Source organism: Malurus melanocephalus, unplaced genomic scaffold (genome assembly GCF_030028575.1).
Source record: "Malurus melanocephalus ecotype Western Australia unplaced genomic scaffold, MMel_1.1 scaffold_161, whole genome shotgun sequence".
NCBI classification, from domain to species: Eukaryota; Metazoa; Chordata; class Aves; order Passeriformes; family Maluridae; genus Malurus; species Malurus melanocephalus.
The window spans coordinates 390573-462661 of record NW_026623393.1 but is presented as its reverse complement, the minus strand read 5'-3'; the positions used below and the strand labels follow the sequence as shown (position 1 = coordinate 462661).

The 72089-nt window shown below is 37.4% G+C and overlaps 1 protein-coding gene across 2 annotated transcripts; it reads right to left on the bottom strand.

Moving 5' to 3' along the window:
* Nucleotides 1-17022: 17022 nt before the first annotated feature.
* VRK1 (VRK serine/threonine kinase 1) lies at nt 17023-52245 on the bottom strand. 2 transcript variants are annotated; one of them, XM_057371902.1, is made up of 13 exons: nt 52128-52245; nt 44876-45037; nt 43348-43403; nt 39073-39142; nt 38614-38701; nt 37061-37169; nt 36827-36919; nt 35656-35788; nt 34318-34438; nt 33418-33476; nt 32627-32796; nt 28636-28732; nt 17023-18677 (listed from the first exon to the last, which is right to left on the bottom strand). In XM_057371902.1, the coding sequence occupies exons 1-13, from the start codon at nt 52243-52245 to the stop codon at nt 18598-18600; spliced, it is 1356 nt and encodes a 451-aa protein (XP_057227885.1). In that variant the 3' UTR covers nt 17023-18597. The 2 variants fall into 2 exon arrangements, with proteins under 2 accessions (XP_057227885.1, XP_057227886.1); XM_057371903.1 differs by lacking the exon at nt 52128-52245 and adding an exon at nt 51848-52089 and having other exon boundaries at nt 17024-18677.
* Between the last annotated feature and the right edge of the window lie 19844 nt (nt 52246-72089).

The following is a 72089-nucleotide window of genomic DNA, read 5'->3' as shown; positions in this document are numbered from 1 at the left end:
AGTTCTGTGAAAGCTGTTTCTAAACATGTTTGGCTAGATTGTTTTTAAGGCAAATTCATTTTCTCTGCCAAATTTGAAGAATAGACAGCCTGACATGTATGCAGCATTTCAGCTTCACGGTCAGTAGTCTTCATTCATTATTTGGGTGTGAAAATAAAGTGTAAGAAATGAAATGTTGCTACAGCCTCCTCTGCATCTGATACTAGCAATCAGTTTCTCCAATGAGAATATTTTGGATTTGGTGCATATGCAAAGAAAATAGAAACACAAAGGCAAATGGTGGAAATATATGATCCATYCAGGTAAAAATCAAACAAAAAAAAWTTAAAATAATTGCAGTATATTTTAGGCTGGTACATCTTAGAGCTAACTCTTTTCTCCTCCAAAAGAATGAAGATTTTATTGCTATTCAGCTACTAAATTACAACAGATATATTTGTCATATTAGACTTCTAAAGAGTGTGGAGACCCTTGGGTAAATAAATCTCCCAGTTTTTAAACTAGCAGAACAGTAGCAAAGAYGCTGACTATGTGGTATTCGCTAAATAAACTAATACATTTGACAAGTGAACTGAGACTCTCACTGTTACCTTCAAACTTGAACTTCGACTYGCCCTAATCCTGTATCAACTGATAACAGTTTACCATCTGTCCTTGGTCAGCCCAGTGGAAGACTTCAAAGGATAGATTTAATAGCATATAGTTTGGCCTTGACATGCAGACTGTATCTGTTCTTACTTAAAGAACAATAAAACTTTGTATTTTATTTCTTTTTTTTTYYTTYYTTTTTTTTTTAACAGATGGAGGGCTGGTGTCTTATTCCATTCTGTCACCCCATCTGGACGCCTTAAATGTGATACTAAGGGAAGCATGGGGTGAGCCCACCAAAAGCTCAATTCAAGTTGAGACACAGTGAGAGAGGCAAGAAAATAGACTGATACCAATCTCGCATCATGGCAAAATCGAGGCATTTAAGGCTGCCATAGGGGAATGTGGGGAAGAAATCTGCACTGACTCCTGAACACAACAACRCAGGACTGGAGTTCACTGTCAGTTCTCAAAGAAGTACAAATGCTTCATCAGCAACTCCATATAGAAAATAAACGTTTTTGTCCAGCAATTTGTGTGCCACATTGCAAAGCAGCAAACCACAAGCCTAAACATCACAGGAGTCATTTTCTGCTCACTATTCCTCCTGAGGCCTCACCACAGGAAAACCTGCTTTGGGGAGTTCAAAGAATGTGTTTTACTCTCACTGCAAAATTAACAGCTTTTCTCTTTTCTGGATGATCTCTTCATTATTATCAAGAGTGCAAAAGGGTTGTTTGGTTTTGTTTTTTTATGTGAAACCAATAATGTGAGTCCAATGTTTAAGTACAACAATGGCAATTTTTTTAATTCAAAGTAGTAGTTTTAGCTAATATTCTCTAAGGGTAAAGAAGAACCACTAAAATCTGAGCCACTATCTGTTTAACGTAGGGCAAAGGACTCAACACAGTAATTTCTAAAGCAGAATGTATTTTGCTTACTATGAAAATGCAGCAGAGTACTGCATGATTATAAATACCCTACCAGTGTCTGCTGAATCCTTAGCCTGCAAATGCTCTGCAGAGACAACTAAGGATGATGTCTTCTCTTTTCACAACTCTGAAGTAGCTACCATATTCAGCTATAAAATAATAAATAGAAAATGGGTTTAATTTTAGTGGTCATTCAGAGTTTACATTGGTCATTTACACTGGTGAACCCCAAAGTTCCCTTGAAGTGCAGAAYAGTGAATAAAAACCTTATCAGTGGTGCGACACTTTCATGTTAAAGTGATGTCCCTGATCCTAGAAACAGGAGCTTCAGTCCCCAGTTACCTCTAGACTAATACTTTCATTCTAGCGTGTCCTGACATTAGGAAATTTGGTGGAACAAATTAAGCATGGCAGGATACTACAAAGGCAATTTATTAACAAGTATAAGAATTTAACTCTATCCCTTCCTGGTGTCTGTATCCATCTGTAGATACGAAGAAACAAYATAATTCCCTTCCATACTAGCAAAGGATATTGGGTTCACCATAGAAAAAAAATACATCATAATTTCGTCATGTTAACCAAAAGTTTTGACAGACAATGCCAAGTCCAGTGATCAAACATTGTAAAAGTATGAACAGGTTTCTGCTCAGTGACTCTCTTCATAGACCCCTATAAGAATATTTAAGAATATTTAACCAAAATAAAAGAAGAAAATAAAATTGATCCAGCCCAAATATGTTTTTGTGTTTTCTATGACAAAGATAAACCCATTGTATTTTGTTTGGATTGAAAAGAATTATTTGTGCAACTTCCTTTTTTTTTTTTTTTTTTTTTTTTTTTTAAGAGAAAATGCAAGTCTAAGTCATGGCAAAGCTGCGAATGCCAACCTTCCCTGTTTTTACCTCTGACTTTTATTCACAAATTGCAATGTTTGGGTAGATCACTTGGAACAGAACAGCCCTATTTTCAGTCTCCCAGGACAGCACCCCAGCCCGGAAGCAACAAAACATTTGAGGTACAAATATTTCCTATTGATGCTCTTCCACTTTGGCAAATAAGCATTTCTTAGATCAAAGACAGAAACTTGAGTGCATATCTTAAACACAAGACTCTGCAGTTACTTTATATAAAATATATCTAGCCTGAAAGCTCCAATGTAATCTCAGCTTCAAAATGCACTCTGGCTGGGGAGTTATGCACTGTTTTGACATACAGGAAGCGCTTGATTTAAATCCYTGTCATCAGTTCCTCTGTGAGAGACTACAGGAAAGGGCTTCCATGGAGAGCAGCTCCAAGGAGACAATTTTTCAGGAAATAATAAATGAACATGCATCTGTGTATGTGCTGCAACTTCTGTGAAGTCAAGAACTGGGAAAGGAGGATTTGGATGTGAAAATATCTGTTCTCTGCCAGCACCTTGGGCACTCAGATGACACAGACCAGCCAGCACCTAAACACCCAAATCTCCAATCCCCAACTGAACCATGTGGGAAGAGCACCTGCCAGCACTACTAAAAAAAAAATGAAATCTTTGGAAATGATTTTGTTCATTGGTGCAGGGTGTTTCTCCTTCATTTCCTCTAATGGCCACTTCTCCTGTTCACTAGCAAGCCTGTCTGCTTTGMGATAAAACCTGCAATGATGCTGGGAGCAGCACCACCCCGGGGGCATAGGAAGCATTTGAAAGCCCCTTACCAAAGCCTCAGTAGGTCTCACAGACTTAGTCTGCGTCTCTTCCAAAGGAGTCAGGCCGGGGGATCTGTTCAAAGGCTCCAAAATGGTAGCAGTCCTGTTTTCTTAATGATCTGTCCTTTCTCAGCTGCAGAGGAAAAGCAAGTCAAGTGTGTCCTTATACACTACTTTAGTAAAATGGATGTGCACTACACACTTCATTACAACCACCATGGGAATTAAAAGTAACTTGAGCAAATGGCCCCAGCTCCATGTAATTATCTTTTGAAGACACTCGAAGACAAAGGGAAAAAACTCACCAAACTAGCTCAAGAGCAGAGTTTGCCGAGGAACAGGTGAGCAGCCGCGGCTGACCATGGGCTCAGCGGCTCCCCCATGAGCCCGGCGCTCCTGCAGTGTCCCGGGGCAGCAGGTCCCATGAGACGGCTCCGAGGAGGAGCCATCGCACGGATGTGTGCAGGACAGGGCTGAAAGGCTCCCTTTCACAGGGCTGTGTGTGTGAGCAATGCTGCCCTCCCATGGCACTCGCTCACCGCTGAGCCCGCACCCCTCGGATGCTCCAGCGGCCGAGCGGGCGAGAGGTGAAGAGCCAGCGGCTGCCCTTGGGSGTTCGGGGTTCCTGGCACTGTGATCCCGGCTGACTGATCCAGCTGGCAGTGCCCTACTCAGCCCAACCACCCAACATGGACCGCAGCCCTTCCYAGCCTTCAGGTGCCTTTTTCTCATCAGTCTCCTGCCTTTGTAGCTCTTTCCCTTGTTAACTCTTTCAGAGGTAACACAACGGAGAAGCAAAAAGCTGAGAAGTCTGGGAGCATAAATATTCTTTTAGAAACAGATCTGCAAATAATGACAAGTACGGGGCTGTGAGAGGCTCCTGGTGACATCCAGGGAGACTGCAGCCCAACCTTAGGCCTTGCGCAAACCCAGSACTGAGCCATCCTTCTTCTGACAGAACAGTGAAGCTTCCCTGCTGAAGGATGATTTTATTTTGAAAACAGTTTCTAGCTCTTTTTTTACCTACTTACATCTTTGTTACCACAGAGTGGCTGAAAACGGCTGTGGTTGTAAGTGGCTGTGAGTCCTGGCTRTAAAACCTGAATATGTGTGAAGATTTTTTAAATAAACACAACACTTCTCTGAAATGGGGCACAGAAGGCTCAAAGGCCAGCATGCAGTTCAATGACAACAGAGGCACACGCATCTAAAATGTCTCTATGTGGACAAAAGTCCACAGCTACATTTTTGTGAATGCCCTTTGTGAAGAAGGTGGCTTGAATTGGGTAGAACTTATAGGTTTACAAGTGGCTGCAGAACACAAAAGTATAAGGAAAAAGAAATTGTAAATCAAAGACGTTTAGCATGGCAAGAGAAAATGGCAATCCATTGACTGTGCTCAGATACAGCTATACCCTGTATAGATGAGAGCTGCATTATTTTGTGCACTTTGTGTAGTTGGCTCCATAAGGCAGTCAGAGGCTCAGAGACACTTCTAGCTAAAGGAGAATGCTACCTCTTCCTCAAATCCCTAGGAAATCACTTCTCCAACACAGAAATAGGTCTGCCTTAAGCCATGCCAGCTAGCYTTCCAAATCCACTGTGGTCAGAGCTCTGCAGTTCTGAGGCAAACCAGTAGCTTTCATGTTATATAAAAGTTACTGACTTTGTGTTTACCACGTGCCTTCTCAGATGCTTCTCAAATCTGGCTTGTTTCCAGTGTATATATATATATAGTTTATATATGTTTATAACTTTATAAAGTTTTAAAAGCTTTGGCAGTCTGTCAGCCAGAGCTRCGGTGTAGGTCTAGTGTGTGTTTATGGAGCCAGAGCTGAGAAGTTTTAAGTATCTTTATGGACTTGCAGGTGCAGGTAAATAGAAGCTGTATCCCACATGAAGAGGATTTCTTCTGTATATTAAAAACAAAATTTTCCTCCAAACACATGCCCTTTGCCTGACTTAACTCTGGCCTTGCRGTGCATGGATCATGGCAAACCCCACTGGGGAGTGGGAGAATGGAGTATCAGATACCTTTAGATGCAGAATTTGTCCTTAGTTTCAGTCTTTTGTCCTACATCCCGCCCCCAAACTTCCTTGGGCTTCTCCTCATGGGTCCTCCTGCTCCCACCTTTGCTCTGTCTTTGAGAAAAACCACAGGCACGGATACACCCCACTCTGTGAGTACCTGGCAATTGTATCTCAGAAGCCTATTTTGGAAAAAAAAAAAAAAAAACCCATCTTGCATGATTGCCCCTTTCAATGTGCTACCACACACAGCAATATGTGGCTCTACTGGTTTTACCACCCCACTATGACATGCTCTTGAAAMCTGATAAATAGCTTTTGATGGTAGGGCACAGCTGGATGCCTGCAGGYRGCCCAACAAGCAGTCGAGATTTTTAATAAAAAGCCATTAAAACACAAGGTAATGTGAAGTGTCAACTTTTTTCCGTGTTGCTGTAGCAGGCACTGAGAAGAGTAGGATAGAACACATTTCTGTAATGACCTGATTACACTTAATACAAAAAAGCATAGAATGTCTACCTGGAGAGGCTGTGTTCAGCAATGATGGATCAAGTAATACTGGACACTGTAGTGTGCACTCTTTGCAATACCTGAGCATCTGCTTCAAACCATTTCCCRACAAACCAATTTTCCTCTCAAAATTTCAGAAGATGGAGGCACCACTTTTGTCTCCCCTCATTACCCTCAGAAAGTGAAGCACAGCTATTTTTACTAGCATTACAAAACACCTTAAATTTAACCCAAACTTGTAAAAACAATGGAATACTTTTACTGCTCTAATACACTAGGTTGTGCATTATTATTTATCTTTCTGAGAAAACACCCTCTATGAATATATATTTAGAACTCTTCCTACAAACTGATGACCTGACTGCAATCATGGAATTACTAGAAAAATGAGAAATGGTAAATAATTATTTCAAAAGGTAAATATACCTGTTCTTTAACTAATTATGTTCTTTTACTACTAGAAGTCTCCCATAAAAGTAGTATCTACCATTCTGAAAAGACCAGCTCCTCAAAATGCTGAGAAAATGTATGCCTGTTCAGTGTTCCCTCTTGTGCGAAGTGGAGGGTTTCAGGAATGCAGTGGGAGAGTTCGGACAAGATGTTGCAAATAATTAAGCAATCTTTGTTAATAAAATGCAAAGAACTTCTCAAATGCAGGCTATGAATCTCACCATTTCTTGAAGAGAGGTGAGAAAGGCTCGAAAACTAATCCAGCCTCAGTAACAGAGACCGGCACTGAACCCAGCAGCATGTTGACTTCTCTGCTGGAAGCATTAGGAARTTCCCCTCAGATAAAAAGGCAGAAATGTGCTGACTTCTGCCCTCCGTAACACCTGCAGGGTACTAGCATTATAATTATGTTGATGATATAACCTATTCAGKCAACCATCTCATGTCCACACAGGTAATTATATTTTAACTGCAAAAGGGCTTTGGGAAATTGGCAGCCAGGCAAATGCTTTGTTGGTGTGGCACACACATTTGCCATCTTAAGGTGATTAATGTAATAATTCCCAGCCCAGGACTGGCCAGATGATTAGTTCAGCAATACCCTTCATATTTAAAAGCAAATGGACATGAGAAATAATCCAGAACACACATTACTCTTCATTTGTGGATTATGAAGGAGTTTGAAGAAGAACCTGTATAGTTTCCAGTACAGATAGACAGCTCCTTGAATTTGACTGAATAGACTGAGGCTGTTTTACTTCACAAGGCCTCCACAGGACATTAACATTGTAGCTAAATAATTTAGCTTGACAATTAATCAAGAACAAACTCTTTTCAGGACTTGTATGAAGGACCAGGAGATGAAGTGACATGTGCTGTCTGGGAATTTTATATGCAATTCAGTACCTGACTTAACGTATGATGCTGAGCAAGCTGAACTGTGTTTCTGGTCCCCTGTTTCCCTTTAGAGGGAGGAGGGTACCTCATTCCTAGATATGAGCTTCTCCTATCGATGCTTAGTGCTTGTAGAATAGCTTGGGATCTTTGGAAGAAAGATGTACAAAAACATTATTGATCCCAAATGTTTTGTATACTCTGTTGCTGCACTCAACAAAACAATCAAATATAGAACATGTTTCTGCAAAGCCAGCATGTAGAAAATTCTCTATTGTCTCTTTCTACTTTATCAAGCAGCCCACAGAATTCTTTAGAGGCCCTAGTCAATACTATTTAAAACATCRAGACTCATTTTACACTCCACATTCTTTGTAATTTCTCTTTCTCTCAAACAGGTAATATACTACTGGGAAGAATGCCTTCCTTTCATCATTACAACACACAAAGCCTCAGACATGCACATTTCAGGTGAGTGCCTAAAATTTGGAAGGCTCTCATTATCCTTCTAACACAAAGAGACTTTCTGGGGACCACTGCTTTGGYGAGGAAGGATGTGTGTTGTGTTTCCATTCCATGTTACCACGAAATATCATGTCATGACCACCTCATAGACCTACTGGTAATCCATTCCATGAAATATCAAATTACCTATTGTATATGCATGGCTTTATCATAATGCCACGACCCACACAGGATAGACAAGCAGTAACTGGTTCCAGCTTGTCCCTGTCAATCAGTCAGCTTCCACTGCATGTCTCTTGCAGTCACAGAGCTGGCATGTGCATCTTGACAGCCCTGGAAATCACCCTAAATCACTTAATCACATTCCAGACCAACACTTCTTTTGATTACAAAGCTAATGACTTGAAATGGACATTCTAGAATTAACCCTGTGACCTGCTAAATTGGTGACAATTTAGGAGACAGTAAAATGTGATGCAAGCACCAGGCTGAGGGACCATTCCTGGTGATGCCTGAGGCCCCACTACTAGAAGCAATGTTGGAAAATGGAGGTAATTGCAAGTTTTTCAKTTCTTCTTTTGGCCTGCAGAAGTTTGGTTTTTATAATTGACTTTCATATGCAACTTAATATGTGCATTTCTCAATAAGAAAGTATCAGTGATGAGGCACAATGATGCAGCTTGACTGGATACTTGGCTAATTCTCCACTGTTCAAAGGTAGAAGGGAATTTCTCAGAAAGGCATGTGGAACTCTTGGGAGAGGATAGGTATTTAGAGATGCCCAACAACTACTTTTGGCCAGTACCTGAATGATTTACATGCAGCTCAGTAACAGAGGATATTAAAGTCTTATGGGCCCAGGGAAATAGAAATATTTCTTAGTTWAAAAGGGTCTTTAAATTTTAGTTCAGAAAACAAACCAAAACAGGCCCTGTTTTAACAAAGGCTTGTACACCCAGCAGGTTTAAGCAATTCACCACAATGAGCAACAATACTGGCACTGCAAAGGGGGCAGGAACGCGTAACCAGGGAGCAGCAAAAGAAATTTGGACTGTGCTACTGACCCCAAGTGCCCACTGAATTGGCTTAGCTGCACTGTGAATCTATTCTCTGACTGATATCAAGCCTKTCTATAGAACCATGTGAGACAGAAATGAACCAAATGAGTCTCATTCTCTGAGCATAAGACTTGACAGGTCTGAATGTGGATTCTAAATGCCTGAACAAGGAAGGAAAGAGATGCTGGTGATGGAAACTTCGCAGAACAAAAATATTCCAACCTAAATCCACACAGTTTRAAACAATAAGGGCATCTTTTTATCTCTGGAAATTATTTTACAGTTAACTGACTAACAACTCTGAAAACAAAGCCTCTTTTAATTCTCTCTCCTTGGATTTGCAATGGGAAGGATTTAGAGAACTATATTTGATCCATTAGGTTGAAGTACTCACAGTACTGTACATTGTTTTAGTGTACTAAATTTAGTTGACTTCTGTCTCTTTCAATTACCCTTCTAAAAAGGATAAGTGAAAAATAATGTCTCTCCTTATATAATTTGGTATGCTGTTGATTAATTTTCTTCTTTTAGTGCTTGCTTATGTTATGCAGGGTAGGAAGGACAAAACAGCTTAAGGGGGGAGACCGCTTTTTTTCTGAGTTTGAGTTTTTAGATTCTTCCCTTTCATATTTTTATCTTATCAATATAATGTCAGGATTGTTGATAAGGACAAAAAAGTCAAACAGAATGAATGGACTGGATCTTAACYTTGGTAAAATAGGCCAACTGTAAGTAATCTGAAAAGTAAAAACAAATTTCTACATGTTATCCTTATCATTAATATGAAGCAAAACTAAATACAAGTTTTAYATAATTAATCCACTGTCTAGTCCTCTTTTGGCATAGCAAAGAACAGTAGAGGAATAGCATGCCCTAGTTCTTAAAAGAACTCTCTGCATCAGAGGTACTCCTCAGCATTTCAGAACTAGTCCAATTCCATTTGGTATCACTCGTGTATGCTCTCTGTAAGCTATGTACAACTCTTAACACCACTCAGCCTTTCAAAAGGGGGTAGAAACCAGGCATGAATCCTTGGGCAGGTCTTGAACTCAGTTGCTGCTTTGCAAAGGATGCAGCAGTGAGAGCCAAAGGGTTCCTGACTGTGATGTCCTCTAACCGTCAAAGAGTAATCAAATACTTTGATGTGGAGGAAGAAAGGAAAGATTAATGTATTTTAGTGATCTGTTTAAATTTCAAAAATAGTAATTGCTGAACTTGACTGCTCTCAAAACCCTTGTTCTGAAAACAGAACTAAGCAGTAATGACTTGCCCTGAATTTCTGCAGAGTCGGAATGATCAAAGATCTGTTGACGTTTTATTCACCTACCTTGTTTCAATGTTTAGACTGGGCTGATACTCCACAAAGACAAAAGAAACTTCCAGGCTTTCAAAAATGAAGTGTTGCATTCAGAGAGACATTAATTCTTCTTTTCTAATATTTCCAGACTTCTTGTTGGACTTTTAAAAGTCTCCCTAACTACATTTGATAGTGCTTCATTAATTATCAGGATTAATCTACCACTAAAATATAATGCAGAAAATCAGCAGTCATCATTTATGTTGGGTTGATTCCTTCAGAGAAACACAAAGCAAAAAATCCAGACCCTGTGATGAGACCTGGAAGAACACATGGCAGGATGGAAGAATTTTCTAGAGCATCCTAAGACAATAATGACAGTAAATTAGGTAATACAATATAGTATCAAAGGCAGAGGTGATGATTAGCAAGCATGCATGGAACTGGGACTTACGACTTCCTGGAGACAAGTGTCTCTGGTGCAGATGTCCTAAAATTTCTCTTTCCCACCACCCACCTGATGTTCCTTACCCTTACTCTTGATGAATGTCTCCTTCAGACATTGGGATGTCACCAGGAAGAGGAGAAGAACAGACCACACCTGCACCATAGCTCATACAAACAGTTAACTGGCAAATGCTCACGGATTCTGTTATAAGATGTGTAGTTATGCGAGTCTGACAGTCTTTTGTGGGCTTCAATAACTTGCCAGCAGATCATGCRCTAGAAATGTGTCACTGCTTGTGATACAGGGGCAGGTGTGTTCTTGCCCAGTACTGGAATGCACCTACTGGGGCAGGGGTTGAAATTTACCCATTCAGACAAAGATATCATCTTCAGGTTGCAACAAAGGAAACAAAAGAATGGAAATCTCCTAGTAGACATTAATTTTTTATTAATTATGAACAATCTAGTTAATGAATACAGTTTCTGTTAAAGCTCCACTTTTTGAACAGGCAGCCATTCCTAAAACAGAAAATTATGCCATGCCCTTTGCCACCAGAGGTCTGGATCCCTGTTTGACTGGTGTTCTACTAGAATGATCAGCTGTTGGGCACATAGTATCCCCTGGCACTTCTCTGAAAAAATCTTGTGGTTAGAAATAAAACTTGCAATTTTAAGTTGGACGCTCCACTGCTTGCTGCTGCCCTATATGGGCTATCCATGCACTCAGTCAGGTTTCCTCAGGAAAAAAAGGAAAGCTCCCAGTGGCATGTGATGTGATTTACAAAACTCCTTGTCCATCTTTCAATCTAGACACTTGAGACTTCAAGAGGTAAGTAGGGGATCTCCCTTGGGGACCATTAATATAGTGAGAAACACAAGCATTCCTGAGAAGCTGTACCTAGATGATACATATACACAGAAAACTATCAGGCCTGTGAAATAAAGGAATACTCTGGTGGCTGAACATCAGAATTGGATAAGAAGAAATAAGAAGAAATTTCTAGAAGAAATCACTTTGGTACATTGGTACATTTTGTTCCTTATGCATGAAAAAACTCCATGTGATGCTACAGCCCCTGCCAAGCTGAGAAACCCAGGTGAGCCACAGTGATCTAGTGGATCCCCTGGTACCTCTGCAGGACTCAGACTTCTGGTCCCAGGGCTCTGAACATTGCAAGAGTGATTGATTAGAGCAGTGCAGCAAATAGCATTGTCAGTGCTGAAATGGGGAAGAAATCCACTGCACAGGATTGAAGGAGACAGAAGAAGGAAAGACCCAAGGCAAATAGCTCTGTCTTGCTTTTGCTAGGCAGATGTGATGAAGGGGAAGCAGCAAGGCTTCTAGGAAAGGTCCACACCTTGAATCATCAACCTGGGGCAAGAGACCCGTCCAGAGCAGCCATCCCATTTCCTCAGTTATGAGCAGTGTTGTGCCCTGGCCTGCTCCAATGCCTGCCAGTGCCCCACGTCCCCCATGGCTTCCCTCATTTTCTGGGCTCTTCAGGACAACATGAATTTCAATAAGACTAATAATTAGTCTAATGAGGCTAAATAATTAGTCTCATAAAGCTAAAATACTTGTTGAATAATCAAAATATTCCCTTGAAAGGCAGAAGGAAGAAGCATATTGCCATAAAATAAGCAAAATAACTAATACAAGGAAATTCTTTTTATCACAGGCRCTCTTCTCACATTCAGTACAGCAGGTATTAATGCAGAGGGATAGGAAGACACCACRTCTTGAAATACCTTATAACAAAGAAAATATGAAACAAAACTGTGAAGGATGCAGCAAAAATACAYACACATTTCAGTACCTTTTTTCTCACTCCTCCAGTCTCTCATTACCCTTGGACACAGTACCCTTAGTTAATCAGAGAATGTCAAGTTCAAGCACAAGTTCTGTGGTTCAGCTCAAGTTGCTGTGCTGCAACGTGCAATTTCACTTACGAATTACTCATTTGTTATTAGGGTCTCTTGCAATTTTGCTCCTACCCTTAATCTTTAAATATAATTCAGCAGCTTAACAGCCAAAAATATCATTATCTTCCTAGCAGGCAAAGGAAGGAAGGAATCCTACCTCTGATTTTCAGAGATAGTGGTTACCTGCCCTTATGGACTTAAAATAATATTTTGGGCACTACTACCTCTGAAAGGTCAGGCTTTCAATATAAACAACTGGAATTCACCCCCAAAACAGAATAGTTTCCATGCACTGAAAAGAAAGTATTCTGGTCAGATTTAGAGAAAAACTTGGGCTGTGCTTTCACTGGAAATGGATGACAAATTTAAAAATTGTTTTTAGGAGAGCTTTGACATGAGGAAGGGAAACGTGCAATCAGTGAAACAACTCACTGCCACCCATGAACCAGCTCACGTATGAAAATAATAAAGGCAAAAAGTGTTGTCAGTCTCCAAAGAGATTTATCAGGAGATACCTGGTCTGCATAAGAGATGAATTTCAAATTCTGCCTCCTTCCACATTTGACCACACTGATTAAAAAAGCCCAGAGCCTATAAATAACTGATGATCAGCTCTGTCAGTGACAGAAGGAACCAGTTGTTAGATCACACCCAGGTATTTTCAGCATTACATTGTCTTCTGAATGCGGTGCTCTTTGATGCATATTTTTTTGCTGTGGCTATCGCCAAGTATTATTAGAAGTGAGTCAGGGATTGCACATTTGCTATGGCAAATCCATTCCAAAGGAAAGAGCTCCACAATGACAGATTAGTGAGAATGTAAGAATAAAAGCATTATTATTTTTTATAGATATATCTCTTTTCGGAAAGGAATTCAATTTATTACTTACACTATTTTTGTTAGGTTGAGCAGCAGATAGAAAAAATTAGCTGGAGGGTTACTTACTTTTAAGTAGATCCAGTGTTCCACTCCTCTCCTGGCAGAAAGAGAAAGGGAAGTACCTTCAGGTTTTCAAGGCACAGATCATGTATTTCTTGTGGTATGAAGTAATTTCTTTCAACATTAAGCTCTGCAATTCACCAATTCCCAGAACTGCATGTTAGAGTTYGCATTCTGAACAAAGCTAAGTACCTTCTCTTCCAGGTCTCTTTTGTCTTTTAAATGCATCTTCCTTGGTTGTATTTCATGTTATTGTGTTCTCACTGCTTCTGTATAAATGAACATATTAATCCTTAATTTTCTCAGTTTCTAACTCCATTTGCCAAGGAAGAAYTTTTCTTCTCTCAGAAGCTGCAGATGCAGATTTCCACTATGCCAGYTTCTTCCTGTCTGAAGTGGTCTGGCAAAAGGAATTAGTTCAGGAAAGTTCATAAAAATGTATATTTTCTTTTCACTTCTACTGTACTTCACAGCTGTCTCAGTGTGTTCTCATCATTTTTCTTTTGAGTATACTTATGAAAGCCCATCACAGCAGCTAAGGTCTGCAGGGTTGGAAAGCTGACCTTCCAAGAGAAGAGGTAGAAATATGGGAGCCAATCTTTCTCCTATCAAATGACAGTTCCTCCACAACTCTTTCATTCTTTGGGGTACCCTCGAGAAAATGCAAAACCTCAATTTTGATTTGTTGCAGCATTCACAATAGGGAAGAAAAAGCTTGACAGCAGCTTAGGCAGCTGTGAAACTTGAAGTCCATTTGACAAATACATTCTGTATTTGTATGCAGAAYTAAATGTAAGGGCATTAAAATCTGGCATGGAAGACTACGAGGGCAAGATATGCTCAAGTCTGAGAGAAGACAAGTTTTGGTTGGGATAAGATTAAACACACACAGCTAGAAAGTACAAGTGCAATACTGTTTGTGATTTCATATTTAAAAACATGGCACATCCATGTAGAGAAAAGTAATCCAATTGTAACAACCACTTAGAGCTGTTGCATTTTTCTAAACCCCAAAGGGGTGCTATAGAGGTACCATTCACAGAGATAAAGGACTTAAATGAAGCATCAAATTCATGGAATCAACTTTCTAAGTCTTCGGCTGCTGACTCTTGAAAATAYCAGTGAAGAAAACTGAAATGCCTATGAGTTAGCATGCAGTTGCATAAAGGTATCTGACATCACAACTACGATTCTTGCATTTTTCAAAAAAATAGTTGATCCCACCTTATCTCCTTTCTCTGTCTTTGAGAAAGGACATAATGAAAATAACTTCTCAGAACAGATTTCTTCTCCCTTTGAGTACCACATCACTGTAAAGAGCCCAGCACCCCCAAAACAGAATGGAAGGTGAAGGAATCGACATTTACTGCCACAGAGCTTYCCCTATCAGTTTGATGCTGCAGTTTAGCTATAAGCAACGGGAATCTGACTCTTGCTCAAAGAGCACCAGCTCTCTGTTCTGTTTTACAATGGATCTGTTACACCGTGGAAACTCTAATTTTGATGTCCCACTATATATGCTGGTAAAAGCACATCTATACTGGTTATTCAGACACTATCTGGAGTCTGCCTCACACCTCCTACAATGAAGCGACTGATTTTCAYCTATCATCACCTATACAGGGCACTGCAAACCATCCTTGAAACAGCTCATCAGCAACTGGTAGACTCTCTGTTAAAGCCGTAGCAGCATTAATAGCTGATGTCTTCACAAAAGTAAAGATTTTTTTTTTTAAAGCAGAAAAGTCTGAGAAAGACATTATTAGTCACAGGATGAACCAAAGGCTGTTAATCTCCTGTCTACACCTCAAGAAAGAAAAGAGGAGAAAAAGCTAATTTTAAAAAAGCTACTAGGGATAAAAAATTCAGACTGATGCTACATTAAATTAGGAGACTGAGATATCCAGCAATGGTCTTCAGTAAAAAAGAAAATTATAGGGTCTATCAATTAGAGAAGTGGTGCTCTGAGCCTATGTGCTGGCATGCTTACAGTTTTTTTAATGTCTGGCAGGATGTTTTACAAACTAAACTCAGCAAGATGACAATTCCACCAGAAGGTGCTTCAGATGGTTTTGCTAATAATTTTGATCAGCTGAAATGGAGAAAAACATCATTTCATTTATTTGGCTTTTCCAGAACCTGTCAAATCTGAGCAGAACCATTAATTGCCCCCTTCTACATGTCCCCCCACCATCTCTCCTACCTTCTTCCACACAGGACACACTTAATTTTATTTTTTTTCTATGAGTATTCTGCATAATTAGCCTTTGTTCCCCAAACAAACTTTGGTCATTCTTTGTGCACTTCCTTTCTAGATGGAAGTGCCATTTCTTGAGAATATTCATTGGAGGCTGGTACTGCTACTGCTGCAAAGATGTAAGTGCTAACCACCATATATTGGCTTTTGTTTTAATAGCCTTTTAACCAACTTTGTTAATGGACTGAATGCAATTTAGATATGGAACTTGGCTAAAATGTAGCTTCAATTGGCTATTAAAATTTAAGAGCCAACTAAGATAGCTAATTACAAAAAAGCTCTAGTGATAATGCTAAGCAGAATTAGTAATAGCAAATGACAGTCTGTCTAGTCTTATTCCCAAAGGGAAAGAAACTCTTAACTGAGAAGTCAACCAGACAACGTGCGGGAAACCTAATTGCATTACTGGTATTATGGCATCCCAAATCTGGCAGCTCACTGGGACAAAACAGTGAGAAAAGTCTGTCAAACTACTCAGAAAAGCAACTGACCYCCTCTTAATGCTAGCTGTAGCAAATATTGGGAATTATTATTTTATATTAAAGTATTGGAAATTATTCTTGTAAAAATTATCAAACCAGCACCATCTAAAAAAATATCTTACAGCCATCCTGAGTTTGACTGTCTCTCCAGATATATAAGGGGGAAATATAAACAATCTGTCTGCAAAATGCTCAAGCACTAAAAGAAGCATTCAGTGCTTCATTATCAATATCCTCATTACACCATCAGCTGAAGTGCCGACTAGTTCTCCTGTGAAGATTTATCATGTATGGTGGCCACTTTGAAACATAGGTAGCGGAGTCTTTAACATTCCCTACTCAAGTGTCTCCCTGCTGTGCCTGTAAATGTCAGTCCAGTTTTTTCACGGCTGCGCGCACAGATTAGAAACAGCAGGAGAGCTCGGGAGTATGACTACAATACTAGTAAGGACACTTGTCTTCATGGCACTGCTCAAGTGATTCTTGGAATGCAGGACCCTGCTGTTTTCTAATATTTACACACAACTGGAGTCATCAAGAGCAGTAAATGCAGTCTAAAGGCAGTTTGCTTCTTTTGTGTTAGGGGCTTTACTTTCAAACAGGGATGTCAACAAAATCCTGCTGCACCCTCCGCCTCTCTTAAAGTGCTGTATTTCCCCATCAGTGCCTCGCAAAGCAGCAAAAACACGTGTGTGCGAGCACGCACTGTATGCGATCCATACGGTAGCGCTGCGGGTACGGTCACAGCCTTCCCAACCGCTCCTCCTGGCYGTCCCACGCTTTAAACACCACTGCGGTTACAGCGAGCTGGAGCCTGGGGGTTTTGCAGTGCCTTGTGAGGAGAGACAAGCCCTGAAACAACATTCACCTTAAATGAAAACACCCTTTTCCTTCACAGAACACTTGCCGGGACATATTTTTCCAGGACATTTTTGGGGAGGGAGGAGTGGCTTATGAAATTTGCACCTCAAAACATTCTTTTCAAATATATGGAAATAACTGTGTTTATTGCATTTGGCTTTGGTGGTGTCAAAAGAAAACACACTTCTTGAAAACTTGGAAAGTAATGAAAGGAAGTTTACTGATAAATAAGTTACTAAAAAATAAAATGTCTAACAACCAAAGTACAAAAGAATGACATTAACTTTGAGTATGTGACAAGGAACAGAATACAGTATGCCTTCCTGACAATAGCTATTCAGAACAGTGTAACATACTTTCTGAATAAAATGATTAAACAAAGTCATTAAAATGATAGCTTGATTTGAGTTTTAAACATGAGAGAGGCTTTAGCAGTCCTATTTTTACATCTGAAATGAAGAGAATGCTGTGCTAAAGTTGTCAGCCTCTTTGCTAATACCCATGAAAATGAGCCCAACAGTCAACAGAAATGAGAAAGCACCTTTAAATATGCTATTCCAGTTTTATTTCAAAACAACAGATTCCATTGTTACAAAACATCATTCATTCATTCATTCATTCAACATTTCATGCTACAACATATTTATTTGTGTGAGTAGCTACTCAGTTATTTTACAATCAAGAAAGCTGGACACTCCACCTCTCACTGGCTCATAAGGATTCCTTTTGGTTTGCCAAACTTTCAGTTACCCTGATAAGAATGATGTTCCTGCCTTATTATGTTTATGTTGCAGTAAACATATAAAAGGTAGAAGTGTTTCACACTGAAATTCTCTCTATTACTTGACGTAGAACTCTGAAGAGAGGACTCAAAGCTAAGCAGGAAAGTGCTTTTACAAAAGGATTTGGAAGATTAACTTTTTTAATACTTGAGGAGCATGTAAACCATTGTTGCTATGAGAAGCAGATGTGAGACAATATTTCACTGGAACTAGATACTGTACAAAGTTACTCACAAGTATAACTTTTCTAGTCTTTTTGCTAATATAAAAAGAAAACCTGAGAGGGTGGTTGAGAATAAGCATTGGTTTTTGGTTGGTTCTTTCCTTTGCCCTGGGCCCTTTATTTGAAATTCTGGTCTCCTTCTTTCCAGAGAAACTGTGAATAATTGGAAAGTGTAATAAACACAAATACTATGCAAAAAAAGGCTAAAATTCAGTACCTGTCTTCCAAAGAATTCTTTAAATGCATTTTATACAAACTAGAATGGAAGGATATGATTTTTGCCTTAAGTTCTGATTTTAATTCAAAACTTGAAAAATATTTAAAAGCTATTTCTGCTTTTTCAGACTTCATCTCAATGTTTATCTAAGGGATCACCAATATGACTTTACTCAAAACTGGAAGAAGTCAGATGCAACACGGTTGTTTCTTCTACAGTATCCATCATGAAACTATTAAATAATGCTTTATCTCTACATTATAAAGCAGAAAAAGCACTCTCTTTTAGTTTGCCTTTAAGGCATGAATTTGTGTATATAAGAATAAAAACGCATCCCCACTTCAAAAGTTGGCAAAATTTTGCATTAGTATTTAAGTACACATAAATTATGCAAATATTTTAATAAAACATTTATTCTTCAAAAACAGGTACAAACAGCAGTCCRTGTTTTTACAGGATTTGTCATTTAAAAGGAAAGAAAAAATTCCAGTGCTACAAAAAAAACCTCCCAGAAATGAGCCAAAGAGCAACTTAATTTGCGCTCCATATATTATTTACTTCTGGACTCTCTTTCTGGCTGCTGTGCTTTTCTTGGGTTTTGGTGAGGTCTGCTGGGTTCTGGTAGCAACTGCATCTGTAATTTATACAAAACAAAAAGACTTTTTGTTAAATAAAATAACAAAAACAGATCACAAGTGAATACTTTTAGTCTTTAAAAGGATACATCAACCTAAATCATTAATTGAGCATTGAGTGGGGATGGGGAACATGACATGGACAGAGGGAGAATCTACAGCTATTTCTGGGCACTGACCTTCTACTAAAAAACATGTTGTACAGTTCAACTTCTCCAAGAGTAGCATCACATGGAGTTGAGTCATTTTTTTTTTTCACTCATCTTCACCATCCTCTACAAAACTTACGCCCCTCCTTCCTCCCCATGTGCCAACTTTCAGTTTTATAATGCCTTCCAGTATTAAGCCATTTTTTGGACCTTGTGCTAAGATGATCCAGCTCCATAACCCGGGATTACGATTTAACCCCAGACAGCAACTACCTACAACGCAGTTTCATTCACTCACTACCGCTCCTCTCTCCCTCCCACTGGGAAGTGGATGAGAACTGAAGGAAAAGACAGTATCAYGGGCGGAAAGAAGAACAGTTTAATAACTACAATGAAGTAAAATAGAATAATAATATAAGTAAAAAGAAATTATCACACACAAAAAAAAATCTCAGCCCACAAGTGATGCACAACACAATTGCTCACCACTCACTGACTGCTGCCCAGATTACCCCCCAGCAGCAACTGACCCCTCCCAGCCAACTCTCCCATTTTATATACTGGGTATTAGATGCCATGGTATGAAATGTCCCTTTGGCCAGTTTGGATCAGCTGTCCTGGCTATGCTCCCTCCTGGCTTCTTGTGCAGCTCCTCATTGGCAGAGCAGGGAAACTGGAAAGTCCTTGACTAAGGTAACAACAGGCAAAACATCTGTGTTATCCACATTATTCTCGTACTGAAAACAAAACRCAGCTCTGCACCAGCTACCAGGAAGAAAATAAYCTCTATCCCAGCTGAAACCAGGACATTTAGCAAAGAAGTATTTTTTGATCTGGTATTCTCACAGWTTAGTTAGTTGTAGTACCTTAGAACATTCTGAATGGAGCTTATACAGGGGAGGTGGAAAGTACACAGGTGAAAAAAACTGATTTTTTTTTTTTTCTTGGCAATGTCAAGCTGTTAAATCAGCTCAGTTATCAGTGTAGCATTACCTACAGAGCTATCACATGACAATATTTTATTAACAAAAGTAACAAATAATCCTGTCTAAATAAGATTGCTACAACCTGGYGGGCAGGTTGTTCAAAGCGATCATACCTAAAGGCAATAATAAAAACCTCTCTGCATTTTGATTCTTTCCTGCCTGCTACCAGGGAAAAGGAAGAAAACAAAATACCACAGCTAATTTCTGTGAATCTTATTTAACTGTCATCACTTGGACAAAAAATACAACATATAATAAAAATTTTTACCTTTTTGCAAATACATGAATATGATTTCATCTCCTAGTCATGTATTTTTAGTTTTTTTTTTCTTAATCCTAAATTCCTCCTTGAAGACAGCATGCCTAACTAGTTCAGTTCTTGCTTTTAAAACTATATATAATTCCACAGTCCATGTAAAGTTTACAGGTAAAGTAAAATTGAATTTCATGGTAATCATTAAGAAAGAAGCTGCATGCTTAAGACAACWTCTTTTGAGCAGTAGGAGTCACAGATCGTTCAAGCTCAATGAGTAAACCCAGGGAAATCAGGGAGGCAGAGAACAACGCAAAACAAAACAACTTTACAAAAGAAACCCAGCAGTACTGTGTAAAGTTCTGGGCTCTATTCTACAAGAGAGGTCTGAGAAAAATGGAGGGRAAAATGGTTTCTTTCTCTCTAAAACAAGAAAACATTGAATTTAACTGCTTTATCTGAAGAAAGTAAAAAGAAAATTGGAAGACATATGGCATGCAAAAGGCTGCTGCGTAAAATGAGAGTGATTTTCATGTCCACAGCAGCCAGGACAACTAAATTCATATTAGATAATAAAAATATTAAAAGAAAACACTCCCCCTTATCAAATCCTTTGTAACAGTAAGGGTAGTTAAGCAAGTGGTATTGACCAGAGAAGTTTTAGAATTATCATACAGATTTTAAGATAAAATATTAGCATGTATCAAGATTAACACCAACATAAATTGATTAGATTGGTGGATAAGGTATATCTCTTCTTGATATCCTTTCTCATCTCATCTTCCAATTCTGCATATACCATTTTAGAAATACATATAACTCTTATGACTAAGAGAAACAAAACTGTGCTCAAGTCAAAACATTAAAGTTTCAATACAATGGCATAAGTTCCTTGGTAAAGCCAGAGTCACAACTTTCCCATTTAAATTGCCCTCTTGGATGAAAAGGAGAACAGTGAGAGAATCAGAAACATGAAAACACAGCTACCAAGCAGATAAAATCAGGTATGATTCAGGTGATTTCTAAATTATATCATAGGTTAGAATACCTGAAAACGGAACAATGGAGATTTTAGATTCTCAGCAAACATCAGATAAGCAAAATATATTTATTTGCAGACATACTGAAGGTTAGCAACTGCATCACTTGCATATGCTGAATCAACATCTGACAAAAGACAAAAAGTGCCACTCTGGCTAACGGGCCAAAGAATACCAGCAATTGTAGCTCTTAAACCAAATTTGTAATCATCATCATTAAATAAAACAACTAAAATCAAAAAGAAGCACATGTGGTGGAGCAGACTGATCAGGTGCAACAAGGTTTCCTTTCTCAAAAAATGCACATGTGTGCATAATCTTACACACACATTTTGCTCTATGTTTACCTCTTTAAGAAACAAAGGTCACTAAACCTGGAATGGTGGATGATGTGGAGGAGAGTTCTTTGAAAGAGATGTTCTCAGACTGGTATCCACACAGATGAAGTTTAATCACCATTTCTGTGTGGAGACTGTGTGCCACAGCAGGACAGTCTTAGGACTGACTTCAATACTGGCAACTAAATGCCAAACACGCTGAGTTGCCACAGTTAACCTGAGAAGTGATGAGGTACGAATGAGACTGCTCCTATCACTGATCTTACATATGCCACCACATCAGATCTCAGTGCAATATATTAATCCCATGAATAATTTTGTTACTAATTTAAGTAATAAATACTGACTTGTGATTTCCAAAACAGATAAACTTAGAACTGCCAGTTCTTCAAAATTCTACCACTGATCACAGCATCCCTTTTCTCCTGCAAAATATGCTTCAGTTATATTTCAGCTGTCTTTGCTGGTATCAAATAACCAAGTAATTTTGCTAGATGGCTCTCTAGAAGACCTTCTTCCTTCAACTGCCCAGTAAAAGTGCTCTACAATCATCAAACTAAAAAGGAAATAAGGGAACCCATACATTTGCTATTTAGATATGGAAGGAATAAGAAAACAGTAGTGGAAGCTGAAGACTATGTTCAGCAACCAGCTGCAAACATCAAATGGGAACTTAGACTAGGCATTTAATGAGTTAAACACCACCACTCTCAAATCAGTTTGGGCAGTTTGAATATTGCACCAGTAAAGAGATACTTTTCTTTTAAGAAGCTTTTGTTTAAGAAGATGAAGTCTTTGAAGAAGACTTTCTTCTTTCACGGAAGAGTTCTCTGACAAGCTTTTTTCTGACTGAATAACTGAAAAAACCTGGTAGTGTAACACTTCTCAAACAAGCATTGTTCAGTACTCTGAAGCTGCAGAAGGAATTGCAATGGTGACAAATAGTAGTTTTGGTTAGTTGGCTTTTTCTGTTTTCACAGCAGCTCTTTTTCTACAAGAATTCAGAAATATGACTCAGAAAAAAAAAGAATGGAGAGACCAGAAGAATGCAAATATGGACTTGAATTCCAGTAAATATATGAATGTGGGGTAGGGATGAGAGAGAAAAAAGTSCGTAAAGTTACGGGGTGGGGCTTAGTACTTGGATCTGTAAAGTACTCTTTCCTGCAACAAATAAAGCAAATACTTTTCATATTCTCATAAGGAAAAACATCAGAACACAAGAATGTATTATTTATTACTTTATGCCTGTGTATTTCTTACAGATAACATCAAATATATGAGCATTCTTTTAAAAATTTTAATATAAAATTGTTCCAGATGAAACTGAAACTGGTTTACTTCTATTTGTAAAAATTGCTTCACTGAAGATATTCCAAAACCCAATTGTATATACACMTAAATCAGTAGTCTTATGCAGCATGTGTCTAAAATTAACCCTCCTCTTCACCAAACAAAAATCTGCAGGAGGAAGGAAGTTTAATTCAAATATATTACTTGCAATCTTGAAAAAGGTCAGTTCCCTGGAAAAATCACTGAGTTTCTTTCCTGTAGAAAAATATCACTTGCAAATTTTATAYCTGAGTTTGAATTGCAATACTTGCTCAATGTACTGCAATTCATCTTCAGGTCACAGAAAAACAATCAAAAAAGCAAACACCAMCTTTTTTTCTTAAATTACTTATTTCTACATGTAAAGTCACTACACAAAATCTTACACATGGAAAATTTTTGTTACAAGATGTTTTGTTTTAATGTAATACTTTCTATTAGCAGCAAACACAAGAAAGTCCCATGAAATGTAGCAAGGAAGTCAAATTATTTACATTTTAAAYGTGCTTCAGTGCTAGAAATGGTCTGAATATATTGTACAGCATAAGCTTAAAATATAAAGGTAGACTGAGTACTGTGTTCCAAGCAGACACACAGAGGTACACAGTGACACTACCATACTTTACATCTTGGACATTAATTTTTTCTCTTTATTATGATTAGTGGCACATGTTCAAAGAAATTCTCACTGAATTTGTCACTCGCAAATTGTCAAAAAAAAAACCCACTAGTATTTGTGAAGGTCCAYGAAGATAAATGTAAGCCAAATCTATTTTAACCTTCCTATCCATAATAAAATTTTTGAACTTCAAAGCACCTCCTACCACACCTTTTCTAATTTAAATAGCTTTTAAAGATACTCAAACAATTTTGGGGCAGGCCATAAAAATACAGATCATTTCATGCTGTGTTTGAATATACTTAATGCAAAATATAGGCTTGAGATTTTCAGTATTTCAGGAAACTGAAAACAACATTTCTCTGCTTTAAAACCTAGATCCTCCTGTTAATTTCTGGATACAGCATTTCAGCAAATGCTTTTGRCTTCTAAAATCAGACCACATAACTCTTGTATTAGAACTTTTAACTTGAAACATTCCCGACACAGGTACAGGAAGGCTAAGAAGGGCACAAAAAGATCTTTCAGTCACTAAACAGAGATGGATATAATTTTAAAACTTGTATCTACTTCCTCCTGGAGTCTGAAACAGATAGTAGTCAATACCAAATCCTCCACACGAAGGGAGAAATGAAYTACACAATTAGAACTATTGTGCAGTACAAGTTTTGCAAAAAAATATTTTTTAGGGTACAAGGTTAGATTAAAAAAATCCACCTATAATGTGGGCATTGGTAAAGAGCAGAAAGACAAGTAACAAGTTGTACCATAAAGAAGCTCAAAAAATGGTATGATTTTCTTTCTCCTAAATCCTGGTGACAAGGTCAATAATTCTCTAAATGCAAAAATGTACCTAAGTAGACATTAAGTAATAAATCTTACATGAATGAAGAAAAAAATAATTAAGACAATAACCCAGGTACTGATTTATGCAAAGCCGTGCAAGGTAAATAAACATAAAGCTAAGTACCTATTAATTGAGAAATACTATTAAACCACCATTTCAGAATGTTCTTCTAACCAATCCATCAGTATGATCTTTTTCATATTGGAGCTGTTCACATAATTCTTTTTTTATACTGCAAGAGTAACCAAAGACCCCAGTTAAGACCTTGACATGGCAGATGCTATCCAGCAACACAGACATGCAGAATTACTATCCTTAGTAGTATTGACTATTTTAAAAGTACATTAAAAACCACAGTACTTTCATTGTCGCATCGACTTTGGTATTTCTCTTTATATGTCCTAATTAATAAATCCCAAAACTGTCTTAAAAAAAATCAAAAAATAGAAAAGGCTATTCTAAAAAAATTCTATATTGCTCTAATCCAATCTTCATCCAACGCAAGATTTAAAAATACCTGCTGGGGTAGTTGTTGTATTTCTACTGTAGCACTGAACCTAAGATTACTCACTAATTTTCACAAAACCCTTGTTTTTCCAGCATTTATGTGATTTTCATTGCCTATTCCACCAAACTGATCAAAAATAAGCATATTAATCCTATCATATTATGCACGACACYCCTGCATGAGCGTTGGTGGATATGTACAGTGCATTCCAAAATCTGGTATTCTGCTTTAACAATATCATCATTTAGAAGCCTGTATATTTTACTACAGTACACGAAGACAGCCAATACTGAAAAGGGAGCTGCAACAGAGTGGGGAAAAGCTTCTCATTTAAATAGAAATCAACTCTTTTGACAGCATTTTTCCTAGTGGAGATACATTGGCCAATATAATAATTCACATTATCCATATTACTTTACAAAGGATACCTTGCAAAATACAACCTCTTTCAGCATGGCCTATGGGTTTGTTATGACAAGGAAAAAAAAAAAAAAAAAAAAAAGAAAATGCTGGTAGCATTTTACATAAGTAAAAAACAATTCTAGAATTTCACCAAATTTCATGCAACTTATTTTAGAAGTACAACACAGCTTGGCTCTCAAGCGCTTTCTGAAATTCTGTTTTCAAACAGTTGCTTGACAGCTCTAGAAAMACTGATGGCTTACAGGAGAAGGCCTTTAACAACCTCATCTGATGTGGCCAGTCTTACACTGAAAACAACCAGGTGCAGCTGAGAGCAGAAGCAAGAATTTCCAGATATCTGTCCTTTCTGTGCCATTCTTTCTTCCTCCTCCTACAAGCCCAAGGGCTCCCCAGCCCCAGCAGTAGCAGATTTCATTACTGGCAGAGTCYCTGTAGCCACTGAACCCCTAAGTGTACTCAAAGTGCTGCACAGCTGATCAGGATCTTTTGGGGACAACTAACCTTTTGGACTGGTTAAGACAAGCTTCATAGTGAGATGTGGTTAATGSTGATGAGCTGAACCACAAGAGGCTGCACAGCTCTTCCTGCCATTGCTTTATGTTCATATACTTATGAAATGTTGTTTCAGTACCTAAAGAGCTACCATCATTGCACAATATTTATGCCCCTTAGAAACCAATAAAATGTAATTTCAACAACTTCTAAAGCATTCCTTAATGACTAAACTTCAAACTGTACAACTAAGAGGTATCAAGAAAATATCCTTTTACTGAACTTCAGGATTTTTTTTAGTCACAGGAAAAATCATTTAATGGAGAAACAAATTCATGGTAACACAAAACTAGTCAGACTTGGAAACACAGTTTCAAGTATTTTTAATAATAATCAGCCCCTTTCAAATTATAAAAGCGTCAGAGTGACAAAAGATTATTAAACAGTTGCCCTTTCCTTTAACACAGGTTTATGAATCATGTAATAGTTGGTAAAGTTTTTTATTCCAAATTCGGAGAGAACCAAATGAGTAAGTACATGTATCACATTTCACCTGAAATCCTTTGATATACTCCCTCTACTTGGTATTCATTGAATTGAGTAGTGTAAAAAGGTGAAATTAGAGCCATTTCATCTGTAACTCTATTGAACTAGCAAGAGGAGGTTTTTCTAATTTAAGCTTATGTTGAAAATCTATACAGCCTCCCCAATACCTTTACTTAGACTGAAAAAACCTCATTGTTGACAAAAAGTTGATGTTACCCCCTGGATTGCAATTGTGCAAGTTCTTTTCCATCTCCTTCTATAAGAATTTCAATCCCAGGAAAAAGTAGCATAATATATTATAAAAAATGAAAGTATGTTCTGCACATGTGTATTAAATCACAACCAGAAAATAGTCAGCTGCATTAAGTATTTTGTTAAAAAGTCTTAAATTATATCTAAAATGCTAAAACCATTTGTCAGTATCATATAAAATAACTGTATTGCCTTGAAAGAAAGTATAATCCAATTAACACCTTTTCAGCCATTGACAGACTAGAGAATTTATAATAAATTGAAGTCAACAAGTCAAAAGACATTCAAAAAAGAAATAATCACTAGTCTTGATTAAAATTCTATAATATGAACAGCTRAAAATGAACAAAGCAGTGTCACCTCCTGGAATAACATTAGTTTCATTCCTTGTACATTGTACCATACAGTTAGAGTAAATATACCAGGGTAAATCCAGAACTCACCAATATTATTACTGTCTTTGAAAGGTTACACTTCCCCATCTTGCAATACTCTTTCATCAAACAGTTTTTAAAGRAGGAGATTTATTTTGGGGTAGACTTCAGTCCTACTGCTTTATTATTTTTAGACTATTTGACCACAGACAACATCTGGTATTTTACTTAAAATTATAAATCAAAAATTCTTTAGAAAAAATATCTTTGCTCGTACTTGAATTCAGTTCACATTTACATAAAAGCATTACAAAGTTAGATACACAAAGCAGTTTAAATGAACACTCACCATCAGCTTACCCTGATATACACATCTACTGAAGATTTCTCATTTTGAATTTCAGTAATCCTACTTTATCTGTCCATGACTTTTTCCAGACTGCACTGAAACTATGCCAAACTATGTTGAAATAATAGCTTCAGCATTTTCTATCCTTACTGCTAATCCTTTCCTTGACTTTAAACACACTTGCTTTTGGAAGCTGCTGCTGTTAGCCCTTGGCTTTAACACTCTGTGAAGAGGAATCCTGAGGAGTCAGCATGTTCTAACACTGAACTGGACAAGACAGGAGGACAAAAATGAGAATGAACAGAGAAGGAACAATGGCAAAAGAACAGGRTTCAGCCACCCATTTTTATCACCTAGCAATTCTACCAGCTTTAGGCAATACGTAATTGGAGCATAATCTTTTCTTACASAGAAAGTTGAAATATTTTAACTTTAATAAAATTAATCTAAAAAGAAATTGTGAAAGATCAAAAGAACTTGAAACTGCTAAAGGTAAAGGGCTCTATTGGGTATTTTATGGCCATGTGGCTGGGTTTTGGTAAGCTGAGGGGGCTTCAGGGCTAGCCTCTGTGGGGAGAGGCCAGCTGCTCTCCTGTGCCTGACACAGCCCTTTCCAGCTGGCTCCAACACAAACCCACTGTAGGCCAAAGCTTAAAAACAAACCTACTGAAGGTCAAAGCTGAGCCAAATTTGTTTGTGGGACCTCTGTGGAAACATTTAAGAAAAGGAAAAAAAAACACTGAACAGGCAGAAAGGGAGTAGCAGGGCAGGGAGAAGAGTGGAAAAAGTGGAAAAGCACACAGAATACCAAAGTCATAGGTGGAAGTGGTACTGCACTTCACCAGAGCACATATTCCCTGTAACTCAGAAAGGATCCAGAATGGAGGAGCAATCCCCTGCAACTTATGTGAGAGCCTAACCTGGAGAAAATGGGATAGTTCCTGAAAAAACTGGGCCACCTTTTTTTTTTTTTGGCTTCCCCTGAAAGACTGCAGCCCAAAAGAGGGAGCCCACACTGGGGCAGGGGCAAAATGTATGGATGAAGGAGCAGCAAGGGGAAAATTCAATGTACTTACCACAGCACACTGCCCCCCCCAGAACCCACTGCACTGAACAAGGAGAAAGAGGTAGAGGAGTTTAGGGTGTAGTAGCTAGGTTGAGCTTGGAGGAAGAAAAGGTGTTGTTTTGATGTTTGTCTTTGTCACTATCCAAATTTAGTTTAAATTTGCAATATATCAAATTTCTTTTCCCAGRTTGAGTCTGGTTTGCCCAAAACAGTAAATAGTAACAAATTTCCTCATCTTTGTTTTAATTCATGAGTTTCTCATCCTATTTTCTCCTTCTGTCCCACTGAGAATCAGAGCAAGTGGCTGTGTGGGGGTCTGGACTTCAGCCAAGGTATCCTGCCACACCAGTACAGGTGACTGTCAGAACAATCTTTTGACTTACTAGAAGGAGCAGCTTTCTTTTTTTTTTTTGGACTTCCTGAATCTTCCATTTCCGCCTCAGTGCTCTCACTGACYGCAGCTGCTGCCTTTCTTCTTCTCTAAAAAATAAAACAAAATAAAATTTAAAAAAAAATAGCAATTGAACTCAAAAGCAGGAAAGACCACACAAAGTAGAAAATATCTTACTCTCACAAGGTATTCCCTTGTTTTATATTATATATTAGAAAATGTCTCAAGTCACAGAGAAAATTTATTCCTATAGTAACACAATACTRGTACTAAGCAATAAGCAATTTAAAACAACAGTTCGCCTGTCTGCAGATGACTTTAGGAGCTGAAAGTTTAGTGGGTGAAGACATGAGGTTTTGTGATCATAACCTGGGTTTTTTTTAACTCACTTTGAATAACTGTTAAAAAAACTGTTAATCTGAAAATGTTAAAAAACAGATAAAAATATTTTACCCTAAGTTCTTATTAACTGGGTTTTTTTCTAAAGCAATTACACTACATTAAATTCAAGTTTATCTGGACCCTTGCTTCTTAAGGCTTTCTTTGCACAGGTTAAAAGTAGCTGAGGTCTACTGACAGTACTTTTTTTTTTCCTAATAGCAACTATGATTTCTGTTCCAAAGAGAGGTATYCGGGAAATCTGAACTCCATTCAAGATACATTATCCTAAAACCTCTAAATGGATAGAACTCTYATTACCTGTGTATTACAGTTAATCTTACTATTGCAAAGTATTCCTGAATTGRTTATGGAAAATTATTGTTTTAAAGCCTTGAGTTTTGCAAAGGACGAACTGACCTGCATCAGGCATACATGAAAAGCAATGAACACTGGAAGAGTTTTACCTCTCCTTTTTCTTCATTTATTTATTTTTTAATTGTGTGAGACCAGAGCTTTACTAATACAGCTTTAAAAGTGCCTAAACTTCACACAGCTCATGAGAGAAGGGGAGAGTGCATTACATCTTTCCTTTCCAAAGTGTTGCTTCATGATTACCATCTAAACCCTGCTGGGCTGAACAGATTGGTTCGATAATTACATACAATAACTGCAGTGGGCAGGTAACCCTCAGCTGGCACAGGGCAGCTCCCCTGTGAGAACTTCCATATGCAAACTGCACTGATGGAGTGCATTAGGTACATCTTTCCTGCCGGTGCACAGGCCTGATTACCGCCAGCCAAGACTCCAAGGTTAGCATGTCAGCAGATTTGTGATGCATTAGGCAGGAATAAACACAGACACTTTTGTTCATTCTGACCAAAATTAAGGAGGACTATTTCAGCACTGTACTGCTTTTATATGAGAGATAATGCATTCCTCTCAATTGTACTAGGAAACATTTTAAACGCTCATCAGAAAAACAGATATTCAATACACGTTACACAAAAGCAAAATACATTTATCTTGTTTCCAAGCTTATTTAATAAAATGTGGTTTCTTAATCTTGATGCAGGTGAATTACATAGCAGTAGAAATCAGGCAGCATTCATCTGACAAAAGCAACACCTGCACGTCTGAACCTGAACATTACAAGGTTCAGATGTGAACCACAAATCACTAAGATCTGTATTTTTCYAGGCTACTTAACTCCCAGTATTTCCCAGCAACTCTTCAGCACTGAAAAACAGTAAGATGTGGTCCTTGCTCTAAATAATTTAGTCTAGAGTTTGAAATACTTCCTTCAACATGTGGTATTGCTAGCTTCTTGTTTGGCTAGAACTACTATAGAATATCACACTCACAAACCAACATGTGTTTATTACACGAAAAAAAAAACCTTGAGCACCACTGTAGACTGTGTTTAATTTACTTATACATCTGGGGAAACTTGAGTCATGATATAGAAAATAAAATGCTAACTTTTAATATAGCAGACATCTGTAACTTTTACCCAGATACCAATACTGGAGAACGAYTGAGATTCAAGAACGATGCTTAAATGCAACATATAATGCCTAATATGGCTCAATTAGCTGATAGCACAGGAGAGTCCWAAATTCTAAGAAGGCATTTACACAGAAGCTATGAAACAGCATAGCTTCAGAATATCAAATAACACTGTTTTAAGAAAATATTATGGTAGATTTATTATGGTAAATGAAGAATAGGTGTGCTGKGACTAAAAGATCAGTTGAGCCAAAATGTCATAGATATTATGTATTAGAGGTCACAATCTGCCAGACAACATTTTTCGTTTTCAAATTAGGCATTAAGCAYGCCAAGCAAAATTCAGCACATGACAGAAGACTCTGGCTTTCAGCGGTAAGATGATTCTGATGAATGGCAAATTATTTTATGGCCAGTAGCTTGGAATTCAGAGCTTATCTTTAAAACACTAAGTCATCTTCCACCCTAGCCTATAGTGCAGCTGCTACRTCTACAAAATCCAACACAGAAGGAAGAGTCCTGGTGTTTGGTCAAAAGCAAGAAGATTATGTTAACCAGATGTCCATCAATGTTATTGAGCCTGGACACTCCAGCAGTAGCTGGCATGAAATGGCGTCAAGTCCAATGAAATGTGAAGCAGACAAAACACTTACTCAAGTGCACCAGCAGTACTTCCTGTTTTATCCAAGTGCTTGAACACATTTGTGACAACTGAGCAAGCTGACCATGCATACGGTTCTCAAAGTATATAAAAAAAAATTAAACCCAATGAAAAGGCTTACTTCTATTTGATGTCAGAAGGTAAGAACCTATGGAAAAGTATTATCCCATCCTTAGGGAATTGTCTTGACTCATACAGGCTAAAAAATAAGATTTTTAAAGTTTTTATTCCATTGAAAATGTGCACCAGACATCTCTGCTGGACAAGGACATTAAGGTCACAGATGCTGGCTCTACAGCAGGCCAATTTATTTAGCAAAGAAACCAGCCAACCATTAAAAACAGTTGGTTTTTTTTTACCAAAATACAGGTCTTAAGCCATACCAAACCACAGGGGAAGCAGAACTTACGCTATCAAACTCTCCATTTGGACAGACCCCTTTACACTCAGTTCAGCAGAAAATATTAGTATAGAGACCACAGCTGTATGATTTTAGCCAAAATAGTATTTACTGAGCAAAAAGATCTAAGAAAAGCTGGACATATATCTTCAAAAGCCTTTAGAACYCTACAGCTTTTTTTTCCCTGCCTTTTCCCCATCTTTAACACACTGCTGATCATGTCAGTAAGTAGGCAACATACTTGTACTATTATCCTGTATTATAATTCTTAGTTCCCTGGTTCATGCTAAAGGAACCAATAAACAGTCCACCTGCTATTAACAAATGTAAATATCGAAGTAATAAATGTAGTTTGAAGTAAAACATAAGAATTACTGTTCCATTATGTGACCACCTTTTTTATGGCTATAAGCCATTTTAACATACACTTTCCCTAAACCTTACAAAGTTCTTAATGCTGTATTCAAATGAGAATTCAAACACAGACTTCTTAAATACAATGAGTAAAATACCCCTAGCCTACCAAAAAAGTTAAGACTCAAAAATAACCTATTAGATCACAGTGAAATCAATATGTGAATTCCAGAATCAAATACTTGGCATAAAGATGCATGCTTTAAACTAAGCTTTGAAATAGTCATGGAAAGGAAACTAACATGAAACAAAAACTAGACTAATTTTACCTTACATATACTTTGATCCATCTGAAGTTTCACCAAWTTAAAGAAATAAGTAAATTAACCAAATGATCATCTGTTCAAATGTCATTTCATCTCGGTATACAAATTTTATTATCCAAGGTACTATCTATTATGAAAGTACCCCCATAAACATAATTTTGCATTGTTTTATTAACGATTCGTGAAGCTGAATTAGAGAAATAACATGTATAACTAAAACTTAAAACATTTCCCTATTTAATTATTTGCTAGTGGATGAAGTTATGACACCTACTTCCAACTCCACTAACTCTTACATAGCTCAACAAAATGCAATATAAGCTGATATGAATTTTTAGAGTAAAACCTTTCGTACAGGATTTCTTTGAAAGTCTCCATTCTCTGCCAAGCCAAAGTCAAGGACTCCATCATCCTTCTGTCCAATGGCCTTAAGACCTTGCAGAAGTATTTCTCGGAAATGCTGATAAACAGGTTTCTCTTCATAGCTCAGTAGCTTCACCTTTTCCATATATTTGGCTATTTCACCTAAAGAAATGGCACCTCCATATAATTTCTGTTTTGCAAACATTTAACTCACTTTTACTACAAAAGAGACAGAAATTATGCATGCCCTAATTATGCTATTTTTGAAATGGTTATTTATAAACTCATAATAATTATGTCTGTATTACAACACATTTTATAAAAAAATTACACTGAGGTTCATTACCCAGTGATGACAGCATCACTGTTTTTTACATGTTTATTGCAATGAAGAAAACAGTCAGTCATAAAAAAATGTAATAGGCCAATTTTCACCAGTGAATGCTTATTAACATGGTATTTCTTATGTCTGTATTTAAAAATGTGGAAAAGGAAATTCAATGTTATCTCAGAACTTCATCAATTCAAGACTGAAACATATACTAAATAATGCATGAAGCATTAGACCACTAAAAAAAGAGACAAGACACTTAACAGAGAAAACTCTGCTCTCAACCAGAAGCAATGCAGTGTCTATAGTGCATATAACTGCAGCCAAAAGGAAGAGTCCAAACTTCTCTTTAACAACAATCTAATTCAYGTCATTTTGTTGTTCATGATTGAAAGGAAGCATTAAAATAGGTACAAAGTTCAGTAAAAACGTATTTTAAATAAACCTCTTACCTGGTTTATTYTTTCCAGGAAAGCATTTGTCCATCAAAATGGAAATATTATCTCTACATCTGAAAAACAAAATGATTCAGAATTACTGTTTCTTTTGAATTTTCCACCTTGTCCTGTTCTGATAAACTTCTTAAGTAACCAGTTTAGGCCACTGTCAGAGGCAGGAAACACTACTATGTAAGCCTGTGGTGTGACTCATTACAGCCATTTGGAGGTGTACAGCACATTTGAGAACCCGAGGAATGGCAGATGGGCTACCTGAAACAGTTTTTCATTCTTATAAAAGCAAGTAGAAGACTGAAGGAAAAGAACTCATATACCATTGATAAAGAAGCCAAATACAAAATATTTGTTAAGGAGACAGAAACTGCTGTGCTGGGACAGCTCTCTTCATATTAAGTATCTGACAAGAGAAAGTTCATCTCAGCTGAGGGGAAAATGAAGGCATTGAGGCTGAGGGATAAAATGAAAAACAATTTTAAAATCCCATAACACTAGTGCTCTTGCTGGAATGATGCTCAAAGACACTTAAGATTCCCCTTTAGCCTTCATTTCTGCCATTGGCTTCAGAGGATGGTGTTAGAGATGCAGACTCCTCAATTCTCTTCCTGTAAAGCACGACTGATGGTTACCTGCATCCGGCTAAGAGTGATTTTGTCTTCAGCATGGCAATTCTAAAATGACAATACTGCAGTGGAAAAATAAACACCTCATAAACACAAAAGAAGACAGCAGAACAGTACAAGTGAAGTTTAATTACAAGTCAAGGATAAATGAGACACAAAAATTGGGGGTATACAAAACAATAGTTTACTCACCAAAAGGGAACACACTGAAAGTACAAAGCATTTCAACAGTAAGTTTTCCTTTTCAAAAGAAAGAAAACAAGTAGTTTCTCACCTAATTTTTGAGTCTCTGACAAAATTTGGATCTTTCAAGTTATCTTCCCACGGTAGATGACCACTAAGCCAATGAATCATACAGTAACCCAAAATCTCCAGATCACCACGTCTCGAAGGTGCTAAATACATACACACACATAAAAAAAACAACCGTAACATCAGCTACTAAAGCATACACAGTTAAACAACAGTAAAAATTTATAAATAAGTTAAGACAATCCTAACAATGTAACACTACTGTATCTATTACTTATGTCTTTATTTTAGCAGGAAAGCTAGGAAGGAAAAAATATTGTTCCTACATCTGGAAGGATCACTTCATTTTCAAGTCCTTTATTAATCTCTCCTATTCAAAGACATGACATGCTGCAGTTATCCCAATTTGGGAAGCTTTTYAAGTACTCAGGTTGTGGAAAAAATAGAACAAGTTAGTGAAGTGATTGACTTTCTCTTCAAAATAGTTTTTACTTCCCTTCTTCTATAAAAAGGTAAAAGTGCTGAACCCCCACCTCCTGAAAAAAATACTCCACAATGCTGAACTATTTTATGTGGCCTGAAAACTGAACAGAGGACTGTATGAGATCATCTTCCTAAGCCTTCACAAAAAAACCCCACACATTAATAAGCAACCACAAATAAAACCCCGAACCAAGCAACCCACACATACATTGACCACAAACTGCACTAGAAGTATAAATAGGAAGATCAAGTCACYTTTGGTTATGTTCAGCTTTAAGTATATGCAAGTGAATAATCATTTTCAGTAACTGTTATTTTTGCAGAACACCCTTTTAAGCTAATAAAACAAAATTTAAAAATTAAGGAAATGAAATTGGTATTCACTATAAATCATCAATGATTAATCAGACATAGACCTTTCTTTTGCATATTCAACCTTTTCTCACTTCTTGCTTTTTGATGTTCAGCRACCAAAGGCATAATTAATTAATTAATTAAACTAAGTTTTTTGTGCTAAAAGAAAGAATATTTTCACATTGATAACAGCAACTACTTTTCTCCTAAAAACAGGACCTTTTTTCCTATCAAGATCTCACAAGCACTATTCGATTTCTACTTGGTCAATAAAAAGCAATATGTTGAACCTCACAAATTAAGGAGCTCTAGTTAAGAAAGTTACACTAAAAATAYAATTAGTAAAAGTTAGTAACTGGAAAAAAAGAAAAATGACAGCATAGCACATAAAGAACAAAAACAAAAAAAGGAAAAACATTTTTTTTATCAAAAATCTGGTCTATTTGCTGCACTGAGTTTTGTTAAGTATTTTATTTTTTAAAAAAGATACACAAATGCCTGTTATTGAGTTTTACATCCTTACCCACACCCTTGTGTGCATCAATACTGGTATATTCAATTGTTCCATCATGGCACCTTTTGGGATCTTCTTTATATACTTTGTGAACTCCTTCAGGACAATATCGGTAAGCAAGTCCATAATCCACCAAGTAYACCTAGTAATTTCCACAAAGAATTCTAAGGTTAAAGAACCATAATTACAAAGGTTAAAGARCTATAATTACAAAAAATATGTAAACAATAAATGCAACTCCCAACTATTTTCATAACTTCTTTGAAAGTATTAAGAGTGGTGAGTTCAACTCTGAATGATTTTAAGTACTTTATTAATTTTAAATATGATTTGGAAACAACATGTCACTTGGGTTTTACTGTTTTCCATAAAGCAGTCTGACCTGGAATTCATTTCTTGCTGATACAGAAAACTAGTACAATAGTCATCAAAAAAAAAAAAAGAAAAAAAAAAAAAAAAAAACAAAAACCAAACAAACAAAAAATAAACCCAAAAAACCTAAGAAGTAAAAAAAAGAAGTAATGTCCCTAGAATTATAAAGACACTCACTGTGCTACCCTCTTTAAAGTCAGTAGACCCATTTGAACAATACCATATACTACTACTACTCACTAACAAGATAGTTACTTTAAGAGAAATTATTTTACATCTTTCACGAGCTAAAACATTTGGGCAAGAATACATACATAATTCTGAAACTCTAATATGCATTGTTTGAATAGCAAAGAGAGTTAAAAATGCAGAAAAATGAAAGACTTCTGTAAATCAAGTGGAACAATCAACACTTTAAAGACCAATTTTTCCAAGTAACAGAACACTTATCTGATGGATTTCTTGAACAAAGGAATGAGGTAACAATGCAGACAGGCAAACATAATTTACCAGTGTGATATATAATTTTAGGCTTCCACCTGCAAATACCTATTTGTGAGTCAATTTTTTTTTTAATCTCAAGAATTTCTCTAGAATGCTATTTAGGCCAAATAGTCAATTGATAACTGTCCAGCAAAATGCACTAAAAAAYTGTAGAATATTAACCAGATATAAATGTCAAGCAGAAATAATGTTACCATATACATTCTTAAAAATGAGCTTCTGCTAGATTTCACCGGTTCAAAGCATTTTCATTGTTGCCAAATAGAAGGGTTAAAACATGAGGAGTAAAATGCATTATAAATACCTGATTAGGGTTCTTGTAACTCAGAAGGAGATTAGCGGCCTTGATGTCTCCATGCACGTATTCATGCTCATGGACGTATTCCAGAATCTCAAGCTAACAAAACASAAGTCATGTAAATGCAGTACCGAGGTCCGCCCAGCAGAGGACCTGGACTCGGCACAAAAGTGGGACTGAACTGAGAGACTCACACAGGGAAGACAGACTGTGAAAATAAAATGTATTTTTTAAACTTACTATTCTCAGGCCTAATTGTAGTACAGTTTTACGGGAAAATTGCTTTGCATTCTCTTCATACATCTTCTGAAGATCTCTGCCAAATCGGTCCATTATCATAAATCGATAGCTAAATTCAAGGACCAAAAGAAAATAACAAAACCAAAAAAAACCAGCAGTTACTGACTTGTACTTAGCAAAGTATTTTATCTGTGTTAAATGTACTAACTAATGATTGAACACATCTCTCAAACTGTGGGAAATACTTGACTTTTTTTAATGCTGTACATCAATTCTTACCTTTTCTACATCAGCTACTCAGAAGTTCATCCATCAAAAAGCTGTTCTTTATTCTAGTTATGCAGCAAAATAACAAGCACTCACAGAGGAAAACATCCCTAATGTAACTCACTATAAGCAAAACCAAGAATCATCTACTCACAGAAATATATTTCTTAGTTTATAAACGACTAAGTGGTTTAACGTGGTTACTTACAATGTTCTTTTACTGAAATCTATTGCAATGTTCTTTTACTGAAATCTATTGCAAACTTTTTTGACCACATATAAACGTCAAGCTTTTTTGACCAGATATAAATGTCAATGTTAACAACAAAAGCATTTCACTTGCCAAACGTGTTCTGATATTCATTGCTATAGCCAAACTCGTTATAGAACTAAAAGAGTTCATAGTGGCTATATTAAAAAAATTCATGCACTAAACACTGAATGCAAAACCACTTTTGTGGGATAGAAAAAAATGCTATATTTACTTTTGCCTCTCAAAATGAATGTTATTTTTACAATAGGTTCGTTTTACAGCTGAGGACCTACTGAAACACTGATATTTCTGACATACTAATGCACACACACCAACTGCCCTAGGCAGTGATCCACAGAGAGAAGCCTGACCTACTGTAAGCTGCCAAAGAACTATTAAAACTCCTTTGCAGCACAGCTGTTTAGAAAACCACCACTAGGAAACAAGGGCTATTACATAAACAGGCATTAACATTAAAGACCAAGTAACAAAACCCTTTCCTGGCATGGAACAAYACTAAAAACTACCCCTTGACTTAAATTTAACATGAGACTAGAAATTATTATAGCTCACAGGTTAAGCAAAAAAGAAAAACAGGGAAACAGAACAGATTTGAGACAACACTAAGTCCTCAATATTAGTGAGTGAAAATACGCTTTAGCCAACAYGACAAGAAAAACTTAAAAGGTAGTCATATTAGTCCTGACTTGTTCATTAGAAATTGACGTTGTTTTAATTAAAATATAAAAGCTTCTAAAGCACATATACATAAATAGCATCTTTGTATTACAGCAATGTTCACAACAAGCGAAATAAAGACTGTAACAAAYACAAATAGGAGTACCCAAACATTACAGATAAAATGTATCTATGTATAGTCCCTAAACACACCCTGCCAGGAACATGAAAATTTGTAGCCAAAGTGAACAATGCGAAAAAAAGTGGAAAATACACCTTATAAAGTAGAGCTTAGGCTAAAGGAGATAATGGTTGTAGACGAATTCCAGTATATRTCAACGAAAGATATATTCACCTGTTTCCATTCCTTTCATGCAAGCCAGAACCCCAATATCTTGGTACACCTAAATATTTCAGTTTATGGGACTTAGTCCACTTCTGAACTGAAAATACAAATAAAATTAGGATCATGAATTGGCATGAGTAGAGACTTACAAAAAAAGGAGTAGTCACATGGCTTACAGTGTCTGCATACCTGTGAGCTTCTTATTTCACAGAAATGTGTATGCAAAGTATACAGGAAAGTTAAACACATATCCAACAACTCAAGTTTAAATTTAGACAGTAATACCAACAGAACTACAAAGAACTTTTTACCAAAATCCTCTAATTTACTACATATCTGAATTAGATTTCAATAATTTAAAAATATTTCTGAAAATTACCTAAAGATATTCTCAAAGTTCAACCTTCTACAGGCTCTATTTTCCTAAATGCTTGTAGTTCATTAAAAACATTTTAATAGACTGCTTACTTTCATCTGGCTTAGCAGCTCTCATGTAGAACTTTAACTCAGTAAAAAGAGGTCCATTCTGGCTGGGTTCCTTTAAGACAATTTAAAATTCATTAAAAACTGCTGTGTTAATGCTTAATAATTACTAAAAGCTCACAAAATGTAACATTCACCCTATAAAAATATATTCTCYCTCAAAAGCTCTACCTGATGCTGACAAATATAACAGAATATCTCCTTTTTATAAAAGAAATTTAGTTCTAAAAGCTATTTTTATTATAAATTGCTTTACATTAAGGGTATCAAAGAATAATGCCCCATACAAAAGACTAAATAAAATTGAAATGTATAGAAATAGTAACAATTATTGGCAGAAGTTTAGTAGAGAACATTAAACAATGTTATGTCAGATTTTCCAGATTACAGCGGGATTGCATCAGTTGCAGTAGCCTTTAGCGATCTTAAAATAACACCTGAAATGATTTAATGACAAAATTTAATAAAAGTTAAATTCTAGCTGAACATAAGGCATTTTGTTCCTTTCATACATTAGTCAACCAAGATAAAAAAACCAGAGAATTTCAAAATTTCTCTAAATTATAAGAACTAYACCTATTTCGATTTCAGACTCTATCCTGTATTTAATCTATCTCAGTTCCATTTTCAAGGGACAAATCTATGGGAGCCATGTAAAGTATAAGTCCAAGAGAGAAATTCCTCTGAAAACATCAAAGCTTTGACATACTGCAAAAAAAAGCAATGCGCAAGTATCTTTACTACATTTCCAGAATTTGGTAGAGAAAAATGAAAAAAAAAGTGATCTCAATTCCTATAATTTTTGGTTGATCGATTTTGTGATGAGCTTAAGCAATATATTTTTGTCTAGTTACTCATATATATCCAAATTCACTTCAACTCAATGTGAAAATACATTTTGGAATATCCTACAATTAAAAAATWACTGGCAAAGAAACTCAAGAATAATAGAATTACATGACATTAGGAAAAGTTACAATATTAAATGGGTTMGTTTTAACTTTTAAATGAAGATATAGTGATCCAGAAAATTCCTAAAGGCCAGACTGTAGCTGAGAAGAGGCTCRCTGCTGTCCAAGCTCACCGGAACAACGCAGAGCACAAACGCGCCCCTGACCGCAGGCTTTGGTGCGCTCTGATGTACGGGCTTGGAGGCACAGCTGGAAYATGGGACACACTGAGAGCAGACACCACCAGCCTGGGCACCACTCCTAGGCCTGGACACTTGGTTATAAAGTCACTGCCTATCTCCAGCTCACTTTCTCCAGCAGCACTGCCCTGACAAACAATGGAGCCAAGACAGCTTTCTGGCCCTCTCGTGAGAAGGAACCAGGAAAAAAAAACCAAAACCTAAGACAGTCAGACCAACGAATCAACACACACAAACTTTGGTACCTGTACATCTACTTTCACAGTTAGTTTTATTTATCCACAGTGGACAACAATTTAGCAATACAGAGATTATATATGCAGAGAAGAAGGGTTAAATAGCTGAATTCTTTTATTGCAGTTACCTCAAACACACATTGCTTGACCTATTCACTTGATCCTGAGTAGCATAATCTATTAATATCCTAACTAATTAGAATACAAATTATCTTATATATCATTTTCATTCAATTTCCATAGGTTTGAAAAATGTTTTCTTACTAAAATGCAGTAAAGCAAGTGTTAAAAATTCTTACAATATTTAACTATAAACAAATTATCCCACAAAAATTTATGTCTCAGTGCTGCAAAAGAGATGTATCTTTCACTAGTCAGAAAGAAAAATCTGCTATCTTTTCATACTCAGAGAATGGATAAATGATCTAATCATAAACTAGATCTTTAATGTTGATTATGAAGGTGTTTTCCCACAATACCATTAATTCTACTTACAGATAAATAAATGCACATGTGATGCTAAAAAAGTTTACACAACATCCAATGTTCAGCATAATAGTCCAGAAGAAGTGCAAACACAGATTTTTATAGCTTTATGCCCAAGGTCATTCAAAATACACGACTTATAAAACTGAAATTAAAGTCTTATTCAAAAAGATAATGTAATGAAAGATTATATAGAGTATATGTCAAAACCCAACAAATTTCAAGCAGTGTTTTAAGAATTCTGATCTTTTCAGTCAGCAATGTAATGAAGTGTAATTAAACCCTGCATCTACATCCTGAACAATGACATCTGAAAGGTCCACATGTTAAAAAGCATTTCTTTTTTTAATAAAAACTGTGATTCATTTCATACTCCACAGACATCAATACTATGAGGATATGTCAAAGACTAAGCCAATTTCCATCCCACTTTAATAGCTTAATTTGAGGAACATTACTATAGAATCACATATTTTGTTAAACACTAATAGTTGTTCAAAGCTGTTAACCGCTTTGCTTCAGCTGATGGAAAAACTCACAACCACCCAGGCATCAGAAAATGAGCTCTTATCCATGGTTGTGTTATACCAGACTGTAGAGGCATAATATGTTATGGGTCATTTGTGAGGCTAGCACAAAGACTGGGGCTACTCTTTACTGCCATAAAGACAAAACTATGAAAGTCAAATTAAAAGTGAGTAGTCATTGGGGATCTTAGCAATGGAGGTATTTACAAAATGCTGCAACAAAGTGAATCTAGCATAGGAGCAACCCAAAAGTTGCAGCAACTCTTATATTTAGAGCCCAGAGTGGAGAGAARCAGATGGATAGGTTTCAAACTCAGGAATAGAGGGGGCAGCAATTACACACAATATAAAGTAATGCATATGTGATKATTTTCCCAGCAAGTCAAACCTGATTCTTCCATGAAAGTTATATGACTCTCTGCTTCTTGATTAGTCAAAACTCAGCAGGAGCCAGTAATTAGAAGCGTYTGCCTCTCACAGGCAAACCATTGCTGATGGTCTCAATGTCTGTTATCTGCCACTAAACCAGGCCACAGCTCCTGCATGATGGACACTCGCACCCTCCACAGTACAGACTGAACATACTAACGCAGGTTGCCACCATCCAATTGCAGCCTGGGGCTCCTGGTCAGTGYGGAATTCCTGCCCACTAATGCAGCAGCAGGCTGATGTTGAGAGTGTGACAATCTGGCATTTGCATGGCAAACACTGCTTTTTTCAGCAAGGGACAACCTTTCAGAGGGAGGGTCATCACAAACTGTATCTTGGGGTGCCTGAAAACTATTAAAACCAGTATTCTAAAATTTCCCTTTAGTCAGCAGATGTAAATATCAAGATTAAAGGCACATACTGACCAGACTGTATTGTACTGCAATTTAACCTAATCTTTTAGTTTTAGGAACAAATGTTAAAAGCACTAACACATTTACAAAGTGGCCAGCTACTGCAGCAAAGCATTCAGTATCATCATATAGTTTAATAAATAAAATGTTAAAACAGTGAAGTTTTTACACTGTGAAATTCTTGCACAGTTTTCTGATATTTGCTTTAATCGAAGGAACAGAAGTSCCACCAAGATAATGAATGGTATGGATATACTAAGGCTATTCCCATATTCTCTGTTTTTTTAATAATCCTTTGTAAGATCTTACCAGATCCATACAAAATACTCTGGCAACATTTAAGAAAAAAAACCTTTATACCTTGTGAAAAGAAATAGCCAAATCAAATTAAATAACCCTTTTTTTAGACTAAAACCATAAGAAAATTTCAAGTAATAAAAAGAACTTGCCAAATTGCTACAACAGGTTAAAAATGAGCTATCAACAATGCTTTTTCTTCTCTCTAATCATTAGGTTAAAATAATTGTGTCAATATTACTTGAATTCAATAGAAATTAGAACACATGTTCGGTTTATGAAAAAAACATTTAAAGGACTTTGTATCTATGGAGACCTCAGGAATCAAAGTTTTGCTGTTTCTAGTCAGGAGCCAACCGTCAGTTTTATAGCATCCATTGGTGAGCAACAGTTCACACAGACTCACTCTTGAATCACAGAAATCCTCCAAAAACTAGACAGATTTCATTCATTTGGTGATATCCTAAGTGCCGCTYATAGGAAGCAAGTGAAACAGAATCTGATCCATTTCATGGATCTTTTTCAACTTCACTAATGTTCCATTATGACATTTCTCATACACAGGAGTCCCAATTCTMAGCAGCATTCCTGTGTATCACCACACTTGTATTATAAACAGCATTTTGTAATTGCTTTATTTTCAGAAGACGTTTTAAATTACACATGCTACTCTAGAACAAATRTTTTCAAGTTGTGAAGTAAAGATTCAAATGCTCTCTTACCACTTTCGCAACATAAGGGGCATCACTGCCAACCGACTTTGAAGAATTAACATCAGCTGTTAAAAAGGAAGCTTTTATTAGCAGTAAGAAAGGAAACTGTCACAAAGCATACACTCACTATGCAGRATAACTATACAACATATAACAAAGTAACTAAGTACTGACAAGAACATAGATCAGTACCTTAGCTGTTGRTAAGAGAATCACTCTATATGGAAAGGCAACTGTATACCAATATTAAATTCTTGCCTTCTCCCTTCTGTTTGAGGAGTACAGGCAGTTTACTAAATTAAAGAGCTCTTTATTATCCAGTAACTTGTTCCTATTCAAAAGGAACAAAAATTCCTATTCTTTTGTTTTCTAGGACTGTTACAAACATACACATTTGTGGACATAAAGACAAATAAATACCATGTTGCCATGTCACATATCCAAAAGTGACTTTCTTCTGCTACTCAATTTTTGGTATTTGTGACAGAAGATAAAGGTATGAAGAACATCAAGCCAAGTACAAAGTACAGGGTTAGGGTCACAGCTTTGTGCAAATGATGGGTAAGCAGAGAGCAAGCTCTGGCTTGATCAAAGCAGGAATTCAAGTGAGTTGGAACTCCAGTAAATTTAGTAGCTCATTGAGCAAGGCTGAATAAGTAGTTGAAGGCTTCTTTGGCAAAAAGCCACCCACTGGTCCTGTTTTTCTCCTTAACCCACTTATGCTGCAGTCTGTTCATTTTAAAAGCAGGACAGATTTTTTTCCTGTTTTCCAACTCAGTATGAATCCAGTAAAACCTTTTCCTCAAGATGATGAAGATCATATTATAATGATCACATGAACTTTCATCCCTTCAAAATTGTTTGAAAAATGACTAGGGGCAATGAAGCAGAAACATCTCAAGACCTCTGTTATCTGTTCATCTGYCCAAGTAAAAGAGATACTAAGTATGGAACACTATTCACTTTAAGTTTTTCTTTTAACAGCATTGCAAAACAAGACCTGAACCGAAGCTTTAAACTGTAAAGTTCAACACTTCGATTTGTTTTTAGCATTGATTACATTAAAAGAAAGAATATGACAGTCAAAAGTTCACAAGGTAATGAAAAAATTAAAGCAATACCAAAGTCAAAACCAGCTCAAATACTGGCTSATCAGTAGCCTCCAGATAAAAAGCACAATTTCAGTTCTGAATTTGTCTTTATAAAGATACTCATGCAAAAATCCAGTCTTTCAGCCAGACCAAAAGTCAAATTTAAATAAATATTAAACTATCCTTTCCATGGCTAAAAAGTAATAAAGATTTTGATTTTTAAAAAGAATGAACTACCACTGGAAACTCATACTACTAGTTTTTATAATCACTATTTGTCTATGTCATTTTTTTTCCAACACTGAGACCCAAGCTAAAGTTCTAGTAAAAGAGATCACATGAAGACCCTTCATATTTCTAACTTAGGGTCAACTTTTCATTGTTTTGAATGAGGATCAACATCTCACTCTCCATTTCAAAGCATTATAAAAGATAACTACACTTACCAATGTATAGGCGTCCAAAGCCTCCCTGCCCTATAGGAGCACCTAATTTCCATTCTTTTCGTGATGTATCTGCTAGAACCTCCCCCAGAGCAAACACTTCAGCAAGTTTTCTCTTTGCAGGGGCTTTTTTCCCAGCCATTTTCTTAYTATTTGGCATTTTCCCTAGAGAAAGTAGAGGGAAGGAAAAAAAAAAAACTTAGGTTACATGTTGATCTCGCTTATTTCATACACACAGAAATCTGTTAGAAGCACAAAAGAGAATGGGTTGTTTAAGTTATAATTTGTTACCTCAAAGATACTTGAAAAGAAATGCAGSAAGCAGTTTCATTGGCATGAATTCTAAGTGAGAAACAACTAATTTTTTCAGGTATCACAAAAAAATTTGACAGCAAAAACCTTCACAAGAGAAACCTACTACGGGATCTTGCATAATACATGCTAAAAAAGTCTCAGAATCTACCACCTTCAATCAATCACAACCCATCAAAGGTCTAAACTTAGAAAAAAAGTAAACTAATGAAATAAAGCTCATCAATTTTCCTTAAAATTGCATATTAAAAAACTGCAAGTCTTCAGTAGTAATATAAGGAATTCCTCTTAGCTGTAAAAAAAAAAAAAAGTCATTAAAACAGTTAATCATTTTTTCTTCTATACAGCTGCAAGAAAAAAAAGAATGAAAGTCTGGTTATTGTTTACAGGGCAGYATTGAGTAGGCCATCACAAAAACTAGTACATAACCACCTATTTTTGAGATCCCAAGTGTGAAAGTATTACAGTTACCTTCACACAATCCCAGATATCTTATTAGCAATATTTCTAGAAATAACATAACAGCCCACTGAAATACGTCCTTCTCTGCAGAACAGAATCATAGAATCTTATAATAGTGTGAATTATTCACACTATTTCAATGTCATCTAGTCCTTCTGCAATGAGCAGGGGCACCTTCAGCCAGATCAAGTTGCTCAGAGGCCCGTCCAATCTGAACCTAAATGTTTCCAGATATGGGGCATCTACCACCTCTCTCAGCAACSTGTTATACTGTTTCACCAGCCKCACTGTAAAAATTTCTAACTTCTATCTATTTTAAACCTACCCTTTTTCAGCTGAGAACCATTACCCTTTGCCTCACTGTAAGTCTTACTAAAAAGTTTGTCTCCATCTTTCTTACAGGCCCCCTGCAAGTACTGAGAGGCTGCAAAAAGGTCTTCCAGAAGACTTTTCCAGCCTGAATATCTCAAACACTCTCAGCCTCTCCCAACAGAAGTGTTCACCCCTCTAACCATCTCTGTTACCTCTGGACTCACTYCCTCAASAGGTCCATGTCCTTCTKGCGCTGAGAACCCCAGAGCTAGATGCAGCCCTCCTGCTAGGGTCTCACCAGAGCAGAGCAGAGGGGCACAATCCCCTCTCTTGCTGGCTACACTGCTTTGGATGCAGCCCTGTATACAATTGGTTTTCTAGCTGCTTGACTGCTCATGAACAGCTTCTCATCCACCATTACCACCAAGTCCTTCTCAGAAGGCTTCATTTTGAGCAAATAAATGTTTTGAGGTTTTAATAGTCAGATTTTGCAGCACTAAGTTACTGAATATGCAGCTGTGGCACAGCAGAGTGCCTCTTTACATGAATGGCCTTTATAAATTGTTTTACAAAGAACTGATCTTTCCCTCTATCTTATGCAGATAAATGTCATACAAAGTCACATTTATTTTTTAAAAGATACCATTCTGACTRGTGGGATTTTATTATTTTCTTCAAAAAAGGAAGCAATATTAATACTCAATTAGTGTAGTTTCTGGATAGTAAAAGAACTTTTTCCTGTTAGTCTAGCTRCTCAATACAATAACCCTAAGCCAAACTCAGTTGTTTAACACCAGTTTTCCTCCTTCAGTTCTAATCTTTCTCTAGGGCTTCTTTTAATTTCCCAAATAGAAAACTGCATAACTGTGACAACTCCCCTCCTACAAAACGCTTTTCTGACTGGGTATCTTCTGCAAACTCTCTTCCTCAAATAATATCTGTTACCCAACTGGCATCWGAAGAGAGAAGCCCATAACCACTTCTCTATTTACTAAAGGAAAGAATAACTGTCAAGCTGCCTGAAAATGTTGTTCTATCYACTAATACTGAAGCCTGCAGCTCTGACTGACCAAACCCCTCGAGGTGAAATGTGACAGAAAAAAGCCCAACAGTGGATAAAACACTCTGTGGAGATGGAGAATGCTGATGTGCCCAAGAAGTTCTGGCARTAATGCAAAGGAACTCAAGGAGCTCACACAAAGGGGGCCAGTGGGTGGCCTTTGTTTTATGAAAACAGCTAAATGACAGTTGAGTGCAGCTCAGAATTGCTAAGTGGATCAAATGGAGGTGTAATGTCTCCCAAATTAGCCAGGCCAGCTTCGGGGCAGTGAATAGAGGGCTCATCCAACATAAGCATGCAAAAACTAAATAACTAGCAAAATAACTTCAAAGAGAACAATGAGCTTGAGCTGGTTGCAATCCAGATATTCCTTCCAGTGGCTGGGGACATCAGCATCATGACAGTGAACATATTACTGAGACCAGTAATGAGAATCACATCAGTACTGTGACTGGACTGTGCAATTGCTGTATTTTTCCAAGTATAACTTGCAATTTATTGTTCTCAGTCTATTTTATATCACTCTCCTAAATAAGAAACCTCACATAGTATCAACTATCTCCAAATAAGTATATTTGATATTAAATATTACATCCTTTATTTATGGAACATCTAAAAGAASCTAGTCAGAAACTAGCAGACTCACAGCAAGCAGTCTCCAGACACCACAGTCATTCAATACAGTAATGCAGAAAAGAAGGTGCATCATTCCAGGTCAAAGTTCGTCTTTTTCAGGGTCCTTGTTAATCTGAGAAGTATCTTTGTGTCATAGAACTGTGTCTGAATATTCACTGAATATCTTAYTTATAAGTAACTTCAACAAAACACTATTATGAAATATATCAGGAAGATACTGGTAATTATCAATACCTGCATTGCACAAGATTCCTCATTATCATAAAACAGGCTGTTTTAATTCTGCATTACTTTTCTATATTTACACTTCTATACAGTAACATTCTTGCCTACAATCAAGACACACATAAATTTTAAGACTAGGTTTACCTACATCATTATCCACACCATCCTCAGGAAACTCCTCTTTACATCCTTTTTTTTTTTTTTTTTTTTTAAAATCTTCAAGGTGATACATACTTTACTGTCTTAGAGAAAGATCCTTCCTCCAGATTTTCTACAGGAGAAAAATGAGACTTTCAAGCACCAAAGACAATTCCATCCAGCTCAGATAAGACCATACCAATGAGAAAGCAATGGTGTCAAAGTGTCAGAAGGAATAGAGTAGTAGAAACAGCTATGTGTTGGCATCACTTACAAGAGCAGGCCAAAAAGATCACTGCAGACCTTTAAGCAGCTTCACGGGACACTGAAATCAGGAAAGGGATTAAAACAAAGGGGAGACTGAAATTATTAGAAGTTGTGAAACCAGAAGTCTGGAGCCCAAAGGCTGACTCAGATAAGGTGAAAAAGGAAGCGCAAAAACCAGCAGTATTGCCCAATGACTTAGATTTGGGACAAGATCACACTCACTGGCATKTAAAGGATACTAAAATGTATCGAAATGAGCATACTGTCCTCAAGCTAAGAAACAACTTATTGTCAATATCAGAATCATGCAGAGGGCTTGAAGGACTGCATCCCCTTRATCTCCGAGTTACTACAAATAATTCAGGCAAGACTTGGACAGAGGCACATAGGTGCTTGAATGTTGGAAAGATTGCTATCCATAAAACAAAAATTTGTTGCCTCTCTTACAATAAGGATAGCAAGCCTGTGAAACAAACCTATTGATACGCTCCACATCTTTGACATTCAGTGAGACTCTTGATAGCAGCTTCACTTAAAAGGGAATTAAATTTACTTAAAATAGCTCCTCAAGAGTATCAAAGGAAGAGCTGGTGTTCTCTCTTCTTCCACACCCCCGCTTATTTTGTTTAACATGGTCAATAACTGTATGCCTGAAGGTATTTATTTAAAAAAAAAAATCGTTAATGACAACTTCCCTTTATCCATAAAAGCAAAACTTCAAAATGGACATAAGTTTGAATGTCCCCAGCTGGGAACYCTGCCCTTAACAAATACACTAGATACACATACATGGTTTCTTGGCTGTCTCTATTCATACCCATCTGTTAACATGGCACTGTGCCTACTTACAAGTTGGTCAAACTATCAGCAGGCCATAGGTGCCAAACACTGATCGCATGCAATGGGCAGCACGCACAATACTATGCATTCACTCCCTTGCAAAAAAGCTGTTATCCACGGAAATATTTAAGCAACGGCTGCACATGCTTTCACATCCATTTCTTTGGATAAATCAATTCAAATACCTTCTATTGATTGAAACCAGACGCACGGATGCAGCAAAAATTTTCTACATGAAAATACAGAACTAGAAAATAAACTACAACAAAAATAATGAAAAAAGATAATCACAATTTAGTGCAACTTCTGTCATTCTATGTGCTTTTCAACTCATAATACAGCAAACACAAGGGGTTTGTCAGGAAACTTACGCACCAACAAACATGACATAGAGCTGTCTACTGTACATTGCACAACTGGAATAATGCCATCTACTTCTCCCTAAAACCACCTTTAAAAATTCACCCCCACCATCCCTCCAAAATGAAAAAAAAAACTTAAACTTTCCTCTCAATTACTTCTTCCCATCAACAAAAGAAAATATTTTCTATCCACAGGTATTGTGAAGCTTAATTCATTAGTTCCTGCAATCATGCTAAAGTCCTTGGAAACAGTGCCATGGATGTCAAGTGCTGTACTATCATTCAAGAGTCAGACCTGACCCTACTTAGCTAAGGTGCCTGACAAGAACAATTTTCAAGGTGCATGAYTGTAAACAGCAATATGTTTTGTCGCTACAATGTGCTCAAAACAAAGATTTTCCTACTAAGAAGTATGAATAACAGAAGTCTATTTGTCTAAACTCTCTCCAAAAGCATCTTAGGACTACAAAGGMTTCTACTTAATAAAACATCTTGGATGAAACAGAATACAGTGTACTTGAGATAGCACTATTGATGCAAAATTGTCTGCATATCAGTGTGTTATCTTTACAAATGTTGTCTGCAATGGTTGCTACTTGAGCGATACTTGAACTCTTAGAATAAATATGAATAGCCACTTCTCAATTCTTATTGCCATCCATAATCAACAAAACTCTGAAATGAATATAAAACAAATTTATTTTGAAGTAAGTATTTATGCTGTGTGTCAAGTCAAACTCATTTCTTTCTGATCTTCCTCTTTTATTCTCTGGAAACTGTCATTTTTACAGTTGTTTATCTTAGTAGGACCTATTTTCATTGTCAACCAGAGACAGCATGCCAGTGACCTGTGCTCCTACACGAGCAGGTAGTTCCAGCAAGACCTGAAATATATGCATCATTAAAAAACTGTTCATTARTTAAAGCAAGAAATCTATATCTGCCTGAAAAAAAATAATTAAAGAGAAAACAAAACCAAATTTTTGCTCAAGGAGTGGGAAAGAAAAAAACATGACTTTTGAATACTTTAGAACTGTTTGTGGAGGGACCACACAAAAAAGTAATTGCTGTGTCAGTGACTTGTTACACCGAGTGAGGCAGATTGAACAAAGACTTTCTTGCAAAAATCAGACATTCTATGACTGGTCTATCGCTGTCTGTGAAAACCCCTCTAATCCAAGTTCCTGACAATTAAGACACCTGATAAATAATAACACTTATGGAAGAAGAGACACTAAGATCCTGTCCCCAAGATTTTTTTTTAAATGTCTTTTTAGACAAAATTAATAAATGCCATTGGTGGACCACAATTACTGAGAAAYATGTAATCACAACAGCATCATAMTGGATGGAGGAAATGCCTTTTTTCCTAAACAAACCAAGATGACTTAATATTTCAGAATGCATCTTGTTCAGAGGTAGGAAACAGTCATTTACAAGAGTAATTAGTGTCACTAATTTTAAATTGTCTTCTCAAGACTACATTACCTTCTTTTAAGTCTACTGAAAACCCTAAACATCACTCAGTTATTGCAAAAAAAACAGTGAACACTGTAAGGTACCAGATCATATCACTCCAAAGCACCTCACCTCCAAACCAACTGCAAATACCTAATGCATGTGAAACACTTAAAGGCTTTTTGATAATAAGGCATGCTGCATGAAAACCAACAGCTCTAAAGTTCATCAGGAATCCTACCTCACTTGAGGATTGTCCCCAAGAATTTAGTAGACAGATTACTCCTACAGAGGAAGGCACAAGCCCTTTGACAGAGTATTACAAGAAGCTTCGCAACAGCTTTCGTATTTTTGTTAGCCATAAAAAGGGCCCATGGATTCCCTATAAGTTAATAAAAGCCTTTAGTACTATTTTATTTGTGCTTAAGCATAAATTGAAAATCAGAGAACAAGAGTTTGCTCTGCCTGTAACTGCTTAAGTCTTTCCTAAACAAGGAAGTCAAATAGCAAGAAATAGGAAGTAGAAACAACCCACAACGAATGACAGAAACAAGCTTAGTCCCATTCTTACATAACAGGCCTTTCTGATCCTAAAAYCGCAGATTTTTGTGATTTATGGGCCTGTACTTAAAAAGTTTACTTTAAAGCAAAACTCAGGAACGCCTCCCAACCAAGGTGAAGCCAACACCAAGATGATCCTGAAGGTGAGGAACCTCTAAGTGGTACAGAACATAGCTTTTACTCAGCCTCCTCCACCTGACCTTAGCGCTAAAAAAACCAAGCAGGAATGAAAACAACTTAGGCCGCCGCCAACATAGGCAGCTTTAGAGCCCACAGCCCAGGAAGTAGAGGAAAGGGGAGTCCCCAGACCTCAAGCGTGAAACTGAATGAGCTCTGCCCCACCTGCCCCGTTCTCTGCCTCCCTGTCGGCGCCACGGCCTGGGCCAGAAGGAAGGGAAGGCGCCTTCGCTGCCTCTGGGGACGAACAGGGCGCGAGCAGGCCCCGGCGGTACCACCGGCCTCCTCCGCGAGGGAAGCGGGAAAACCGGTCCGCAAYCCGCCAGGAGGGCCGGGGACGCTCGGCACGGCGAAGGGGGATGAGGAACAGTGCCCCAAAACGCGCCTCCTAAAAAACAAAACCCCAAACAACTGCACCCCTGAGGCTTCCGCTGGTTCCAAGTACCTCCTGCGCGCGCGGGCCCGGCGCCGCTCCTTCCTCCCGGTCCGAAATTCCCGCACTGCCCGCGGCCCCAGGCGGCCCGCCCGCCTCGGGGCCACCTCCCAGCATCGCCCGCGCCCATTGGTCGGCCAAGGGCGGCCACCCGCCCCCATCCCCTCCTGGGCGCGGAGCCTTCTGGGAAATGTAGTCTGTAACCGACCTTCCTGGAGGCGCTTGCTGCGGTCACGGACTACACTTCCCGAAACGCGCCGCGGCCCGCGATGGTCCGGGAGCTGACGGTTTTTAGAGTCACGGAATCGTTTGGGTTGGAAAAGACGTTTAAGACCCATGTTCACCACAAAACCCTATATCCAAATGCCACGTTCGCATGTTTGTGGAACATTTCCAAGGATAGTGATTCCACCATTGCCCTGGGCTGTGTTCCACTGCTTCACAGTCTTTCAGTGAAAAAATTTTGAGAGTCATAAGAAACCTCGGTGTCTTAAGTTGTAGTAAGTTTGGGAAGGCCTTTGTGAAGCTGATAGACAGAATCAGTTAGGTTAGAAAAGTCCATGGAATCCAACCTATGACCGAGCACTATCAGGACCAGTGGACCATGGCACTAAGTGCCCTGTCCAGCCTTTCCTTAAACRCCTCCAGGGATAGTGATTCCTCCTCCTTTCATTGTCATTTACAAATATCTGCACACCACATCTGATTCTGGCACTCTGTAAATTCTTTGCCATGAAAGACATGGCCAAACTAGAAATGTAAGGGATGAGGCAGGAAAATAAAAGGACAATGGTTTTGCTAATTCACTGAGTGTTTCAAACCTTTAAAAAGGCATGATGGTTTTGTKGCCACTATCTTCAAAAATGAAGAGGCAGTTTTAGAGGTACTAAGTATGTTCATCATGACAGTACTTACATAGATTTCCTTGAAAACCTGGCTAATTAAGAGTAATAGAAATGTATTCTTGACATACAAGGTACTACCAGAGATGCTCAGGAATCTGAACTGTTCTGAATGTTCTAGTGTATTACTGTTCATAGGAAAGACAAAAGTTTGTTTGAGCAAAGTGAAGTACACTGCCAGACATGATAGCATTTCACTTGCAGTACCATCCGCTTTAGTACTGAATTACTGGGATAATGAAAATATTTTGAGATGCTGATAGAGGAAATTAAATTAGAAATTTAATAAATATTCCACTTCTTCACATGAATCACATTCTAATTTAATGGAATGTAGTACTCAGGTTCCAAAGTAAATTATTTTCTTCACATTCACATTCTTCCAAAAATCATAGAATTAAATGTCTTATAACTCCAGCATGTGTTCTCTTTCTGCAGTCTTCTTTATTTTTCTACTTTGCAAAATGAGAAGAAAAATCTTATACATTTCACGAACACCATGTCATACTAACACAATGCTATAAAAAGACCCCAAAAATTAATTTAAAAAATAGCAGAAAATTCCAAAATGAATGGGGAGACTGTGACACCACAGATACTCGATAAAAGAGTACAMATGCACTACACTCAGCTGTTCTTAYCTTGGGCTGAGGACCACAGATGGGAGTAGAGATTAAGGTTACTGTACCAAAAATTCATCACGGTATTTTCTTCAAATTGCAGACCTCGTGAATGGCTAGACCAAAAAAAGTTTTGCTAAAAACCTTGTGGGCYGAGTCCATAAACAGTGGTGTGATCACATTCCAAGGAAAATTTTTGATTCAGTACCTTTTGTTACCATGGGCCCACAATCACCTGCTGTGGTGTACAAGGAATTATGCTTCCCATCATATCCACTTGTTATCCTGCAGTGGGAATATACTGACACTAAGGAAAAAGTGTGGTAACTGCAGACTTTCTTTTTGTCCTGCCATTCACACTTCACACTATTTTCCTAAATGGAAAGAGGTATCGAAATTAAATTAAGGTTGTGACTTTTTTTCATCTAATGTGCATTTCTTAAACTTTAAAGGAGTAATCACTATTCTCCGAGCATAGCAGTATGGCACTCCAAAGTTGTCTTGTTTATCCATTAATACATATTTCAGGAGAACTGAAAGTGATCTGCTCAGTAACCTCAGGGCATATGTATTTTAGGAGACCAGTATAACATCCTATTTTGTTTGAGTGCTGTTAAAAGGTAGATAGGAACAAAATTGGTTTCACCAATCTTTCTAGCTGTCTTTACAAGTTAGACTAATTAATTTTTGTATTTTTTGGAAGGAATTTAAATTTTTGTTTATTAATTCCTKCAGAATGCAAGTAAGAAGAAACTATTAGCTTGAATACTTATCCATTTGATYAAACAATTTATTTGCTCAGTGCAGTTACTACACATCTGTATAAAAAATTACACATGAGGTAAGTCCGTCGTCTAAGTTTTCGTCACCAAACACAGGTACAATATTGTTTTTTTGATAGGGTCAAGTTCCTAAAGAACTTAATAAGGAATCACTTCAGCAATTAATATTTACCCCTTATTACAAATGAAGACTCAGACAGAGATGCTGAGTAAAGTTTGTTTAGCTTGAAGTGATAAAGGAAAATTTTAACAAATGACAAAGTAAGACCTGGTTTTCTTGACTCTTAATTCTATATGGTGAATTAAGAAGACATAAATTTTATTATTCAAAACATTTTAAATCCGAAATGAATATGCTGAGGCACGGAAAGTCTTTGAAATCTTGAAGGTCTTTTAAAATTTCCTCTGTATTCATTCCCCAAGTAAGGTAGTTAAATTGTTAAAGAGAGGAATGGAATATGAGATAAAAGAGATCCAATCTCTACACAGTACCAAATAATTCAATGGAAAGGGGATGAAGTATTAGAAGAATTGATGAAAATCCTGTGGAAGAAAAGCTACASAGTGAGATCTATTGAAAGTTTCACTTTTTTCTGTCAGTTTTGTGTAGCTAACAGACACATGATTTGGAGCTGTTAAAGGAAAAAAATTTAAATAACTTGAAGCTTCTAAGACTAGAGCTTGTTTGAAGTGCATTAAATTAATCCAAATTAAAGGACTTTCTTGAGTTTCTAAAGCATTTGCATGTTTTCTTTGGTCAAGGTCCAAACTCATATGCATGGGCAGTTTTTCTCTGCTTAAATGACTGAATTGTCTTGGCTGTGAAGTGCCTTCCCCCATCCCAGTTGGAGCTATATTTATAGGTACACACGCATTTTATCTGGGGGTACTGTATATCCTACACTGTGGATTCACTCACATGCACACAAACAGCAGTGCATAGGATCCAACTGTAACRATGCAAAGAGCTTCTGTTTATCATCAAACATTTCATATATCCCATTACATGTGAAAGAATTATTATCTGTCCTGTTGCAGTGCAATGCTTTTTCYTATAATGGAATTTTACTCTGCAAATTTATTTTGGTATTAAAAGGTTCCACTTTATAATGTCTATGGTTCAATCAGTGATCTAAAAGGCACTTAAATACTTTGAACAAGATACATAAAACGCTTTTATTGCAAAGCTTTGCTGTATCTACCAATTTTACCATTGATCTCTTTCCATGTAAGGCAGTTCTGGAAGCTGCCCATGCTGTATAAAATCACATGGTGGCTTTTGATCTCCAGCTGGTGATTAAAGCACATTATGGAGGTTTGAAATTTTCTTGTGGTCATTAGCATACCTCCAAACACTTCCCTGCTAAATAGTGGTGTTGTCACTACATGCTATTTAAATAAGAAACCAGAATTCTCTAAACTTATTATTTGCTATTCTTTGCAGCTCAGAGGAAATTGATCTCTTGATGAGGTGAGCTTATACTTAGCTGTGGACTTACTGATCAAATGGTGATTTCTTAAGGTGATTAGGCTCTAGCAAAATGCATGAAAGAATGAGGTTATGTTTTTTAAAACCCTCTTTTGATGCAAGCAAGGCAGAGCTCTTTGCCTTGCACTCCCCATCTACAGTTCCATATTTCCCACTGCTTAAAGACATCACTATCACTTCCAAGGTCACCAAGCTGTCACACGTTTTCTACAGTGGATTTTTAAATAATGCAGTATTAACTCTCTTGATTGAAAATAGAAAAAAAATGTAGCATCTTTCTAAACAGTTTTTGAAAATGCATTTGTGTGTTGGGGAAAATAAAGGATCACCATGTACTTGCTATTTTCTCTAGCAATCTCTTCATTTCTTTTCACAGAAAATAAACAAAGATGCCAGCTTTATATATTTATCTTTCACTTTACTGTATTATTACATTGCATCTTATTTTTACWTTTTTACCATCTATACCTTGCTAGGAAGCAAGGTTTACTGAATGTTACCAAGATACAGAGGAAAACATAACACTTGTTGAAAGATATTACAGACAGTAAGTACCAAATAAATTCAAAAACCTGATAGTTGTTCTACCCTGTCTCCTCACTCCCCGAAATAGAACAAATACAGGTAACCTGGTTTCTGACAAGTCAGTGGTTACAGGCTTTTAAAAGGGAATAAAATCTGGGTCGAGGGAAGACTATTAGCCTAGAATRGATTTTGCAGTTGTAAGGGACACATTTGAAAGGACAGTAAAACTTGTGGAAGAGATGTGCAGGCAAAATATCAAGGTTAGCTGATATCAGCAGACCCGTAAAAGAACACAGTTTTGAGTCTGTTGTACTGTGTGGCACCTTGAAATGTTTGAACCTAGGAAATAATAGTTTCTCATCTTTGCATTTATCCATCGGTTTCATGAGAGAGAACACTAAAAATTTATCATTTATGTTATTTTTTTTATTTTTAAACAACATGCTAAAGTACTTAAGATCTTTTATAAGACTGGAGACAACAGCTTTTGTCTGAGGAGCATGTTGTTAAGAGAAAAAAAAAACCAACAAAAAGCTAATGGAAATTAGCACATTTCATCCTTTTTTAATGACAAAAGTWAATCCATATTCATGTAAATAGGTTTTTGGTGAATTAATTGTCTTGTACAAACTTTCTTTGAGGAAGTAAAAGGGGCAGAAGTCATTGACTGTCTCCTTGGAAGGAGATGTAATACAATGAAAATTAAAAATAAACCAGTGCAACTCATTATAATTCATACTTTTCTGTTTTCTGGCAAGCTTTGTTATACAGAAGTAGCTGTCTGGAGAAGAAAAACTACTTACAGAACTGCTGTTCTCTACTTGAGCATGGCATGGAATCCTTCCTGTCATGCTGCTGTACTGCACAGTTTTGGTGTTCATGACCATGCTAATCTACATAAAATTTACATGATATGTAACAAAATATATGATTTGCATAAGAACTGGTTTGCCCCAATCTCAAATGGCACTAAGAAGCTCTAAAAAAATGCAACCACTAGGTGTCTCATTGGTTTCAATGTGCTCCAACCTAAGAGCAAGAAACGCTCAACAAAATTTAACAAAAATACAGTTAATTGCCACTGACATTCCCTCCTTCATTACACCAGCACACCCTGAATTTAATCACATACATTATTGTAATCAAGCTGTCAATCAGATTTTGAAATATTTCAATTTTTGACATAATTACAGCAGAATCCCTACAGCCCGTCTAGAACATGGGTATGGCAAGATTGATATTGTGTTACAAAATGTGATCTGACAAAAAAAAATTGATGCTTCTCTGCAAAAATTRAAGAAATACTGAACTGCTAATCTATTTACCCTGGTAAATGTGTTGCAGCAGGTAGATTGTCAAGAGTTAATGTAACTGTCTGCCYATTCACTGTTCATGTGTTTTAAATGCTTAAATGTTGTCTGTGTCATTTTTGGTTTTGTTTAAAAAGATATAGTTTTAATTTTCTTAATTGGAGCTAACTGTACAGAGAACTTTTTTGCTTTTAGGCTTATAGCAAAAGATTTATAGAAATGATCAGAAGAGAAAGGGGATACCAAGGAGACTTGGGCTAATGTTGGCATTCCTCTGAGACAACCCCATCTACGAAAAGCCACAAAGCCAGTGGACTGCTTCATTAGCATTTACAAACAGCTCAGACATCCATAATATATATGATACCTTTTTCAAGAATTTCATGTTCCTGCTTTTTGATGTATGAGGAGGAAGGTGAGTTTTGCTGTTAACATTTCAAAACATAAGAGATGCAAGTAGAGGTGGAAGGCTCTTTAGATGGAGATCCATCTGTCAGCAGTTAGAAGGGTTCCCCTGAACACATGTTACAAACTTCAGCCTGGCTCAGGTGAGTGTTAGTCAGATGCAGTCTCTCACTTTTGGGACAGCAGTTTGTGTTTTAACCAAGAAGATAATTTGTACCATCTGATGACTATTTCATGGCCTCTGTGAATGAGTTTGCAGACCCCAGCCTAATTTTATGTAGACAGATGTCCCCCTTCACCAAAACAACTGTCACAATTGGCAATAGCTGTCACACGTGCTGGCAACAGCAAAGGCTCAGGATGAATGGAAGGGAGACTGGAGAGGATCCTCCTGGCTACACGGAGGCAGGTGAGGGTGGCAGATGTTTGCAATCCCACCAACAGAGCTGCGTTTTCAGTGGGCAGTGCCATCAGTGCAGGCATCTTCTGTGTGACCAGTGCTCTTTGCTTTAAAGGCCACTTGTTTGGATATTTTTACATAGGTATTCCACTAGAATGACTTGATGTGAATGTGCTTGGATAACTTATCTGGTCTGATAGTAAATTAATATTTGCTTTCTTTCCAATGGCAGGTGGGGGAAACTGCAAACATATTTTTCACTGGAGAGTTATGCAAGGCTTTTAAGAAGCTTCAGAAACACACATGTGGGATCACACACAATCTCAGCAATTTTCCAACCTCAGCTTCAGGAGACACATTGCAACTGCTCCTCTCCATCTTCTTTCTGTCCTCAGGGTCTCATTTGCTTATTTTCCATATCGCTGGCACTGGCCCTGTTATTCAGAGAACTACTGTTTTGCTTGAGTTTTATCTCACCTCCTAAGACCTCTGTTTTTAAGATCTATTTTTTCAAGTAGAGTTGCCGTATTTTCATGCAGGCATCTGCTGAAAGCATTGAATTAATTGATATGGTAGTAGCAACTAGGAAAACATGATAATCAATTTTGTCCTTTGCCACAGTGAAATTACCAGGGCAGGGAAAAATTGTGTAGGATCTGATGGGCTCTCTGTTTTATGTTTGTTCTTGGGTCAGTAGGTTAAATTTCTGCCTTTTCCTTCCATTCCTCCACCTCTTTCTTTCCTTTCACGTTCTTGAACCTGATTCTGTCCACACATACAAAAGATGACTTTGCATATCTCATTGTGGAGGTGAGGAGTTCTGCATTACCTGCACACTGGCTCCTTTTTGACAGGAGTTGCTAAGCTTTGTCCCTCTCCAGCTGCTTATAGCTCATATTCAATTGAAGCACTCTAGGAAGGAAGTGTTTACCAGCTATTGTTGAACAGCTAATTTTTTCAGTAATGATGTGGCTTTGAAGATATTTAAATGGTATTAAACCTACATCAATRCTAAATAAAGAAGAAAGTTCAGCAGTTTTTATGACACTGTATACTGACAGTATTCTAAACTGTCTACTAAACATTTTTCATTCTCTCTGGAATATCARCATACTGACTGCAATATTTTTATCAGTGTTCTTTTACTTGCTAATAATCAAATTGAAGCCATCAACCTTTTCATTCAGAACTACTTGCTCCAAAAAGTAAGCACAACCATTTGAAACAATTTTGTAGCTATGTCAGTTGGAATGTAAGTTTTAAATTGTTGAATTGTAAGACTGCCACCTCGTAAACATATTATAATGCATATTGGTCTATTTTGGTGAACAGCTGAATAATAATGTACTTTAAAAMCAGTTTGAAATGCATCTTCTAAGATATAAAGCAGAGAGGATGACTAATATGAGAACATGACATTTCACAGCAAACCTAATGAAAGCTTGTGAAAACTACAGTRTCTCATCACCACACTGGCTACATTGGCTGCAATACAGTCAATACTATATTGACTGCTAGAAGGGCTATAAGTATAAAGCATTCCATCTCCGCTGATGAAAGTAACTGAGCTGGGTCAAAATTGATGGGTAAAAGAGTAAATATTCCAGCTTCATGAATTTTATATAACTTATTCTTGAATATTTCTTAGAATTGTGTCCCATCTCCTTGACCAAAGTAAACTTTGCTTTTCCCTCATTTTCAAAGAGCCTTTTGAGAATGATCATTAAAGTAGGAGCATATTTTTAATACATAATTTATCTGCAGAGCCCCAAAATAGAGCCTGCTTTGCCTGCATTTCTAGTTGTGAAAACTTGAGCGGGTACAACTACTTTTAAAAAGCGTAGATTGCCTGATAAGGTGTTTTGCTCTTTTTATTAAGTTATTTATTTAAAGTTGAAAATGTTTCATGAGTGTTTACTGTTTTTTTGGCATGAGACAGCCTTCTAAGCAGAGGGACAGTTCTGCCTGGTTCAAGCATGAAATTATCAGTGCTATTTGCTCAACCCTGTGTGCTGAATTATCCCAAAATACATGTGGGGTAATGCAGATAACTCTCTCACCTGCTCATGCAGAATGTTATTCACACACTTGTTTGGGGATGAAAAGCTCCCATCCTGTAGTCAACTATCATGGAGTACCTATTCAACATAGATGCTACAATGCCTCTCACTCTTAATCAAATCCCCATGGTATGGCACTGAACACAGAGAACCAGCACTCACACCCCAGGCATCAAAAAGCAAACACAACTTTTCCAGAAATTTAAAAAAAACCCCAAACAATATAACCTATATAACCAGAAACAATAAAGTCCTATATAATCAGCTAAAGATACAATTGCTGCCACTTCAGCACGGATATCTTTGTTCTGTAGCTTAGATTATGCTCAAAACTTAATTGTTTAGTGATCAATTTTTGTGTCATATGAAAGAGGGAAAGGTTATGTTTGGGAATACTCAGAATGAAGTGTAAGAAAATTTACTTTTATAAAAAGAATTAAAAGGGGAAATCATATGCATGGAAGTTCACCATTTCTGTATGCAGCTCTTCAGATAGGATACATAACCCTTTCCTGCAAATGTTGTTTGTCACGTATCTGAATTGCCAGAGAACCTGCTGGAAATAATAAGTTTATTATCCTAGAATCACAAAGGTGGATGGATGGAGGGGCTGTGCATGTGTAGGTGTGTACCTTCCTAGGGATAKCCTACAAAACATTTGTACCTGGTCTTTAGAACAAGCCAGAAGTTGTGAACAGTTAATTCACATAACATGTATAATATACCAGGTAGAAGTATCTGAAGCTTTATTACTGATCAAGATTCTAATTTATTATGTATAGTAATCTTAGTTACCAAATGCTCAAAAGATGGAAAGCAGGAAAGACTGGAAGGACATATGGATAATTTTCTTCATAGAATGACATATTTAACTCACAGCCTCAAGGTTGTTGGTTTATTTTTTTCCCAATGGAAAGCTAACCATAAGGTAAGGGATGCAGAATATTACACAGCATCTGAAAAGTCCTCTGTGAAATTCCATTTTTAGATGAAGGGGTAGTTATTTTTTTTCAAGTTAAAAACATAACATATTGCAAATCAACCYGTCTGCCCTTATATGGTCTTATATTTTTATCAGGGCAGTAGGAGCCTGGATTGAATATTAATCATTAAAGGTGTGGTCTAACAGCATTTTATTCACCTTTGATTTACTGTGAATTTATATGTCTCATCAATGGTAGGCTGCAAAACCTCTCAGGTTACTACTAAACAAAATATAACATTAAAATAGTCTTGTGCCCTACTATATACAGAGGAAAACACACACAAAAAAAAATCAAATCCATCACGAGAAATACATACACAGAAACATTCAGAAAACCCATAGAAGATGTTCCAAGAAAGAACCAGAAGGGACATTTGCCTAGGAATAAAAGAAGCCTGGGGATTTAACAGATGAGTGACAGAGATGACAGCAGGTACGAGTGGGCAGCTGAGGGGTTTAGTCTGGTGGCAAGGAGAAAAGAAYTGCACCTGGTGTTCTGGGCACAAAAGTTGTTGGGAAATAGATAAAGCACAAAGAGGGCAGAGAGTCCAGACAGAAGAGGGCAAGGAAAAGAAAACTGGGGTTACTGGATAGAAGGCCTTGCCAACTGGAAAACCTTTTCAAATCCTCACTGATTATAAAGAAAAGGACAAGCAGGGGCAGGAGAAGGAGGAAAAAGAAGACATGACTCTTGCAAAGATCTCCATTACTCTAGTAAGTAAGATTTTTCCAGCTGAGGAAAAAGAGAAACTGAAGCAGACAAGGCAGCAGGTGGAAGATACTTGCCAACTTCAAGTTTCCCAGCCAAGTTTGTTTAGCATGGCCACACATGCTACTCTTGGCGCCTGCCAAGCTGACCATTTACAATAGTTCAGAATTTTACTWGTTCCCTTTTTACCGCTTGAAATGATCGTGGGTCACTTGCACCAAAATGTACTTTGGAATGTTATATGATAAAGATAAGTATCTGGGAAAATGTGAATTGTACAAGTAAAATTAGCTATGCATTAAGGAGCAGCTTTTTGCCTGCTACAATGCAGCTCTGCCAATGCACTTCAGGCTTGACTTGCAATACCCTGCATAAAAATCAGTGCTGTCTCTCTTCAGAGCAGTGACTCAGTCATGCTGAACTATGCCACCTCTGTGGCAGAATATAGTCTATTGTATCTGTTTTATAACCTTTATGACTCAGAATTCAACACAGTTATCACAAAAAACAGAACCGCTCCAAAAGCATATTTGTAATGCAGACAATTTGATACATCATCATTCAAAGAGCAGTTGAAATTTCAGGCTGGTAGAGCAAACTACATTTTAAATAAACAGTTGCATTATTAACAAGCTGTATCATATTTGTCCAAGATCCATGGCAGAGGACAGGAAAGGGTGAGGTTTGGTTTCTTCTTCCTGCCATCATTACTAACCAAAACACACAGGACTGGACAGCTCATGACCTGAAGCATGGGTAGTTTTGCTTTCTAATCATAGGCTGGATTTGAATGTTGATCTGTATCAAGACCGGTAAAAAAAGATTGCCAACTTTTGTAAGCAACTGCAAATAGTTTGGTTGTTTCAGTACAGTTCCTAGAGAAAAACARGGTATGAATAAAAAAAACAGCCCTATCTGTTCTGAAGTCATTACTGCAGACTGAAGAGCAGGAAAGTGTTAGAGTCTGTCGAAGCTGGGAGCTATTCTGAAGTGCCTCTGTGCTTTCAGGTTTAATTTCACACACAGACACATGCTCCAGCATACACCAAACTTGGTCCCACTCTGTTGAAACCAGTGGTAAGGAGCAGCCACAACAATGTGTTTCTTACCAAGTCCATGAGCAGGCAAATTTTGAACTACCAAGTTGGTGTTTACTTACTGTTCTTGATTTCTTACTATCAAAAAGCAAACTTAGCTGCCCAAAGCCATTTTTGCTCTTCACAGAGCAAAATTTATGTCTGCCTTTTACAGGAGGCTTTGAAAATGGTATTACAATATTGTAGAAAAAGGAAACCTCACAGTTCACAATCACATGACCATCACAGCCTCTCTGATCTTTAGCAAAGATCATCCTTGAGAAGCAGCTTCTTCACGAACTGCATAACTGAATTAACTTGTGCTGCTAACAGAGATTTCTTTTGTGACACATTGAGCCATCCAGTGGCACAGTCTGAAAAGACTACTACATATATTTGTTAATGCATTTCTCCAGTGCCTTTCTNAAAAAAAAAAAAAAAAAAAAAAAAAAAAAAAAAAAAAAAAAAAAAAAAAAAAAAAAAAACCCAAAACAAAGCATACCCCCACCAAGCAAAAAAAACATTAAAAAAGGCAACAAGAAAATAGCTGTTCAGCTAACTTTAGTTAACTGCAAAGACCTAAATGAACATTTAGGTTCTAGTTTAGGACCAGTAATGAACATTTCTATTCATTTAAGGTCAGACAGAAGTAGTGTCTTGACATTGTTTTAATAGAGAAGGGAGATAGGGAAAAAATAAAGAAAAAAATGAAAAATTCCAAAAAGTACAAGTTTAAAATTCTGGGTTTAGGCTGCATATCTGTCCTTAAGTCACTTCTTTACACATCTGTGTTTTTCTAGGTACAATAGTTAAAATCAGATCTCTGTCTTTGCTCACCTGCATATTCTTGTCATAACAGTTTGAGTTCACTAATCTACCAGATCACCTCAGTTTTTTCAATGCCAAAGTTTTGCAATTGCAAAACAATACTTTAGTATTTGAAATTGGAAGAGATAAGTGTCTCTACACAGACCCAACCACTGAGGGCTTAAATGAGCACYTAATTAAATATAGTGTGACCTTTTTATTATTTTTAATTTTTTTAAGACTGAGAAATTATATGCTGAATAATGGTGCTGTAGCAGTGGTTGGTAGAGCTTGGCTTAGTGTGGGCAATGAAGAAAGATCATTAACAAATAAAATAGGGAGCACCTCAGGGGACACGCCTACAGACAGTCTGTCACCCACTGATTTTAGCATTTCATTTCAAAATTTAATTAGATATCAATTTCTGAATGCCTAAATAAAACCAGCCTCTTTGCATTGCACCAACATGCATCAGCTTTCAGTGATAAATTTAAGGCTATAACAACATTCCTCTTCCTAAATTTTGAGGGGAAAGAATAACAACAAAATGGACAGAAATGACATTCTGGGTTCTAGCAACAAGCGAAGCATCCAACAAAAGTAAACAATGTTAATACCAATATTTAACTCATTGCTGATGACTGGAAGCCATCAGCATAGTAAGGCCTTATAAAAAAATATGTGAGAAGCAACATTATTTCTCACTAACTTCAGAAAGGACAGGACTGGTGTCCCTGGTTAATAAGGAAATGCTTCATTGATCATGAAAGCAATGTGAGTCTTCTATCATTCTAGTAAAATTTATGACATGTGAGTCAGTAAGAACTATTGTAGACTTCATGGGACTCCCTGCTGTCAAATAGATCATTACAGAATCTGGGCATAGATACTTTAGGATGTCATGAAGAATGAAAAGTGTTCTATTCTGGAAACAAACTAAGCACTAGTCAATGTGTCCCTTTCTAAAGTAACTGCAGCAAGTCAGTTTGATGTCCAGATGATGGAGCAGGTGTGCTCCATGTCACAATGCAGGGTCTTGATGTCTGTTTTCGTACTGAGGCAGCCAGTGTTTGGAAGAGACCAGTAGCCTAAGACACATCAGAATTTAAAGTTTTTATCTGCCAAACAGTAAACAYAGCTACATCTTTTTGAAGTAATTGTTAGCTACTCAGAAACTGTTGTGCAAATATGGGAGCTGCCTTYATTACTGCTGTCAATTCTTTTTTTGCTGGTTTATTGGACCAGCAGTTCCTATGCTTCACAAATAATTTAACACAGTTGTAGCAGGCTTAACTGTGCTCTGCAGCAGGTGGGCAGGATGAGACTGTAAACCATCTGTCCATTCATCTATCTTAGACACATCTCTCCCTATTTCAATAGTATTCAGAATGACTGATAAAATCATCTCCATTTATCCATGGGGAATGAAAGACCTGGGGCGCTTCCATGTTTCCTTCAGACCGAGGCTCAAGTCTGTARTGTCCATTCCATTTGCTATAGTGATCCACTCACTGGACAGTCTTCATTCATCCTCTACAGCATCTTTCTCTGTCTGAAGCTCCCTACTTACCCCTTTGTGAGGGCTGCACACAGAGTGAGTCAAATTACAAAAGGAGTTTGCTCTCTTCATGTTAATTCACTTTATTCAGGCTATTCAGCATATAAGCTGTTCACAGATACCTTAATGTAAATGGGCTGATCCAGTCTCCAAGTTTCATAGTTGCACTATTCACATTTCAGTGTGATCCCACCATTTCCCCTAGTATTGCAGTGAACTGCACTGAAGTAGCATRCAGTGTCCTGGGGTGATGTTAACTGTGGACTGTGTCAATCTAAAGTGGAACATCAGGGGGTTTGTGTTCCCTCCAGCATGGGAAAGGACAATTTTACACGAGGCTGTTGAGCTTGTGTCAAAGAGCAGGTAGCTGTGCCAGCGGTGGGAGGAGTGGCTGCATGGAGGAGATCCAAGGGCGGGCAATTGCTCCCTGGGGCTGCAGAATCTGAGACTGGGGCCGAGGCACCCTCCTATGCAAGGGCCGGTGGAGCTGTGCTGAGGCTGCTGGTACAAACAGCCCTGAGGGCTGTGACTGTGCAGACAAGCAGCCTTCCTATTCCTCTGCCGAAGAGAGCTCCTAAGGGCTAAGAATCATATGTTTTTTAATTTTTTTTTTATATTTTAAATTATCACAAATATTCCCTACCTGATTTGAAAGCAGTGACACCTAAGCAAAAGGAGAATCTTTTCAGTAATGCTTACTGTCAAGTACATATTCATACAAAGAATTGCAAAATTTCCACGTGGAGCTGTACATGTTTGGACAAGGTCTTACCAGGAAGGCATCCTGTCTGCAGGCAGCTGACTGTGCAATCAGAACAGGAGCAGTCAACTGAGAAGCTGCACCTCCTCCGATCAGCAGTGCCCAAAATGACCCTGTTCCTGAGCAGACCAGCAGTGCACATTGTGTCTCTGCCTTTCCTGTAGACACTGTTGATGTGCTAAGGCAAGGAACATGTATGTCTTATTTGCTGGAAACCTTGCAAACAGAGAAATTATTAAACTGCAGAGGATAGGCACTAGGCTCAGCCCCACAACCCTGTTAATTGCTGAATATGGTTTCGTGTGTAACAGATTCTCTCTGCCATGGTAAGGGGCTCTTTGTTGGGCACTTCGCCCAGTAGCAAACACAAGCTGGTTCAGCTTCACAGGGCCCATGGTACAGTGCAGGGGGGCTTCAAAGTCTTGAGAAGGATTGCTTCCAAACAAAAGTTTCAGCCCATATTCTGAACCAGAGCAGGGATTCTGAGGGGAATTCCGGTGGATAGAAGGGGCTGCATGTTCCCAAATGGACAGCAGACAGGAATAGCTCATTCATTCTCTGTGACAGCAGTTGTGGTTGCAGCATTGAATCGATCTCTAAATTGTGAGACACTGAGGGTGCAAATCCTACCACCGGCAGCAGCTGGGGCCACTTCACAGCCTCTGTTTTACTTAAACCCGAGCAGCCTGCTAATGCCCASTAAGACCTGTCACCTGGCCCCAGATTATTTCCACATTTCCTCGATGTCTTCCTTAGCCATTGCCCAGACCCCTCACTATACATTCACAACTCGAGGCGCCTTCACAGAGTGTAAACMGCCTTTATTTTGGCACAGGAACAACAGAGCTTTGTTGCTCTCAAAGCAGCATAAACACATCATGTTAGCGGAGAAGCCAACAAAGTGACTCCTGGGCCGATCGTGCATCCGGAGCTGCGCTCCCTGAGAAGGCAGGGGGGCTCTCGGCGAGGTGCAAACCCCCCACATCCACTCCCACCCCAGAGAGCTGACGGAGCAGCAGTGGGATGGAGAGGATGCCGCAGAGCCCGGCCCTGCCGGAGCCTTGCCGAGCGCCGCCCGAGTGCGGCCGGGCTGCGAGCCGCGGCGGCATCGCTGCAAACACCGCATCCTCCTGCTGGGAGCGTGCTGCTGCTGCCGCCGGCCTTGGGACTGAAGCGAAATTAAATTAAACTCTCTTCCCAGCGAACGGGAATGTGAGGCAAACTTCGAGCTGGAAATTGGATACCGGGCACAGCTCTCGCTTGCGGATGTGTTACGCACAGGCACACACAGGCAAAGTCACACTCACCTGGGGGTCACGCAGCAGTAACAGCGACACTCCATCTGCTTAMCAAGAAAGCCAACATAGTGTTAAAAAGCAGCCAGGATGCTCAGACCAGATTGGACTTTAGACAGGAAATTATCTTTTCAAATTTTGGTTGAACGATAAGAAGCTTTTAAAACTAAAGAAATGAATGATGTATGCAAAGCTGTACTTGAAATGATTCTGGTGTTGCAAATTGCCATGCTCTTACTGTGGAGCTGATGAAAATAAATGAAGCTCTGCGTTGCTGGGCTTTTTCCTCCCCCTTCTAATAAATGAAATGAAAAAGCCCCATTATTGAGCCACCTGCTTCAAATTCCTAATTGTGGTAACTGAATTCTGAAATTATTTGTTAGCTGTGTAATATCACAGGCATTAAAAATACTGAGAGGCTATTAAGTTCTTTAAAACCCAGCACTGGATAAAAAGGTGCAGCTATCTTCAGATTTTTATTTCCACGAAATAACTTTTCCAGTAGAGAAATATGTTCAAATCCTACAAGTGCATCCTGAAAAAATCCCYGTTAATTTACCAGTTAGAAAAGCTGCAAAGTAAAGACCCGGGAGAGRTCCTTTGGCATATTTAAATATTTTTAAAATAGTGCTGTGTGCCGTTCTGTTCATATTTTTCTAGCATATAAATAKAAATGTTTCAGAAGACAATAGAAATCGCATGAAATATAAATGTAATATTTCTAATGAGTAGGTAGGTGTGTGCACATAGGTATCCTGAAGTGTCTATAATCATGGAATCTTGCAGTATGCCTGGACTATTGCTGCATGTGTGTATAAAGCATCTCATTTAATTCCTAAATTTCTGTTTCTCATTTTAATAATGTTCCGAGTTAGATGTCTATATAGATTTTTTTTACAAATTAAAAAAAAACATAATTATTGGGACAAGCTAGAAAGAGTTGTTCTTGAAATATTTTTGTAATAGAATTAATTTTTTTAGCTGCACAAAACTCATTGTTTTGTTCTTTTTAATGTGAAATGACTGGAATCTGTTAAACAGATCTTTTGCAAAAAGTTGTTCCACACACATCCTATATGGTCTTTTTTTTCCCCCACAAATACAAATATGGATAATACAGGGATATATACACACACAAATTTCTAGACAAGATGCAGCCGTTTCCCTTAGATTAAGTTCTTATATATAAAATCTCAGCACAGAAATRAGTAAAGGGTTAAAATAACAATCTGAGAATTCAAGTCATCTGTGACAATATTCAGCACACTGAACTGCTGAAATCTACACGGAATTAGACATCCCTTTGCCCATTGAACCAAATTAACCGGTTTGTTATTACCTTGCATAAGCAGTATTTTCGAGGACAGGGCACAGGAAGAAAAGGGAGTCTATTGCCTCAAGCTTATCTCACAAAGCTCGCCCACTTGCTGCCTTCTCCACTTCCAGCTCTGGAGCCACAAGTTACCAAACAGCCTCAGAACAAACCCCAGTAACAACAATTCTTTCTCAGCTTTACACTGGCACACAAAGGTGTCCTGTTGGCAGCAAAACCTGGCTTCATCAAACAAGAGGCTATTTCAAACACAAGTGCAGAACACTTGTAATCTGAATATTTTAAAAAGAAACAACAGAACAAGAGGAAGGGGAAAACCAAAGGGCTTTTTTGGTAAAAGTGAGTTTAACAAAAAAAAATTAACTCTAAATTGATTAAAACAGAGTAATTGCAAGTGGAATACAGCAGATGCTATTTAAATAACATTGTAAAAAGGCTGCAAACAAGGAACAAATACTGATCTTGTAKGGATTCAGAGGGAATGAAAAGTTACACATTCTCAGTTAATTTATTTGATTATTTTACCTCTTTGTCATATACAGATTGACAAACTCAAAGTTGTGTTTTGATTGAAATTTCAAATGATATGATGATTAATTTGTACGTACATATTTTAGCTCTTGACTTGCTTGCAAACTAGTTATTACAATTGCTGATTTGATTATGTGCTGGTTGTACTTCACAAAGAGCCTGAACCAAGGTGCTGGCAAATCATGCCTGGCTTGGAAGCTGCGCTGCCACACTGCATGCTTGGCCACCTAGGCCATATGCTGTTATTCCTGCCCCTCAGTTGGATAACGTCCTCCACCACAAAGAACTCCCAAAATGGCCACACGAAAATCTGTGCACTTTGACTTGCTGGTGCTGAAGATTTCCGTGAATGCACATCTAGAAACATCGCACTATATTAATTTCCGAGCAACATTTTCAAACAAAATTTTGGTGAGAAAGTATTTGTGAAAAATGTACAGGAGAGGGCAAAAATGTGAGTGATCCTAGTCTTGTGGCTCTTACACAAACAAATGTTTGTGATTATTTCTGTAAAACTAACCACATCTTGTTTATAATACACTGCATGACATTAGAAAGAGAATATTTAAAAATACAGGCTCACATCTGCAGAAAGAGCAGCACTAATTATGAGAAAACACAGAAAATGGACATAAAATGCAGTAATATATGCAGAGGTTTTTTTTTAACTCCTCTAAAAGTAAAAGGAATGAAAAGCTGGTAAAAGGGGAATAAACCAAGCATTAAATATAAACACGCGTGACTATCTGTCTACAGTATCTTATTTAGATTTTTCAGCTATTTATTCTCTGTTAATATCCTGTGTTTCTGTTCCTCTATTGAAGCATCAAACACCAAAGCACAAACCTTCAAACTGCCTCTGCCTGTTTAATAAATACATACGCACACACAGACACTTTCTGTGTGCTTAGTTAGACACTAAGGGTATGTGCTACATGTCCTGAAATACGTACATTTTGGAGAGTGACTCACACAAATCAGCAATCTTTTTAATTCATCTCGTGTAAAAGCCAAACTTTTCCTAACGTGATTCCCTTTCAGTCTTTTGTAATGAACTTCMCCAGAAAGCTGTAGGTAGCAAGTTTTGTCTATATGTCGAAGGCTCAATATGATTTTTTGTATTAAAAATAAAGGGAAAAAGCAGGGGAAATATTTTGAAAGTCAATTAAAATTTTGTGTACGTTTTCATTTTTTAATGATAAATTAAGTTACTAATTTTGTCCGTGCTCTTTGTAGACACTGCAGGTTTAATTGCTAATTGTTAACTGCGAATGAATACATTTGCATATTAATTAGCTCCCAATTTACATTTTTAATTTGCTTCCTTCAAAAGGTGCAAGATAAAAGGTCGTGTTATTTTAAATAATTTATGCTTTATTGCATGAAATACGCTAATATGAAATGTGCCTACTAATTTTAACCCCTTTTCTAAGAAGCAAAGTGAAGAACATTAAAAAGAAAGACAAATCTGGGGGTGTTTTGAAAAACAACATTATGCCATGTTGTTCTTCAGCATTAGAACTTGCTTTTTTCCTGAAGCCCAATCTGGTTGAAAATTAATGCATTCTTTCCTTCACCATCAGTTTAAAAAGTGATAGGATATTTGAAGAACAAAACAGCTGCCGAAGGGGGATTGATTGTTGTTGTTTCCTGCAGAGGATTAACAAAAAAGGTTCTCTCTTTCTTGCTCCCCCCCACCCCATTCTTCACCCCAGTATATTTTCCAAGGAAATTAAAACATATACAAGTAAAATGATAATTTYGCATAAGTGTCTTGCTTATGAGGAAAAACCCCACATTTTTAAATGAACATGTGTACTTAACACATCAGAGTTTTGATTTTAATTGTCTAGGATAATCAAACAGGAGAAGGATGTCCCACCTTCCATGATCACAACAAGACAAGCTTAAGGAGGAAAAGTCTGTCTGTTTATTTGTTTGTTTATTTTATGTGACCTCAAGGATCTTCTTAGAGGGTAGTTTCAACACGCTGTTCTATACATATCAATACAAATATGGCTAGGCAAAGATGTTATTACAAGTGATCCTACTGTTTCATAAGAAAGTGTCAAATAGAAGCCTAAAAACACAGAGGCACAGAGCTGATCACATATTACCACTGATTACATAAATATCTTCTTTTATTTTGATTTCCTTTTGTGTAGTACAGCAAATTCACTCTGAAGAGGGCTGTGCTTAGTAAGGCTTTTGTTCCCATAATTGTTGTACATGTACAAAAGAATACTATTACTTGTATAATGTCACAGAAAAAAATATATATATACTTAGCGTGAGAAATAATCTGTCTTGTTGGGAAAAAAGCAGGTATACAGTCTGAACACTGTAAGGCTTCCAACAGAAAGACTGGACCTGAAAAGAAGTTGTGTGTTGTGCTTTCTCCTGAACCATTATTAAAAAACAGTGATA